Consider the following 72,089-nt stretch of genomic DNA (forward strand, 5'->3'; position numbering starts at 1 on the left):
GAACTGTGCCACGGTGAAATGTTTTACGTACTCTACATGTAACCTAATTAACCGCTTCAATAGGTACATAAATATGATAAAATACCCTCGATAGAAATCTTGTGTATAGAATAGATGCGCACAAGTTTTTTAACCGTCTCGATCTACCAATCAGTCAATTCAAAGATAAATGTAAATACATATGCAGCCATATTGTACTTTTTAAAAGTATTATTTATTACTGGGTACAATGGCCACGAAACATGTTTGATTTTTGCTAGTGCTGAGGCATTCTTTGCACGATACTTATTACAGATATGTCCCTAAATTATAATTTTCTATGAATATTCTGACCGGGTTAATAATAATTGAGTATCATACAGATAGATATACCGTGATATACTCATATCAGTGTTGCCAACCGCAACTAATAATACTATAATTATAGTATTTGTATTATAATTGTGGTCCGCGTACTATGTACGATATAAAATAGGTATAGTACGCCCAAAATAATATAATTTTGAATATCGTACTATAATTTAATATAAAAGTACTATAATTTCGCATTTGCCATTTCGCAATCGAGTGTTCTTCGAAAATTTGGAAATCTGCGGCCCGCGGCGAAATTTTCTTCTCCTAAAAAAACGAGCCGACTATGTAAAATGGGGAACCTGCGGCCCGCGGTGAAATATTTACACATTCTACTAAATTCTCCGTTATTTTTTTTTCTGAGAAACAAAAAACCTATACATTTTCAACAGATGACAACGCGTACTATATTTTATCCCCAAATACTATAATTTTGGAGGCTTTGTACTATAATTCCACTTTCAAAGACTCATATCAACTAGGTAATCATATAAGCCGTCTCTCACATCTAAACTCGCTTCGTCTGCCGCACAGCCATAAATCAAACCTTATAGGAACGTCGATCCGATGTTGCATTAGAAGACCGCGCACATCTACCTAGCGACAATCGCACGTAACTTCTTGAAAGGTATAGATATTTGGATGCGGCAACCGGTGAGCAGGTATAGGAATGACCAATTCGTAGTTGTTCGTATGCGTTCTGTCGTTTTCGACTCGTAGTCCGAGAGGCGTGCGATTTGTTGTTAGCAGCACTAGATTTTTTTCAAACTAAAAGGTCGCGTTCGACCAATCAACGTATGTTTGTGAATAACGATGACCTCACATCGACGTATTCGACACGTTGCAGACGAGACGAGTTTTGATGTACGAGCCGGTCAACGGCCACTGTGAAAACGGCAAACCAGCAATCCTTAGGATTGCTTTGGGGTGACATATCGTCGCTATACGATTGGTTTACCGAATACCTATCTGTTTTTGTCGACATCGACCTTTGAATGAAGAACAATTTTTTGTATCTAAATGGACCAGAACCATTCTTTTCTTGAAATTGCTTTGTAATGAAAACAGCATTCATATGCTGTAAAAACAACAATTCAAATACCTTCATGTATTTAAACATAGGATAATCAAATTTGTTTTTCGTCTCCTGAACATTTGACATTTGGTCTATTCGACAAAGAATTCCTACAGCGACGATATTATATAGGGCGACGAATGAAGGAACGATTATAGGTACTTTTGAGAAACGCCTTCTTTGACATATTGTTTTTATTTTTAGAATCCTCCAGTCAGCGAGATATATATCAAATCTGAGAATATTTTTCAACTTGTTGAAGAATTCTCTGAAGATTCGAAGCGCGAGATCGTTAATGAAAACCCTCAACCTAGAAGTTTTTGCTCATTATGAATTAATAACCTTTCTGAAAATTTAAGCTCACATTAACTTGATCGTTGTTTTCGTTATCTGATAATAAAATATATTTTTTTCAGAACCTTCCAGTCGAGTCGTATATCAAATCTGAAGTACCTGAAATCAAAGAAGAGGATTTTAATGACTCAACGTATCAGTTCAGCAATGAAAACCCCCAACCTGGAAGTTCTTACACAGCATCACAAAGACCAATCAATCAAGTAGGTGTTTTTTTACCTCTGCCAGTGGCTTTTGTGGTGGGGTCGCCGCCAAAAGTTTGTATGTTGATAATTTAGGTATTTAAGAATTATTAACGGATTACATGTTATTTTTAATTACTGCATTTATTATGATTTCGAAAATTACAAACATACCGAACCGACCCCTCCCCAAAAGCGAATAAATTCAAATAATTTAGGTGAATGAAATATTTGTCTTCCTCGGAACCTATCTGGTATGGAGCGCATTTGGGCGCTTCCTCCAATTGCGTGTGCAATCATACCCCTAAAATTAAATTTCATGAATAGGTGGTAGGTAGGTACTTACCTAATTCACCGATAATCATACATCATACCTAAATAAAAAAGGGCATCTGAACTTCATAATTTTTCCGTTATTTTTTTGTGAGAACCAAAAACATACTATTAATTTTCAAAAGTGATAACAACCCGTACGTACTATATTTTTTGCCGAAATACCGCGAAATGCTATAATATCTCGGACCGCTTACTATAATTGGCATGGCAAAAAGATGGCAATACTGGAAAATATCTTTCCTTGTCAATTTTGTGTAGGTAGGTAGGCAGCCAAAAGTAAACATTGATTGATATTTTTAAAAGGAATGACAAACGTAAATCATCGATAAATGACGTGTATATTTGTTATGTAAGCGACTTAACTTAAGGGGACGCTCTACAGAATTGCCCTTGAGAATTGAAAATATGATTTTTTTACATGTGGTCCGGAATTCTTGCTCTATTTGTAATATTCAAAGGTCGCCGACAATCCTTTGGTCTAAATTAAATAATGTTCTCTTAATTAAATTTAATTTATAAACACTGTCGAAGTGAATAAAGTATGGGGTGACCAAAAAATGATATCTTCTAATATACGTGTAGTGCCTAGGATGGAACCTCATCATTAAAAATAAATTATCATAATATATTTAAGTATCTAATAATATTTGTTACTATGTAAACTAGTTGATAAGAAAGGCGTATTGCATGATTCACACAATCTGGCTGACGGCACAATGCCAGGTCAGTCAACTCACTTAGCAATTTGCAAGCCATCAAATTTCTTCATAACACATTTGCTTTCTTGATAAAATGTATTTATTCATAAGAATTACTTAGCAACATTGTAACGAAGAATGCATGATTAAGCATTGCATTGCCATATAAAGCAATCCGGAAACATCGTAAAGTCTTGCTAACAGATAGTCGAATCTCTGATCGACGGATTCAGTTTAACTTTTCTCATAGAAACACGCCATTATAATTTAACTTTGTCAATTTAACCTTAATCCTAAATATATTGTCTGTAAGAATTCTTTCAAGTATTGTTGAGGGGAATAAACTGTTATTTACTCAAACACGCATTTACCTTCGATTCATTGAAGTCCATCTACCTACCTCATCCTCATCATACCCCTTACCAATATACGTAAATATTACTAAATTCAATTTGTTAATCAGCTGTTTGGTGGGAAGTATTGCAACCAATATGATGGATAGCCACGATATAAACTTAATAATATATTAATAACATTTTAACCTGAAATTGTCCGAGAACTAAAAGTACGAAGGATGTTGAAATACATATCTACCTACATTTTTATTTCAAGTGCTATCCAAAAAACATTAATAATGAATAGTATTTATTTTGATACATAATTATTAAAAAAATAGGTACATATTGTTTAATTCTAATGCATATTTTAAAAAAACGTGGAATATAGTGATGTCTGTTTATTATAAAAAGACAGTGACTTTTTATTACTTACCCGATTGGTTTAAATTTAGTTTGACACTTTTACAAACAAGTAAAGCAACTTTACTTGTAGTCGGTAGGTACAATAATTATTGCAATAACCAATGCAAGAAATAATTTATACTTATAAAAAATGATTAATAACGTGGAGTCACCCACACATTATATTCTATTCAAAGCTAGCGGGTCGCTGAGAACATAAAAAAGGTACCGACAAAAGCGTATTCACGCCAGGGCTGTCGAAGACGTCTTACTTATTCTTATGATAAGTTGTTTTTAATTGTGTGCAATTTGGCGCAAAAATATAATATATACAGTTGTTTACCATTCGGTTATCCAATGAGCTGGGTTTTGTTTAATCTTCTGCAGACATCCAACAGTTTAATTTTTTATCTTGCCCATCTCGCGTAAGGCTATCTGATATTATAAAAGTCACACAGTACAACAGCGTTTAAACTAATATGTAATTGAACAGGTTTAATTAAAACTATAACGAAATTAACATTTTAATGATTTACTCATTTTCCTATGTTATATTAACTTAATAGCAATTTTAATGATACAAGATACATATTACGATATAAGTACTCAAAATATACATCATCAGATAATATGTGAAATATTTTGATAAGCAAAAAAATAAGAATAATACAAAAATAACATAACATAATCAGCCAGTCTTTTCATACTTATTTTAGATGAATGTTGTATGCCGTTTGAAGATTGGAAATATTTAATTATTCCATCTGAACAGTAAGCTATATTTAACATTAAATTTGTAACTCTTTAAAACGAACCATATTAGATTGATATTATTTTGACTGACCTGTATTCCTTCGGCCGGCATCAGGTTACGTCGCGTACATTTTATGTTTGAAGTTTATAATACTAATAATAATAATGATTATTCATTCGACCGAGAATTGTAATTAATTATTATTGCGTTTCTTAAAATAATCCCCGATGGTTAGAGGTTTTTGAGGTTAGACTGAATTAAAATGACGTCCTTTCAACGCTAAGGGTACTTTCCGACTAAACTATGAATGACCTCGGCCTGTTTAGCTCGGTCTTAAGACTTGAAACCAGAACGTGAGCCGCCATTTTCTTTCTATAGTTCGCAGCAAAAGAAAAAAATATTTAACTTTTTATTAGTAAAACCAACCTAATATTTGCGGAAATACTTTATTATTTAAATTTTTGCAAACAATAATTTTGCTAAGAAACGATGGCAACACTGCCGATATTATAATATGCATAATATTATCTATGGAACGTAAGGTCTATCTATGATTTTATTTTCAGTTGGTAAATATGTCTATGTTTCTGCTTACTGCATGAAAAAAATTAATAATTTCCGTGTTAAATAGGTACGTAAAATGGATGTCAAAGTCGATCCGGATGTAAGCGAAGCAGACGCGGAAAGGAAGAATGTGGCCGGAGAGCGCCCAAACAGTCTGGACGCCAGCATTTATATAAAACAAGAGATTCCCGACACTGGTAGTCTCATATTTCAGGTTAGTTTTGTCCAATACCTATTTATATCGAACTATGATGGGATTCAAAGGAAAGTTGCTCTACTGTAGGCGTGTCCAATGGTTGCAGAATCGATTTTGGTAGACCTCGCCATAAGGCCGTAAAATTGTGTCTTGAAAATGTAACATCCTTGATGTTTACGTGTTTTAACAGCCCACATGCTCAGCGTACCTCAAAATGGAGCTTTTATGCTATTTTCAAACGTTGTAGATAATCTATTTACATAATTTGAAGCCTTATTATTAAAACTGTATTTTGCTTTGAAAACCTTTATCGAGCTATTTCTCATATATTATGTTAATTTTCCCCTGAAATTCAAGATTTAATCTATTCAATTTGAAAGTCGTCCATCATCACTGTCTGAAATCTAATTTTTACTTACTTTTGTACCACTGTAACCGCTGGTGAAGGATATTCTGATTGACTTAAAACCACATTCGTTGATACTTTAAAGCATTTTATGAGCATGTTTGCAATGGAAACAACATTAAAAACTCCGTGAGTGTGGTCTACGGACAAAAATACTCTTCGTGTATGTAATAAACGTCTTAACAGTCGTTTTTCTCTGTTATCTTCCTCATACAGGGCTTTCTCTTCTGGTTGTCAGTCGCTTCCCAGTTGAATTCGGTCGAAAAATATAGGGCTACCTTTTGATCGTATGTCTCACATTATCGAGGCTAAATAATGTCATCCCCAATCCGCAATGCGACCTTTTTGGCATTTGCACTTGAGAGTGCAACTCTCCTCCGCAATGTTCAAATTATATTTCCCTTAGCACAATGTGGGTGGGTATACTCGCGACTTTCACCATTTCTCTTTGCCGACATTCTATTATTTCTAGTGTAACGTTTGGTCTCAAGTCTTCAAATGGTGTTATTTTATAATTAATATAATATCGACGCACCAACTGATTACTTTTTGTAAATGATTGTTTTTTCAGTTTGTCTCCGGAAACTCAGTAACGAACAGCATTGCGAGTCTCAAATCGTTGTCGGAGAATACTAATATCCAAGATCCTTGGGAAGACCTACAGATCGACGAACATGATATTAAGAAAGATGTCCTGGAATACAATGAAAGGGTTAGAGATATAAACGTAATCTCTCGCACTGCTAGAGGTGATATTTTCCAATCAAACGTGAAAATCCCTGAGCTATTAGAGGCTGTTATAAAATTGGAAAAAAAATTGTTTTATAAGAAAAATTTCGTGTGTAGCATATGTTTTGATTTTTTTCAATCGTTCGACCAAATGAAACTTCACAAATCATTACATAACAACACATTGGCGGAAATGACTAATTACGAATCAAGGCTGTTTAAATGTATTAAAAGTAATTACTTATCGAAACGATTTTGTCAGACGAAGAGTCAAAAAATGACCCATTCAGTTGACAAAAAGTTTAAATGTAACAAGTGCAATTACTCATGTGTAAAGTTATGTCACATGAAATCACACGAAATGACTCATTCCGGAGACACACAATTTAAATGTGAGGATTGCAATTTCCTATGTGTGTCGTCCGGTAGCATGAAATTGCATAAAATGACTCATTCTGGTGAAAAGCCATTCAAGTGTGAGGAGTGCAATTACTCGTGTGTACAATCAGGTCACATGAAATTGCATAAACTAACTCATTCAGGTGAAAAGCCATTCAAGTGTGAGGAGTGCAATTACTCGTGTGCACAATCAGGTAACATGAAATTGCATAAACTGACTCATTCAGGTAAAAAGCCATTCAAGTGTGAGATATGCAATTACTCGTGTGCACAATCAGGTAACATGAAATTGCATAAACTGACTCATTCAGGTGAAAAACCATTCAAGTGTGAGGAGTGCAATTACTCGTGTGCACAATCAGGTAACATGAAAATGCATAAACTGACTCATTCAGGTGAAAAGCCATTCAAGTGTGAAGAGTGCAATTACTCGTGTGCACAATCAGGTCACATGAAATTGCATAAACTGACTCATTCAGGTGAAAAGCCATTCAAGTGTGAGGAGTGCAAATACTCGTGTGCACAATCAGGTTACATGAAATTGCATAAACTAACTCATTCAGGTGAAAAGCCATTCAAGTGTGAGGAGTGCAATTACTCGTGTGCACAATCAGGTAACATGAAATTGCATAAACTGACTCATTCAGGTGAAAAGCCATTCAAATGTGAGGAGTGCAATTACTCCTGTATACATGTAGGCAACATGAAGGTTCATAAAATGAAACATTCTGGTGAAAAGCCATTCAAGTGTGAGGAGTGCAATTACTCGTGTCTACATGCAAGTAACATGAAGGTACATAAGATGAAACATTCTGGTGAAAAGCCATACAAATGTGAGCAATGTTATTACTCATGTGTGTCGTTGGGTAGTATGAAATTGCATAAACTGACTCATTCTGGTGAAAAGCCATTCAAGTGTGAGGATTGCAAATTTTCGTGTGCACAATCAGGTCACATGAAATTGCATAAACTAACTCATTCAGGTGAAAAGCCATTCAAGTGTGAGGAGTGCAATTACTCGTGTGCACATTCAGGTAACATGAAATTGCATAAACTGACTCATTCAGGTGAAAAGCCATTCAAGTGTGAGATATGCAATTTCTCGTGTGCACAATCAGCTAACCTGAAGAGACATCAAATAACTCATTCTGGTAAAGCTATATAAATGTGAAGTCATTATGGTGAAAACACATTTAACTGTATTAAATGTAGTTGCTCATGCAAACAGTTTTGTTACATGGAGAGACATAAAATCACTTATTCTGTTGATCACACATTTAATTGTCTTAATGCAATTACTTCTTGTATGTAAATGAACAATGAAATCACAAAAAACCTTCATTCTTGAGAAAAGCCATTTAAATATTATGATATTAACTATAACTAATGTGACCATACGTCCCGTTTTCAGGCGGCGTGTCTTGGTGTCCCCGAACACAGTTTTGGGACGCAAACATATTCCATTTTAGAAAAAAAAAGAAACTTGTTACCGAGATACAGAAATATTACCTATTCACTTCACAAATTCACAGACACAAAAAGTGTCAGAATGGAACACTGGGAATGTTTCAACCGAATTTCGTTGGGTGGAGTTGTTCAAACACTTTCGCGCCAATAATTTGGATCACAAAATTTTTATATAATTATTCAATATATATTTTATGTCTGCCCGGCACTGATGCACCGGTAGAAAGGGTCTTCTCTCCTATAAATAAGTTGTAGACGAGTGAAGAAACACAGTTGAATGTAGCAATGTTAATAATTATAAAAGTAAAATTGAAAAAATCCTCCCAAGAATTTCATTTGCTTTTGAAATCAACACCAGATATATCAACTAAATTTGTTATTCGGAAAATATTACATCAGATAAATTTTCACGTGTGTACTTTTCATTAATAAATAAAATAATATGTACTATTTAAAAATATGTAGGAACTCAAGCTTTGTATATGCCTACTCAAACATATCTACCGATATTCTTAAAACAAATAAATGAAATAGGTAAGCTAATATGACATGGAAAAAACATTACTAGCTTTTCAATTGTCTTGTGTGAAAGTGTGAGGCGCCTGAAATCGATAAGTAACTATCTTTTTTTAGGTGTTCCGGTTTGGAAGAAAAAATAAATGGTCACGTTATGTATAACGTTAGGTCACATGAAATCACACAATGGTTTATTCTGAGAAAAAGCCATTTAAATTTGATGCATTGAATGACTAACGGGTATTCTCAGATTGCATGAACGTGTATTAATTGACTCATTCTGGTGAAAACCCTTTTAAATATCGTCGCCTTAGGATAGTGACGATACCCCAGTCCCGGAATAATCCCAAAGGCACTTTATCTTCAACCGGTCCTGCACTTAGACCGATTGAGAACCTTTGCTTAGCTAGCTCAGTCTTATTTGGGAGAGGGTAGACACCTAAAGTTCTTGCTCGACACTATATGAATACAATGCAACAATATTATTTAACTTTATATTGTTTAAAGAATAGCCACCTAGTAGTAGGTTGACGTCTAGGTCATTAATTATCTAATTAACCTTCAAATCAAATTTACTTTCGCTGCTGACCTCCTGTCACTTGTCTTTGAATCAGATGTTTTTCGTAAAATACATCGCAGATTATTTCCAAAATAAAAAAAACTTCATTCAGTAATACTGTTTAATTATTTATTAAATTAATCTCAATAAATAAATTTATTTTTATTTAGTTGTTTATTGACAATTATTATACACTTTATTTTAACTTCAAATAATTACTTATTTATTTTATAAAACTTATTTAACTTAATTATTAGGTAAAGTTAACTAATTATAATTATTTTATATTTATTTTAATATACGATTACACACTTAAAAACTATGAGTCGCTGGCCGTAAACTTTAGGAAGCTATGCTCCTTTTATAAAAAATAATAGATCGCGAATTGATGACGCGTTACTATGACAGCGCGTTGTTTACAAACGTCAACTGTCAGCGTGACTTCGATCACATCACCCGCAGTGACGTTTCGATCGGTGACGCGGCGGAATAATTCGCGAATGAAATACATCGCGAAAATATTTAAAAACTATACGGATTCACTCCGCATTCGGGCAGAACCTCTCGGTACTATTAGAAAATCGGTGACTTAAGTAGATGGAAATGTATAGCGTTTTATAGGCCCCGAATGGGGATCACCCGAGATTTTGACGTCATGGGTGCAGACTTCTCCCACTCTAAATTTATGTTTTCTTTGAATAACTAAAGAACTACTTATATTTTTAATCAAGAGATTATGTTTACGTATAAAGGTTCAAATACTTGTTATCGAAGTATAGATTTTATTAACTTACAATATTAAAAAGGGACCTTAAGGGTCTTACATGACTTTTCTGGGCGTGTTCACACGCGAAAAATGGACCAATGGGGCAGTCTCGCTACCTCTTCCATCAGACCAAGAGTCAAAGTCTTGGACCAAACACAGAAAAGCTGTTTTTTTCCTGGCTTTTCCGGAAAATTATGATCATTTAATTAAATAAAAATAAGCAATTTATAAATACCTATAAGTGGTACAAGTTTAGTGGCAATCGTAAAAGTCCTTATATTACTTTTGACATAGATTGTCCAAATATCTACTAATTCGTTTATTGGAGGTTCGTTTCTTTCAACCTGTACGAAACAAATCCAATTAAACCATAGACAATATACATACAAATTGTATGAGACCGGAAATGGTTTGAGATTTGACGTTTGGTTCAGTGTATCATTGAAAATCAAACCGTTCTCGGATCATCAGAAATGGTTTGACATGAAACGTCAAACCAATTCGGACGATCCATAGACTAATGGCAATCTGTCAAAGTGTTGATAAGCATTATTCGGCATTTATATATCGTGATGTGTTCATATTAATATGTTAGATATTTACACCATAGGAGTTCACTTGAATTATATATATTATAGATTAATAATCAATACCTATTATTCATAAGTAACCATACGCGAACAAGACGCCGCTTTTGGTCTTATTATCTCAAAATCCAGCCATATTTTCTATGCAAAGAGTTCGATTTAATATCATTACTATAATTATTATGTCAGACAAAGAATTTATTTTCATTTTATTTATATTTTGTAACGGAGATTCTAAACTACAAACTGTGTTAAATCAACCCGGAATGATCTTTATATTACCTAACGAATTTAATATGTTCGATTGTCGTCTAAGTCACAATATCATACTGTCGACATGAACAAGTGGTCAATTATGAAAAGCTCTAATCAAAAGTAATTTTTAAAAACTCGTCATACCTATAAATCTTATAAATTAACTAAATGGCTACCTATTTATGAAGCATTCTTTATATTTTGTATATTTAAAATGAATGAATACGACAGTTTGTTAAATTTGTATTATTGTAGACCACAATAGGAGGTTAGAATTTCATAACAAGTTGACGTTTCAAATATGTTTCTGTTTTGGAGACTAATATATTACGAATTGATTTTAAGTACTGGCAACACTAATTAGTTGTCAGAAAAGCGTTTCCGTGGACATTCTACCAAACGGTTCCAAATCAAATAAATCCAACGGTGCCATTTGATTCATTCAGTTCAGGTTCAATGATACGAACTTTGGGTTAGCGGTTAGGAAAAATGAAAATATTTCCGTTCAAAATAAAGCGTAACAAGAACGTGAATCATTAAAACTACCGTTGGAGTACGTAGGCATAATGAGAATGGCAGAAATCGAATTTATTCGTTTCTTTTATGCAAAACTTCGCGCGCCGATTGTGGTCAGCCGGAAGTGGTTACGATTAAAATTTATTTAATTATATTTATAGAACACTTCAACTTAAAGGTATAACATTAGTTCCAGTCTAGATTTATACGACAAGTATTTATTTATAGAGTTTGAAAATTACCTATTTCGGGTAATTTAATATTGATCTGTCGGGGTTAATTGGCAGATCTAAAGAACAATTTTTATTTGTAAATTAGGAGAGCAACCGAGTCCTTAGACTTACATTGTTAGAATTTCTTTTTCCGAAATTCCTTCATCTATCTTTTACAAAGGTAGGTACTTAAATTCGTACCCTTTTATTATAACTCAAAACATTAATTTATTATTTAAATTAGACGGGTGTAATCAGTACTTACAAAACGTAATCATTAGATTTTAATTACGACAGTATTTGATATCATAATTTATTTATTTAAGATATTTCATTTTGGCGTCGGTAAATAGATCGTAACCAAATTTGAAAAATAAAATTTATTTTTATATAATTCAAAATCAGATTAAAAACAAATGGACATTTATTTACAATGTTTAACAAATGATATCACATAAGTCGTTTACAATTTATTATCTATTTTTAACCTTAATCCTATACATTTTAATTACTTACATTTCACATTATAAGACCGTTTGGTCTTCTTGAAAGAAAACTCATCCATAGTTCACTCTGAGTGGCTATAAGTCGCTCAGATTGTACTATGGGACTCATTACATAATTTTTATAGCTTTGGTTAGAGGTAGGCCACGTATTTTCAAGTAAGAATCGACATTTAAGGTCGGACCGAAAAGTTGTGACGTCACAAATTTATCGAAAGAAAATGTCGGCTAATGGCTCACATTTTATGGCAGTGTCAATAGGTTTATCGAAAACGATATAATGTGAAATGTAAAGGAGAGGGCAAAAACCTTATATTTCAATACTTGTATATCAGCATTTATATTTATTTATTTTACAAAGTGTGAGATACATTATATTTGAAAATATTAAGTAATCTATTAATTTTACTTATTTTATTCAAAATAGTTTGTATTTATTCAACAGCAAATTCTGCATTTTAGCAACGATTGTTGTTATCCATATAATATTAAAATTAGTTGAATTTAATATTATATACTCCAGGAAGTATTTTAATTGTCGTACATGCAAATACAATTAAATACCAACGGAGTTTTGTCGGAGGAAAACTGTATACGTGCATCTGTATAATATGCATACAGACCCGCCAAAATTTATCTCTGGATCCGGAGGTTAATGCTGAATTTAGTCCTGTCAAGCGCCCGGGTCATGTAGTCTTTTGAAATATTCAGACAGAGTATATAAGACCAGCTGACTAATATACTGGAGGGCGATGATCTGGTCTTTTCGTACCCTAGAGGGGCCGTTTGCTGAAGGCAGACAGTTCTGTCGGTGTTAGTACCTAATCAAAAAGTGATCGGCAAGAAACCGAAGACTCACCTGCTTTTCAGAAGCATCTTAGCACTAATGGAAATTTTGGAATAAAAATAACCATCACCGTCGAAACGCCAATAACAATACCATGGATTATCCTCATCCTTATCAACAAAAACACCTGAACGGGCACTGGTTGATAAAAAAACCATACATCATTTTACAGTTTTTTCCAAAATTCTGATAAGTAAATATTATTTACTTACTTGTTTTTATATCAAAATTGTTTTTAGATAGATACTTACCATAATATATATATATATATATATTATATACTTCTATAATATAATTGAGATCGGTTTAAAATGAAGAAAAAATGCTTTGCCCTATAACGGGTTTACATAAAATGACACGTCCTGATGAACATCCCTAATGAATGCAATGTGCGTTTCATATAGATCCTCACAACTTAGTTATCCTAAAATACATACTGGTGACAAGTCTTACGTATAAAATGTATCCTCATATATCATAATATGTTTGCGATTTAGTAGGTTAACGATGCAGTGTAAGTATACTTTATTGATGCGTGCGACTTAAGCGACTGATGAATAACCTTTTAAATACAATATGTATTCATATAGATGAATGACTACCTTTATGCTGCAATCTGATTTAATCCTAATGATTTTGTCACCTTTGTATGAAGCTGCTATGTAGGTATGTATTGATCATTATCAACACCATGACCCCCACAAGGGGGGGCTGACAGAGCTCTAGCCTGGGGATTAAATATCCAGATTAAATGAGATAACCACATCACAATTTTGCTTGAATAGTAAAAAAACACGCCTGCGGCGCTATTTTCCTTCAGAAATAATATTTTTCAAAGTTATGTGATTGTACGATACAATTTTTAATTGCGTATTAATACTCGACATTTCCATAATTCAAATGGGTGTATTAAAATATACAATAAAACATTAAACATACACATTAATTTTACCGCGTACACCATTTGGAAAAAGCGACAGTAGAGCATCACATTGCCTTTATCCTTAGCGATAGGAAGGGGGGCTCGCCAAAGATACTAGCCTGGGGGCCCCCTTCACCATGTGGGGCCCATGATCAACACTGTAATAATAATTCTGGTCGTGATGTAGTGATTATTGGAATTGATAGTTATTGGGATAGGTACCTATATCCCAAATAAATTTTGAGGCCCCTGTGTTAAAAAATGAACAATCTATGTTTCCCATGGACCTATTCAAGCAATTTTAATACCTACCTAAGTATTTTAGTAATAAGTAAGGTCGTCAGAATAATATTAGTGATGCTTGGCAATTTCAAATCAATATTGATAAAAAAAGTTTTGGAATTTGACAGTTTGTTGATAAAATAAATTAATGGTAAGTAAATGTTTTTGTCAAAGAATCTGATCCAGAATAAAAATCTTTCAGCAAAATTTATAGCGTTGTTATATTGATAATAAGTTCATCATTATTTATTTTCTTTTACTAGCTGCCATAACAACAAAATGGCGGCTCGCGTTCTAATTTGAAGATTCGTTTAAAAAGGTAACTTGACATCACGTCATTAAATTTAGCGAAGTTTTACGTGATCATTACTTTAGGTATCCTTAAAAAATATATTAGTACCCAAGTACTACTTTTGGCTGTCTACATAAACTAGACGAGGAAGAAACTGTTCACAGCTATTTTTATAATTAAATGCCAGTTATGATTCGGCAACGATTTATTAATCTGTTTGAGGTAGGAGTGGGATACCAATATAAAAGTAACGATCCCAGTATCGGTCAAAAAGTATTGATAAATCTTGACAGCCCTAGTAAGTCTTAAGCGTCACGGAAGAAAGTAATATAATCCATTGACAATATATTTTCGATTTAAACACGTAAAATGGATGTCAAACGTGAATCAGATGAAGGCAAATCAGTGACAGAACCGAAGCATTGGTTTGAGGAACCCACAGAGTCTCCAAACAGCCCAGACGTTAAGAAAGCGAATCCCGACAAGGACAGATGCATATTTAAGGTTAGTTTTACTGAACTATAGGTAATAGATTAAATAAAAAAGCCCATCTAATGGATGTAACTTAAATTTACGAATGTTTGGGTGAAAAAAAACAGCTCCACTATTTATAATGGGTTAAAGTCATTTTACATTGCTGAAGTATACCTACCTACTTCATCGCATCTATTCGATAGGTACACAAACTGCTATCGAGGGTAGTTTTTCATATTTATGTATTGAGTCTTATAATTGTTACAATAAATTAGCCTTCAAAACTGTATCTCGCTCTAAAAGTTAACACAGCTAAGAGAGGTGTTGTTAAAACATAGCACTTTTTGACAGTTCAGACGGTTGACTTAATGGAAACTTGTAGGTACGTACCTAGTACGCAGTTTGACGTATCACACTTCACAGTGAAATGTTGTATAGGAAATATATGGCCGTTTAGATCGTCCAACCTCTTTGGGTCGTATAGTAGGTAGGTTCTGACATAAAATTCATATCTAAATAAAACACGGCTCTTGTCGGTTTACACTTTACAGGAAGCCAGCAGCAAACAAATTTTGAAAATAGCCGATATACTGGATTATTAATTGTTAGGTTTTCATTCTTGAATTCATGAATTTTGCCAAAATCAGCCATGACAATTGAATTTAATAGTTACCTTCATATCTAATCTAATAAAACTGGAGACCGTATAGTACCTATAAGGTCATCTCTTTCCGATAGAAAGCTCATGGCGAACTGTGCCACGGTGAAATGTTTTACGTACTCTACATGTAACCTAATTAACCGCTTCAATAGGTACATAAATATGATAAAATACCCTCGATAGAAATCTTGTGTATAGAATAGATGCGCACAAGTTTTTTAACCGTCTCGATCTACCAATCAGTCAATTCAAAGATAAATGTAAATACATATGCAGCCATATTGTACTTTTTAAAAGTATTATTTATTACTGGGTACAATGGCCACGAAACATGTTTGATTTTTGCTAGTGCTGAGGCATTCTTTGCACGATACTTATTACAGATATGTCCCTAAATTATAATTTTCTATGAATATTCTGACCGGGTTAATAATAATTGAGTATCATACAGATAGATATACCGTGATATACTCATATCAGTGTTGCCAACCGTACTACAATTATAGTATTTGTATTATAATTGTGGTCCGCGTACTATGTACGATATAAAATAGGTATAGTACGCCCAAAATAATATAATTTTGAATATCGTACTATAATTTAATATAAAAGTACTATAATTTCGCATTTGCCATTTCGCAATCGAGTCTTTTTCGAAAATTTGGAAATCTGCGGCCCGCGGCGAAATTTTCTTCTCCTAAAAAAACGAGCCGACTATGTAAAATGGGGAACCTGCGGCCCGCGGTGAAATATTTACACATTCTACTAAATTCTCCGTTATTTTTTTTTCTGAGAAACAAAAAACCTATACATTTTCAACAGATGACAACGCGTACTATATTTTATCCCCAAATACTATAATTTTGGAGGCTTTGTACTATAATTCCACTTTCAAAGACTCATATCAACTAGGTAATCATATAAGCCGTCTCTCACATCTAAACTCGCTTCGTCTGCCGCACAGCCATAAATCAAACCTTATAGGAACGTCGATCCGATGTTGCATTAGAAGACCGCGCACATCTGCCTAGCGACAATCGCACGTAACTTCTTGAAAGGTATAGATATTTGGATGCGGCGACCGGTGAGCAGGTATAGGAATGACCAATTCGTAGTTGTTCGTATGCGTTCTGTCGTTTTCGACTCGTAGTCCGAGAGGCGTGCGATTTGTTGTTAGCAGCACTAGATTTTTTTCAAACTAAAAGGTCGCGTTCGACCAATCAACGTATGTTTGTGAATAACGATGACGTCACATCGACGTATTCGACACGTTGCAGACGAGACGAGTTTTGATGTACGAGCCGGTCAACGGCCACTGTGAAAACGGCAAACCAGCAATCCTTAGGATTGCTTTGGGGTGACATATCGTCGCTATACGATTGGTTTACCGAATACCTATCTGTTTTTGTCGACATCGACCTTTGAATGAAGAACAATTTTTTGTATCTAAATGGACCAGAACCATTCTTTTCTTGAAATTGCTTTGTAATGAAAACAGCATTCATATGCTGTAAAAACAACAATTCAAATACCTTCATGTATTTAAACATAGGATAATCAAATTTGTTTTTCGTCTCCTGAACATTTGACATTTGGTCTATTCGACAAAGAATTCCTACAGCGACGATATTATATAGGGCGACGAATGAAGGAACGATTATAGGTACTTTTGAGAAACGCCTTCTTTGACATATTGTTTTTATTTTTAGAATCCTCCAGTCAGCGAGATATATATCAAATCTGAGAATATTTTTCAACTTGTTGAAGAATTCTCTGAAGATTCGAAGCGCGAGATCGTTAATGAAAACCCTCAACCTAGAAGTTCTTGCTCATTATGAATTAATAACCTTTCTGAAAATTTAAGCTCACATTAACTTGTTCGTTGTTTTCGTTATCTGATAATAAAATATATTTTTTTCAGAACCTTCCAGTCGAGTCGTATATCAAATCTGAAGTACCTGAAATCAAAGAAGAGGATTTTAATGACTCAACGTATCAGTTCAGCAATGAAAACCCCCAACCTGGAAGTTCTTACACAGCATCACAAAGACCAATCAATCAAGTAGGTGTTTTTTTACCTCTGCCAGTGGCTTTTGTGGTGGGGTCGCCGCCAAAAGTTTGTATGTTGATAATTTAGGTATTTAAGAATTATTAACGGATTACATGTTATTTTTAATTACTGCATTTATTATGATTTCGAAAATTACAAACATACCGAACCGACCCCTCCCCAAAAGCGAATAAATTCAAATAATTTAGGTGAATGAAATATTTGTCTTCCTCGGAACCTATCTGGTATGGAGCGCATTTGGGCGCTTCCTCCAATTGCGTGTGCAATCATACCCCTAAAATTAAATTTCATGAATAGGTGGTAGGTAGGTACTTACCTAATTCACCGATAATCATACGTCATACCTAAATAAAAAAGGGCATCTGAACTTCATAATTTTTCCGTTATTTTTTTGTGAGAACCAAAAACATACTATTAATTTTCAAAAGTGATAACAACCCGTACGTACTATATTTTTTGCCGAAATACCGCGAAATGCTATAATATCTCGGACCGCTTACTATAATTGGCATGGCAAAAAGATGGCAATACTGGAAAATATCTTTCCTTGTCAATTTTGTGTAGGTAGGTAGGCAGCCAAAAGTAAACATTGATTGATATTTTTAAAAGGAATGACAAACGTAAATCATTGATAAATGACGTGTATATTTGTTATGTAAGCGACTTAACTTAAGGGGACGCTCTACAGAATTGCCCTTGAGAATTGAAAATATGATTTTTTTACATGTGGTCCGGAATTCTTGCTCTACTTGTAATATTCAAAGGTCGCCGACAATCCTTTGGTCTAAATTAAATAATGTTCTCTTAATTAAATTAAATTTATAAACACTGTCGAAGTGAATAAAGTATGGGGTGACCAAAAAATGATATCTTCTAATATACGTGTAGTGCCTAGGATGGAACCTCATCATTAAAAATAAATTATCATAATATATTTAAGTATCTAATAATATTTGTTACTATGTAAACTAGTTGATAAGAAAGGCGTATTGCATGATTCACACAATCTGGCTGACGGCACAATGCCAGGTCAGTCAACTCACTTAGCAATTTGCAAGCCATCAAATTTCTTCATAACACATTTGCTTTCTTGATAAAATGTATTTATTCATAAGAATTACTTAGCAACATTGTAACGAAGAATGCATGATTAAGCATTGCATTGCCATATAAAGCAATCCGGAAACGTCGTAAAGTCTTGCTAACAGATAGTCGAATCTCTGATCGACGGATTCAGTTTAACTTTTCTCATAGAAACACGCCATTATAATTTAACTTTGTCAATTTAACCTTAATCCTAAATATATTGTCTGTAATAATTCTTTCAAGTATTGTTGAGGGGAATTAACTGTTATTTACTCAAACACGCATTTACCTTCGATTCATTGAAGTCCATCTACCTACCTCATCCTCATCATACCCCTTACCAATATACGTAAATATTACTAAATTCAATTTGTTAATCAGCTGTTTGGTGGGAAGTATTGCAACCAATATGATGGATAGCCACGATATAAACTTAATAATATATTAATAACATTTTAACCTGAAATTGTCCGAGAACTAAAAGTACGAAGGATGTTAAAATACATATCTACCTACATTTTTATTTCAAGTGCTATCCAAAAAACATTATTAATGAATAGTATTTATTTTGATACATAATTATTAAAAAAATAGGTACATATTGTTTAATTCTAATGCATATTTTAAAAAAACGTGGAATATAGTGATGTCTGTTTATTATAAAAAGACAGTGACTTTTTATTACTTACCCGATTGGTTTAAATTTAGTTTGACACTTTTACAAACAAGTAAAGCAACTTTACTTGTAGTCGGGAGGTACAATAATTATTGCAATAACCAATGCAAGAAATAATTTATACTTATAAAAAATGATTAATAACGTGGAGTCACCCACAGATTATATTCTATTCAAAGCTAGCGGGTCACTGAGAACATAAAAAAGGTACCGACAAAAGCGTATTCACGCCAGGGCTGTCGAAGACGTCTTACTTATTCTTATGATAAGTTGTTTTTAATTGTGTGCAATTTGGCGCAAAAATATAATATATACAGTTGTTTACCATTCGGTTATCCAATGAGCTGGGTTTTGTTTAATCTTCTGCAGACATCCAACAGTTTAATTTTTTATCTTGCCCATCTCGCGTAAGGCTATCTGATATTATAAAAGTCACACAGTACAACAGCGTTTAAACTAATATGTAATTGAACAGGTTTAATTAAAACTATAACGAAATTAACATTTAATGATTTACTCATTTTCCTATGTTATATTAACTTAATAGCAATTTTAATGATACAAGATACATATTACGATATAAGTACTCAAAATATACATCATCAGATAATATGTGAAATATTTTGATAAGCAAAAAAATAAGAATAATACAAAAATAACATAACATAATCAGCCAGTCTTTTCATACTTATTTTAGATGAATGTTGTATGCCGTTTGAAGATTGGAAATATTTAATTATTCCATCTGAACAGTAAGCTATATTTAACATTAAATTTGTAACTCTTTAAAACGAACCATATTAGATTGATATTATTTTGACTGACCTGTATTCCTTCGGCCGGCATCAGGTTACGTCGCGTACATTTTATGTTTGAAGTTTATAATACTAATAATAATAATGATTATTCATTCGACCGAGAATTGTAATTAATTATTATTGCGTTTCTTAAAATAATCCCCGATGGTTAGAGGTTTTTGAGGTTAGACTGAATTAAAATGACGTCCTTTCAACGCTAAGGGTACTTTCCGACTAAACTATGAATGACCTCGGCCTGTTTAGCTCGGTCTTAAGACTTGAAACCAGAACGTGAGCCGCCATTTTCTTTCTATAGTTCGCAGCAAAAGAAAAAAATATTTAACTTTTTATTAGTAAAACCAACCTAATATTTGCGGAAATACTTTATTATTTAAATTTTTGCAAACAATAATTTTGCTAAGAAACGATGGCAACACTGCCGATATTATAATATGCATAATATTATCTATGGAACGTAAGGTCTATCTATGATTTTATTTTCAGTTGGTAAATATGTCTATGTTTCTGCTTACTGCATGAAAAAAAATTAATAATTTCCGTGTTAAATAGGTACGTAAAATGGATGTCAAAGTCGATCCGGATGTAAGCGAAGCAGACGCGGAAAGGAAGAATGTGGCCGGAGAGCGCCCAAACAGTCTGGACGCCAGCATTTATATAAAACAAGAGATTCCCGACACTGGTAGTCTCATATTTCAGGTTAGTTTTGTCCAATACCTATTTATATCGAACTATGATGGGATTCAAAGGAAAGTTGCTCTACTGTAGGCGTGTCCAATGGTTGCAGAATCGATTTTGGTAGACCTCGCCATAAGGCCGTAAAATTGTGTCTTGAAAATGTAACATCCTTGATGTTTACGTGTTTTAACAGCCCACATGCTCAGCGTACCTCAAAATGGAGCTTTTATGCTATTTTCAAACGTTGTAGATAATCTATTTACATAATTTGAAGCCTTATTATTAAAACTGTATTTTGCTTTGAAAACCTTTATCGAGCTATTTCTCATATATTATGTTAATTTTCCCCTGAAATTCAAGATTTAATCTATTCAATTTGAAAGTCGTCCATCATCACTGTCTGAAATCTAATTTTTACTTACTTTTGTACCACTGTAACCGCTGGTGAAGGATATTCTGATTGACTTAAAACCACATTCCTTGATACTTTAAAGCATTTTATGAGCATGTTTGCAATGGAAACAACATTAAAAACTCCGTGAGTGTGGTCTACGGACAAAAATACTCTTCGTGTATGTAATAAACGTCTTAACAGTCGTTTTTCTCTGTTATCTTCCTCATACAGGGCTTTCTCTTCTGGTTGTCAGTCGCTTCCCAGTTGAATTCGGTCGAAAAATATAGGGCTACCTTTTGATCGTATGTCTCACATTATCGAGGCTAAATAATGTCATCCCCGATCCGCAATGCGACCTTTTTGGCATTTGCACTTGAGAGTGCAACTCTCCTCCGCAATGTTCAAATTATATTTCCCTTAGCACAATGTGGGTGGGTATACTCGCGACTTTCACCATTTCTCTTTGCCGACATTCTATTATTTCTAGTGTAACGTTTGGTCTCAAGTCTTCAAATGGTGTTATTTTATAATTAATATAATATCGACGCACCAACTGATTACTTTTTGTAAATGATTGTTTTTTCAGTTTGTCTCCGGAAACTCAGTAACGAACAGCATTGCGAGTCTCAAATCGTTGTCGGAGAATACTAATATCCAAGATCCTTGGGAAGACCTACAGATCGACGAACATGATATTAAGAAAGATGTCCTGGAATACAATGAAAGGCTTAGAGATATAAACGTAATCTCTCGCACTGCTAGAGGTGATATTTTCCAATCAAACGTGAAAATCCCTGAGCTATTAGAGGCTGTTATAAAATTGGAAAAAAAATTGTTTTATAAGAAAAATTTCGTGTGTAGCATATGTTTTGATTTTTTTCAATCGTTCGACCAAATGAAACTTCACAAATCATTACATAACAACACATTGGCGGAAATGACTAATTACGAATCAAGGCTGTTTAAATGTATTAAAAGTAATTACTTATCGAAACGATTTTGTCAGACGAAGAGTCAAAAAATGACCCATTCAGTTGACAAAAAGTTTAAATGTAACAAGTGCAATTACTCATGTGTAAAGTTATGTCACATGAAATCACACGAAATGACTCATTCCGGAGACACACAATTTAAATGTGAGGATTGCAATTTCCTATGTGTGTCGTCCGGTAGCATGAAATTGCATAAAATGACTCATTCTGGTGAAAAGCCATTCAAGTGTGAGGAGTGCAATTACTCGTGTGTACAATCAGGTCACATGAAATTGCATAAACTAACTCATTCAGGTGAAAAGCCATTCAAGTGTGAGGAGTGCAATTACTCGTGTGCACAATCAGGTAACATGAAATTGCATAAACTGACTCATTCAGGTGAAAAGCCATTCAAGTGTGAGATATGTAATTACTCGTGTGCACAATCAGGTAACATGAAATTGCATAAACTGACTCATTCAGGTGAAAAACCATTCAAGTGTGAGGAGTGCAATTACTCGTGTGCACAATCAGGTAACATGAAAATGCATAAACTGACTCATTCAGGTGAAAAGCCATTCAAGTGTGAAGAGTGCAATTACTCGTGTGCACAATCAGGTCACATGAAATTGCATAAACTGACTCATTCAGGTGAAAAGCCATTCAAGTGTGAGGAGTGCAAATACTCGTGTGCACAATCAGGTTACATGAAATTGCATAAACTAACTCATTCAGGTGAAAAGCCATTCAAGTGTGAGGAGTGCAATTACTCGTGTGCACAATCAGGTAACATGAAATTGCATAAACTGACTCATTCAGGTGAAAAGCCATTCAAATGTGAGGAGTGCAATTACTCCTGTATACATGTAGGCAACATGAAGGTTCATAAAATGAAACATTCTGGTGAAAAGCCATTCAAGTGTGAGGAGTGCAATTACTCGTGTCTACATGCAAGTAACATGAAGGTACATAAGATGAAACATTCTGGTGAAAAGCCATACAAATGTGAGCAATGTTATTACTCATGTGTGTCGTTGGGTAGTATGAAATTGCATAAACTGACTCATTCTGGTGAAAAGCCATTCAAGTGTGAGGATTGCAAATTTTCGTGTGCACAATCAGGTCACATGAAATTGCATAAACTAACTCATTCAGGTGAAAAGCCATTCAAGTGTGAGGAGTGCAATTACTCGTGTGCACATTCAGGTAACATGAAATTGCATAAACTGACTCATTCAGGTGAAAAGCCATTCAAGTGTGAGATATGCAATTTCTCGTGTGCACAATCAGCTAACATGAAGAGACATCAAATAACTCATTCTGGTAAAGCTATATAAATGTGAAGTCATTATGGTGAAAACACATTTAACTGTATTAAATGTAGTTGCTCATGCAAACAGTTTTGTTACATGGAGAGACATAAAATCACTTATTCTGTTGATCACACATTTAATTGTCTTAATGCAATTACTTCTTGTATGTAAATGAACAATGAAATCACAAAAAACCTTCATTCTTGAGAAAAGCCATTTAAATATTATGATATTAACTATAACTAATGTGACCATACGTCCCGTTTTCAGGCGGCGTGTCTTGGTGTCCCCGAACACAGTTTTGGGACGCAAAAATATTCCATTTTAGAAAAAAAAAGAAACTTGTTACCGAGATACAGAAATATTACCTATTCACTTCACAAATTCACAGACACAAAAAGTGTCAGAATGGAACACTGGGAATGTTTCAACCGAATTTCGTTGGGTGGAGTTGTTCAAACACTTTCGCGCCAATAATTTGGATCACAAAATTTTTATATAATTATTCAATATATATTTTATTTCTGCCCGGCACTAATGCACCGGTAGAAAGGGTCTTCTCTCTTATAAATAAGTTGTAGACGAGTGAAGAAACACAGTTGAATGTAGCAATGTTAATTATAAAAGTAAAATTGAAAAAATCCTCCCAAGAATTTCATTTGCTTTTGAAATCAACACCAGATATATCAACTAAATTTGTTATTCGGAAAATATTACATCAGATAAATTTTCACGTGTGTACTTTTCATTAATAAATAAAATAATATGTACTATTTAAAAATATGTAGGAACTCAAGCTTTGTATATGCCTACTCAAACATATCTACCGATATTCTTAAAACAAATAAATGAAATAGGTAAGCTAATATGACATGGAAAAAACATTACTAGCTTTTCAATTGTCTTGTGTGAAAGTGTGAGGCGCCTGAAATCGATAAGTAACTATCTTTTTTTAGGTGTTCCGGTTTGGAAGAAAAAATAAATGGTCACGTTATGTATAACGTTAGGTCACATGAAATCACACAATGGTTTATTCTGAGAAAAAGCCATTTAAATTTGATGCATTGAATGACTAACGGGTATTCTCAGATTGCATGAACGTGTATTAATTGACTCATTCTGGTGAAAACCCTTTTAAATATCGTCGCCTTAGGATAGTGACGATACCCCAGTTCCGGAATAATCCCAAAGGCACTTTATCTTCAACCGGTCCTGCACTTAGACCGATTGAGAACCTTTGCTTAGCTAGCTCAGTCTTATTTGGGAGAGGGTAGACACCTAAAGTTCTTGCTCGACACTATATGAATACACTGCAACAACATTATTTAACTTTATATTGTTTAAAGAATCGCCACCTAGTAGTAGGTTGACGTCTAGGTCATTAATTATCTAATTAGCCTTCAAATCAAATTTACTTTCGCTGCTGACCTCCTGTCACTTGTCTTTGAATCAGATGTATTTCGTAAAATACATCGCAGATTATTTCCAAAATAAAAAAAACTTCATTCAGTAATACTGTTTAATTATTTATTAAATTAATCTCAATAAATAAATTTATTTTTATTTAGTTGTTTATTGACAATTATTATACACTTTATTTTAACTTCAAATAATTACTTATTTATTTTATAAAACTTATTTAACTTAATTATTAGGTATGTAAAGTTAACTGATTATAATTATTTTATATTTATTTTAATATACGATTACACACTTAAAAACTATGAGTCGCTGGCCGTAAACTTTAGGAAGCTATGCTCCTTTTATAAAAAATAATAGATCGCGAATTGATGACGCGTTACTATGACAGCGCGTTGTCTACAAACGTCAACTGTCAGCGTGACTTCGATCACATCACCCGCAGTGACGTTTCGATCGGTGACGCGGCGGAATAATTCGCGAATGAAATACATCGCGAAAATATTTAAAAACTATACGGATTCACTCCGCATTCGGGCAGAACCTCTCGGTACTATTAGAAAATCGGTGACTTAAGTAGATGGAAATGTATAGCGTTTTATAGGCCCCGAATGGGATCACCCGAGATTTTGACGTTATGGGTGCAGACTTCTCCCACTCTAAATTTATGTTTTCATTGAATAACTAAAGAACTACTTATATTTTTAATCAAGAGATTATGTTTACGTATAAAGGTTCAAATACTTGTTATCGAAGTATAGATTTTATTAACTTACAATATTAAAAAGGGACCTTAAGGGTCTTACATGACTTTTCTGGGCGTGTTCACACGCGAAAAATGGACCAATGGGGCAGTCTCGCTACCTCTTCCATCAGACCAAGAGTCAAAGTTTTGGACCAATCACAGAAAAGCTGTTTATTTCCCGGCTTTTCCGGAAAATTATGATCATTTTATTAAATAAAAATAAGCAATTTATAAATACCTATAAGTGGTACAAGTTTAGTGGCAATCGTAAAAGTCCTTATATTACTTTTGACATAGATTGTCCAAATATCTACTAATTCGTTTATTGGGTTAGCGGTTAGGAAAAATGAAAATATTTCCGTTCAAAATAAAGCGTAACAAGAACGTGAATCATTAAAACTACCGTTGGAGTACGTAGGCATAATGAGAATGGCAGAAATCGAATTTATTCGTTTCTTTTATGCAAAACTTCGCGCGCCGATTGTGGTCAGCCGGAAGTGGTTACGATTAAAATTTATTTAATTATATTTATAGAACACTTCAACTTAAAGGTATAACATTAGTTCCAGTCTAGATTTCTACGACAAGTATTTATTTATAGAGTTTGAAAATTACCTATTTCGGGTAATTTAATATTGATCTGTCGAGGTTAATTGGCAGATCTAAAGAACAATTTTTATTTGTAAATTAGGAGAGCAACCGAGTCCTTAGACTTACATTGTTAGAATTTCTTTTTCCGAAATTCCTTCATCTATCTTTTACAAAGGTAGGTACTTAAATTCGTACCCTTTTATTATAACTCAAAACATTAATTTATTATTTAAATTAGACGGGTGTAATCAGTACTTACAAAACGTAATCATTAGATTTTAATTACGACAGTATCTGATATCATAATTTATTTATTTAAGATATTTCATTTTGGCGTCGGTAAATAGATCGCAACCAAATTTGAAAAATAAAATTTATTTTTATATAATTCAAAATCAGATTAAAAACAAATGGACATTTATTTACAATGTTTAGCAAATGATATCACATAAGTCGTTTACAATTTATTATCTATTTTTAACCTTAATCCTATACATTTTAATTACTTACATTTCACATTATAAGACCGTTTGGTCTTCTTGAAAGAAAACTCATCCATAGTTCACTCTGAGTGGCTATAAGTCGCTCAGATTGTACTATGGGACTCATTACATAATTTTTATAGCTTTGGTTAGAGGTAGGCCACGTATTTTCAAGTAAGAATCGACATTTAAGGTCGGACCGAAAAGTTGTGACGTCACAAATTTATCGAAAGAAAATGTCGGCTAATGGCTCACATTTTATGGCAGTGTCAATAGGTTTATCGAAAACGATATAAGTAATGTGAAATGTAAAGGAGAGGACAAAAACCTTATATTTCAATACTTGTATATCAGCATTTATATTTATTTATTTTACAAAGTGTGAGATACATTATATTTGAAAATATTAAGTTATCTATTAATTTTACTTATTTTATTCAAAATAGTTTGTATTTATTCAACAGCAAATTCTGCATTTTAGCAACGATTGTTGTTATCCATATAATAATAAAATTAGTTGAATTTAATATTATATACTCCAGGAAGTATTTTAATTGTCGTACATGCAAATACAATTAAATACCAACGGAGTTTTGTCGGAGGAAAACTGTATACGTGCATCTGTATAATATGCATACGGACCCTCCAAAATTTATCTCTGGATCCGGAGGTTAATGCTGAATTTAGTCCTGTCAAGCCCCCGGGTCATGTAGTCTTTTGAAATATTCAGACAGAGTATATAAGACCAGCTGACTAATATACTGGAGGGCGATGATCTGGTCTTTTCGTACCCTAGAGGGGCCGTTTGCTGAAGGCAGACAGTTCTGTCGGTGTTAGTACCTAATCAAAAAGTGATCGGCAAGAAACCGAAGACTCACCTGCTTTTCAGAAGCATCTTAGCACTAATGGAAATTTTGGAATAAAAATAACCATCACCGTCGAAACGCCAATAACAATACCATGGATTATCCTCATTGGATAGGAAAGGGAAAGAGCCATCGATGTGCTTATTGTAGTATGGCTAGAGAGCCAAAACGCACATCTTATTTTTGTAAGCAATATAATCTACCATAATTTATTAATTTATTTATCAACAAAAACACCTGAACGGGCACTGGTTGATAAAAAAACCATACATCATTTTACAGTTTTTTCCAAAATTCTGATAAGTAAATATTATTTACTTACTTGTTTTTATATCAAAATTGTTTTTAGATAGATACTCACCATAATATATATATATATATTATATACTTCTATAATATAATAGAGATCGGTTTAAAATGAAGAAAAAATGCTTTGCCCTATAACGGGTTTACATAAAATGACACGTCCTGATGAACATCCCTAATGAATGCAATGTGCGTTTCATATAGATCCTCACAACTTAGTTATCCTAAAATACATACTGGTGACAAGTCTTACGTATAAAATGTATCCTCATATATCATAATATGTTTGCGATTTAGTAGGTTAACGATGCAGTGTAGGTATACTTTATTGATGCGTGCGACTTAAGCGACTGATGAATAACCTTTTAAATACAATATGTATTCATATAGATGAATGACTACCTTTATGCTGCAATCTGATTTAATCCTAATGATTTTGTCACCTTTGTATGAAGCTGCTATGTAGGTATGTATTGATCATTATCAACACCATGACCCCCACAAGGGGGGGCTGACAGAGCTCTAGCCTGGGGATTAAATATCCAGATTAAATGAGATAACCACATCACAATTTTGCTTGAATAGTAAAAAAACACGCCTGCGGCGCTATTTTCCTTCAGAAATAATATTTTTCAAAGTTATGTGATTGTACGATACAATTTTTAATTGTGTATTAATACTCGACATTTCCATAATTCAAATGGGTGTATTAAAATATACAATAAAACATTAAACATACACATTAATTTTACCGCGTACACCATTTGGAAAAAGCGACAGTAGAGCATCACATTGCCTTTATCCTTAGCGATAGGAAGGGGGGCTCGCCAAAGATACTAGCCTGGGGGCCCCCTTCACGATGTGGGGCCCATGATCAACACTGTAATAATAATTCTGGTCGTGATGTAGTGATTATTGGAATTGATAGTGTATTGGGATAGGTACCTATATCCCAAATAAATTTTGAGGCCAGTGTGTTAAAAAATGAACAATCTATGTTTCCCATGGACCTATTCAAGCAATTTTAATACCTACCTAAGTATTTTAGTAATAAGTAAGGTCGTCAGAATAATATTAGTGATGCTTGGCAATTTCAAATCAATATTGATAAAAAAAGTTTTGGAATTTGACAGTTTGTTGATAAAATAAATTAATGGTAAGTAAATGTTTTTGTCAAAGAATCTGATCCAGAATAAAAATCTTTCAGCAAAATTTATAGCGTTGTTATATTGATAATAAGTTCATCATTATTTATTTTCTTTTACTAGCAGCCATAACAACAAAATGGCGGCTCGCGTTCTAATTTGAAGATTCGTTTAAAAAGGTAACTTGACATCACGTCATTAAATTTAGCGAAGTTTTACGTGATCATTGCTTTAGGTATCCTTAAAAAATATATTAGTACCCAAGTACTACTTTTGGCTGTCTACATAAACTAGACGAGGAAGAAACTGTTCACAGCTATTTATATAATTAAATGCCAGTTATGATTCGGCAACGATTTATTAATCTGTTTGAGGTAGGAGTGGGATACCAATATAAAAGTAACGATCCCAGTATCGGTCAAAAAGTATTGATAAATCTTGACAGCCCTAGTAAGTCTTAAGCGTCACGGAAGAAAGTAATATAATCCATTGACAATATATTTTCGATTTAAACACGTAAAATGGATGTCAAACGTGAATCAGATGAAGGCAAATCAGTGGCAGAACCGAAGCGTTGGTTTGAGGAACCCACAGAGTCTCCAAACAGCCCAGACGTTAAGAAAGCGAATCCCGACAAGGACAGATGCATATTTAAGGTTAGTTTTACTGAACTATAGGTAATAGATTAAATAAAAAAGCCCATCTAATGGATGTAACTTAAATTTACGAATGTTTGGGTGAAAAAAAACAGCTCCACTATTTATAATGGGTTAAAGTCATTTTACATTGCTGAAGTATACCTACCTACTTCATCGCATCTATTCGATAGGTACACAAACTGCTATCGAGGGTAGTTTTTCATATTTATGTATTGAGTCTTATAATTGTTACAATAAATTAGCCTTCAAAACTGTATCTCGCTCTAAAAGTTAACACAGCTAAGAGAGGTGTTGTTAAAACATAGCACTTTTTGACAGTTCAGACGGTTGACTTAATGGAAACTTGTAGGTACGTACCTAGTACGCAGTTTGACGTATCACACTTCACAGTGAAATGTTGTATAGGAAATATATGGCCGTTTAGATCGTCCAACCTCTTTGGGTCGTATAGTAGGTAGGTTCTGACATAAAATTCATATCTAAATAAAACACGGCTCTTGTCGGTTTACACTTTACAGGAAGCCAGCAGCAAACAAATTTTGAAAATAGCCGATATACTGGATTATTAATTGTTAGGTTTTCATTCTTGAATTCATGAATTTTGCCAAAATCAGCCATGACAATTGAATTTAATAGTTACCTTCATATCTAATCTAATAAAATTGGAGACCGTATAGTACCTATAAGGTCATCTCTTTCCGATAGAAAGCTCATGGCGAACTGTGCCACGGTGAAATGTTTTACGTACTCTACATGTAACCTAATTAACCGCTTCAATAGGTACATAAATATGATAAAATACCCTCGATAGAAATCTTGTGTATAGAATAGATGCGCACAAGTTTTTTAACCGTCTCGATCTACCAATCAGTCAATTCAAAGATAAATGTAAATACATATGCAGCCATATTGTACTTTTTAAAAGTATTATTTATTACTGGGTACAATGGCCACGAAACATGTTTGATTTTTGCTAGTGCTGAGGCATTCTTTGCACGATACTTATTACAGATATGTCCCTAAATTATAATTTTCTATGAATATTCTGACCGGGTTAATAATAATTGAGTATCATACAGATAGATATACCGTGATATACTCATATCAGTGTTGCCAACCGTACTATAATTATAGTATTTGTATTATAATTGTGGTCCGCGTACTATGTACGATATAAAATAGGTATAGTACGCCCAAAATAATATAATTTTGAATATTGTACTATAATTTAATATAAAAGTACTATAATTTCGCATTTGCCATTTCGCAATCGAGTCTTCTTCGAAAATTTGGAAATCTGCGGCCCGCGGCGAAATTTTCTTCTCCTAAAAAAACGAGCCGACTATGTAAAATGGGGAACCTGCGGCCCGCGGTGAAATATTTACACATTCTACTAAATTCTCAGTTATTTTTTTTTCTGAGAAACAATAAACCTATACATTTTCAACAGATGACAACGCGTACTATATTTTATCCCCAAATACTATAATTTTGGAGGCTTTGTACTATAATTCCACTTTCAAAGACTCATATCAACTAGGTAATCATATAAGCCGTCTCTCACATCTAAACTCGCTTCGTCTGCCGCACAGCCATAAATCAAACCTTATAGGAACGTCGATCCGATGTTGCATTAGAAGACCGCGCACATCTACCTAGCGACAATCGCACGTAACTTCTTGAAAGGTATAGATATTTGGATGCGGCGACCGGTGAGCAGGTATAGGAATGACCAATTCGTAGTTGTTCGTATGCGTTCTGTCGTTTTCGACTCGTAGTCCGAGAGGCGTGTGATTTGTTGTTAGCAGCACTAGATTTTTTTCAAACTAAAAGGTCGCGTTCGACCAATCAACGTATGTTTGTGAATAACGATGACGTCACATCGACGTATTCGACACGTTGCAGACGAGACGAGTTTTGATGTACGAGCCGGTCAACGGCCACTGTGAAAACGGCAAACCAGCAATCCTTAGGATTGCTTTGGGGTGACATATCGTCGCTATACGATTGGTTTACCGAATACCTATCTGTTTTTGTCGACACCAACCTTTGAATGAAGAACAATTTTTTGTATCTAAATGGACCAGAACCATTCTTTTCTTGAAATTGCTTTGTAATGAAAACAGCATTCATATGCTGTAAAAACAACAATTCAAATACCTTCATGTATTTAAACATAGGATAATCAAATTTGTTTTTCGTCTCCTGAACATTTGACATTTGGTCTATTCGACAAAGAATTCCTACAGCGACGATATTATATAGGGCGACGAATGAAGGAACGATTATAGGTACTTTTGAGAAACGCCTTCTTTGACATATTGTTTTTATTTTTAGAATCCTCCAGTCAGCGAGATATATATCAAATCTGAGAATATTTTTCAACTTGTTGAAGAATTCTCTGAAGATTCGAAGCGCGAGATCGTTAAGACTCAGCTGAACAGGAACAAGGTCATTCATAGTTTAGTCAGAAATAAACCTCAGCGTTGAAAGGACGTCATTTTAATTCAGTCTAACCTCAAAAACCTCTAACCATCGGGGATTTATTTTAAGAAACGCAATAATTATTAATTACAATTCTCGGTCGAACGAATATCATTATTATTATTCCCTTCAAACATAACATGTATGCGACGTAACCTGAAGCCCGCCGAACGAATACAGGGCTGTCAAAAAATTTAAAGTTAAAAATAGCTTACTGTACAGATGGAATAATTACATACTTCCAAGCGTCAAACGGCATACAACATTCATCTAAAATAATTATGAAAAGACTAGCTGATTATGTTATGTTATTTTTGTATTGTTCTTATTTTTTTGCTAATCAAAATATTTCACACATTATCTGATGATGTGTATTTTGGATATATCGTAATATGTATCTGGTCTCATTAAAATTGCTATTAAGTTGATATAACATAGGAAAATCTGTAAATCATTAAAATGTTAATTTCGTTATAGTTTTTAATTAAACCGGTGCAATTACATATTAGATTTAAACACTGTTGTACTGTGTGACTTTTATAATATCAGATAAAACTGTAGGATGTCAGCAAAAGAGTAAACAAAACCCAGCTCATGGGATAACCGAATGGTAAGCAACTGTATATATTATATTTTCCCGCCAAATTGCACACAATTAAAAACAATTTATCATAAAAACAAGTAAGACGTCTTCGACAGCCCTGGGTGATTGATTCGATAAAGTCGGCAGTTTTTTTTGTCTTGTTCTCTGCGATCGCTAGCTTTGAATAAAAAAAATCTATGGGTGACCATTTTTTATGAGTATAAATTATTTCTTGCATTGGCTTTTATTAATTAATTATTATTGTACCTACCAACTAAAAGTAAAGTTGCGTTACTTGTTTGTAAAAGTGTCAGACTAAATTAATTAAACTAATCGGGTAAGTAATAAAAAGTCATTAATTGAGTTAGCATTTACTTGGTAGAATTCCATTTTAAAAGAAATGAAAATATAATTAATTATATTTTCATTTCTTTTAATAAAAAGTCACTTTCTTTTATAATAAACAGACATCACTATATTAATTTTTTTTTTAAATATGCATTAGAATTAAACAATATGTACCCATTTTTTTTTTAAATAGTTATGTAATAGGTCTTACATATTCAAAATAAATACTATTCATTAATAATGTTTTTTGGATAGCACATGAAATAAAGATGTAGGTAGATATGTATTTCAACATCCTCTCGGACAATTTCAGGTTAAAACGTTATTAATATATTATTATTAAGTTTATATCGTGGCTATCCATCATATTGGTTGCAATGTTTTCCACCAAACACCTGATTAACAAATTGAATTTAGTAACATTTACGTATATTAGAAGATATCATTTTTTGGTCACCCCATATTTTATACACTTTGACAGTGTTATGATTTAAATTAAATAAGAGATCATTATTATTACTTTAGACCAAAGCATTGTCGGCGACCTTTGCATATTACCAGTAGAGCAACAATTCCGGACCACATGTAAAAAAATCATATTTTCAATTCTCAAGGGCAATTCTGTAGAGCGTCCCCTTAATGAAAACCCTCAACCTAGAAGTTCTTGCTCATTATGAATTAATAACCTTTCTGAAAATTTAAGCTCACATTAACTTGATCGTTGTTTTCGTTATCTGATAATAAAATATATTTTTTTCAGAACCTTCCAGTCGAGTCGTATATCAAATCTGAAGTACCTGAAATCAAAGAAGAGGATTTTAATGACTCAACGTATCAGTTCAGCAATGAAAACCCCCAACCTGGAAGTTCTTACACAGCATCACAAAGACCAATCAATCAAGTAGGTGTTTTTTTACCTCTGCCAGTGGCTTTTGTGGTGGGGTCGCCGCCAAAAGTTTGTATGTTGATAATTTAGGTATTTAAGAATTATTAACGGATTACATGTTATTTTTAATTACTGCATTTATTATGATTTCGAAAATTACAAACATACCGAACCGACCCCTCCCCAAAAGCGAATAAATTCAAATAATTTAGGTGAATGAAATATTTGTCTTCCTCGGAACCTATCTGGTATGGAGCGCATTTGGGCGCTTCCTCCAATTGCGTGTGCAATCATACCCCTAAAATTAAATTTCATGAATAGGTGGTAGGTAGGTACTTACCTAATTCACCGATAATCATACGTCATACCTAAATAAAAAAGGGCATCTGAACTTCATAATTTTTCCGTTATTTTTTTGTGAGAACCAAAAACATACTATTAATTTTCAAAAGTGATAACAACCCGTACGTACTATATTTTTTGCCGAAATACCGCGAAATGCTATAATATCTCGGACCGCTTACTATAATTGGCATGGCAAAAAGATGGCAATACTGGAAAATATCTTTCCTTGTCAATTTTGTGTAGGTAGGTAGGCAGCCAAAAGTTAACATTGATTGATATTTTTAAAAGGAATGACAAACGTAAATCATCGATAAATGACGTGTATATTTGTTATGTAAGCGACTTAACTTAAGGGGACGCTCTACAGAATTGCCCTTGAGAATTGAAAATATGATTTTTTTACATGTGGTCCGGAATTCTTGCTCTACTTGTAATATTCAAAGGTCGCCGACAATCCTTTGGTCTAAATTAAATAATGTTCTCTTAATTAAATTTAATTTATAAACACTGTCGAAGTGAATAAAGTATGGGGTGACCAAAAAATGATATCTTCTAATATACGTGTAGTGCCTAGGATGGAACCTCATCATTAAAAATAAATTATCATAATATATTTAAGTATCTAATAATATTTGTTACTATGTAAACTAGTTGATAAGAAAGGCGTATTGCATGATTCACACAATCTGGCTGACGGCACAATGCCAGGTCAGTCAACTCACTTAGCAATTTGCAAGCCATCAAATTTCTTCATAACACATTTGCTTTCTTGATAAAATGTATTTATTCATAAGAATTACTTAGCAACATTGTAACGAAGAATGCATGATTAAGCATTGCATTGCCATATAAAGCAATCCGGAAACGTCGTAAAGTCTTGCTAACAGATAGTCGAATCTCTGATCGACGGATTCAGTTTAACTTTTCTCATAGAAACACGCCATTATAATTTAACTTTGTCAATTTAACCTTAATCCTAAATATATTGTCTGTAAGAATTCTTTCAAGTATTGTTGAGGGGAATAAACTGTTATTTACTCAAACACGCATTTACCTTCGATTCATTGAAGTCCATCTACCTACCTCATCCTCATCATACCCCTTACCAATATACGTAAATATTACTAAATTCAATTTGTTAATCAGCTGTTTGGTGGGAAGTATTGCAACCAATATGATGGATAGCCACGATATAAACTTAATAATATATTAATAACATTTTAACCTGAAATTGTCCGAGAACTAAAAGTACGAAGGATGTTGAAATACATATCTACCTACATTTTTATTTCAAGTGCTATCCAAAAAACATTAATAATGAATAGTATTAATTTTGATACATAATTATTAAAAAAATAGGTACATATTGTTTAATTCTAATGCATATTTTAAAAAAACGTGGAATATAGTGATGTCTGTTTATTATAAAAAGACAGTGACTTTTTATTACTTACCCGATTGGTTTAAATTTAGTTTGACACTTTTACAAACAAGTAAAGCAATTTTACTTGTAGTCGGTAGGTACAATAATTATTGCAATAACCAATGCAAGAAAATATAATTTATACTTATAAAAAATGATTAATAACGTGGAGTCACCCACAGATTATATTCTATTCAAAGCTAGCGGGTCGCTGAGAACATAAAAAAGGTACCGACAAAAGCGTATTCACGCCAGGGCTGTCGAAGACGTCTTACTTATTCTTATGATAAGTTGTTATTAATTGTGTGCAATTTGGCGCAAAAATATAATATATACAGTTGTTTACCATTCGGTTATCCAATGAGCTGGGTTTTGTTTAATCTTCTGCAGACATCCAACAGTTTAATTTTTTATCTTGCCCATCTCGCGTAAGGCTATCTGATATTATAAAAGTCACACAGTACAACAGCGTTTAAACTAATATGTAATTGAACAGGTTTAATTAAAACTATAACGAAATTAACATTTTAATGATTTACTCATTTTCCTATGTTATATTAACTTAATAGCAATTTTAATGATACAAGATACATATTACGATATAAGTACTCAAAATATACATCATCAGATAATATGTGAAATATTTTGATAAGCAAAAAAATAAGAATAATACAAAAATAACATAACATAATCAGCCAGTCTTTTCATACTTATTTTAGATGAATGTTGTATGCCGTTTGAAGATTGGAAATATTTAATTATTCCATCTGAACAGTAAGCTATATTTAACATTAAATTTGTAACTCTTTAAAACGAACCATATTAGATTGATATTATTTTGACTGACCTGTATTCCTTCGGCCGGCATCAGGTTACGTCGCGTACATTTTATGTTTGAAGTTTATAATACTAATAATAATAATGATTATTCATTCGACCGAGAATTGTAATTAATTATTATTGCGTTTCTTAAAATAATCCCCGATGGTTAGAGGTTTTTGAGGTTAGACTGAATTAAAATGACGTCCTTTCAACGCTAAGGGTACTTTCCGACTAAACTATGAATGACCTCGGCCTGTTTAGCTCGGTCTTAAGACTTGAAACCAGAACGTGAGCCGCCATTTTCTTTCTATAGTTCGCAGCAAAAGAAAAAAATATTTAACTTTTTATTAGTAAAACCAACCTAATATTTGCGGAAATACTTTATTATTTAAATTTTTGCAAACAATAATTTTGCTAAGAAACGATGGCAACACTGCCGATATTATAATATGCATAATATTATCTATGGAACGTAAGGTCTATCTATGATTTTATTTTCAGTTGGTAAATATGTCTATGTTTCTGCTTACTGCATGAAAAAAAATTAATAATTTCCGTGTTAAATAGGTACGTAAAATGGATGTCAAAGTCGATCCGGATGTAAGCGAAGCAGACGCGGAAAGGAAGAATGTGGCCGGAGAGCGCCCAAACAGTCTGGACGCCAGCATTTATATAAAACAAGAGATTCCCGACACTGGTAGTCTCATATTTCAGGTTAGTTTTGTCCAATACCTATTTATATCTAACTATGATGGGATTCAAAGGAAAGTTGCTCTACTGTAGGCGTGTCCAATGGTTGCAGAATCGATTTTGGTAGACCTCGCCATAAGGCCGTAAAATTGTGTCTTGAAAATGTAACATCCTTGATGTTTACGTGTTTTAACAGCCCACATGCTCAGCGTACCTCAAAATGGAGCTTTTATGCTATTTTCAAACGTTGTAGATAATCTATTTACATAATTTGAAGCCTTATTATTAAAACTGTATTTTGCTTTGAAAACCTTTATCGAGCTATTTCTCATATATTATGTTAATTTTCCCCTGAAATTCAAGATTTAATCTATTCAATTTGAAAGTCGTCCATCATCACTGTCTGAAATCTAATTTTTACTTACTTTTGTACCACTGTAACCGCTGGTGAAGGATATTCTGATTGACTTAAAACCACATTCCTTGATACTTTAAAGCATTTTATGAGCATGTTTGCAATGGAAACAACATTAAAAACTCCGTGAGTGTGGTCTACGGACAAAAATACTCTTCGTGTATGTAATAAACGTCTTAACAGTCGTTTTTCTCTGTTATCTTCCTCATACAGGGCTTTCTCTTCTGGTTGTCAGTCGCTTCCCAGTTGAATTCGGTCGAAAAATATAGGGCTACCTTTTGATCGTATGTCTCACATTATCGAGGCTAAATAATGTCATCCCCGATCCGCAATGCGACCTTTTTGGCATTTGCACTTGAGAGTGCAACTCTCCTCCGCAATGTTCAAATTATATTTCCCTTAGCACAATGTGGGTGGGTATACTCGCGACTTTCACCATTTCTCTTTGCCGACATTCTATTATTTCTAGTGTAATGTTTGGTCTCAAGTCTTCAAATGGTGTTATTTTATAATTAATATAATATCGACGCACCAACTGATTACTTTTTGTAAATGATTGTTTTTTCAGTTTGTCTCCGGAAACTCAGTAACGAACAGCATTGCGAGTCTCAAATCGTTGTCGGAGAATACTAATATCCAAGATCCTTGGGAAGACCTACAGATCGACGAACATGATATTAAGAAAGATGTCCTGGAATACAATGAAAGGCTTAGAGATATAAACGTAATCTCTCGCACTGCTAGAGGTGATATTTTCCAATCAAACGTGAAAATCCCTGAGCTATTAGAGGCTGTTATAAAATTGGAAAAAAAAATGTTTTATAAGAAAAATTTCGTGTGTAGCAAATGTTTTGATTTTTTTCAATCGTTCGACCAAATGAAACTTCACAAATCATTACATAACAACACATTGGCGGAAATGACTAATTACGAATCAAGGCTGTTTAAATGTATTAAAAGTAATTACTTATCGAAACGATTTTGTCAGACGAAGAGTCAAAAAATGACCCATTCAGTTGACAAAAAGTTTAAATGTAACAAGTGCAATTACTCATGTGTAAAGTTATGTCACATGAAATCACACGAAATGACTCATTCCGGAGACACACAATTTAAATGTGAGGATTGCAATTTCCTATGTGTGTCGTCCGGTAGCATGAAATTGCATAAAATGACTCATTCTGGTGAAAAGCCATTCAAGTGTGAGGAGTGCAATTACTCGTGTGTACAATCAGGTCACATGAAATTGCATAAACTAACTCATTCAGGTGAAAAGCCATTCAAGTGTGAGGAGTGCAATTACTCGTGTGCACAATCAGGTAACATGAAATTGCATAAACTGACTCATTCAGGTGAAAAGCCATTCAAGTGTGAGATATGCAATTATTCGTGTGCACAATCAGGTAACATGAAATTGCATAAACTGACTCATTCAGGTGAAAAACCATTCAAGTGTGAGGAGTGCAATTACTCGTGTGCACAATCAGGTAACATGAAAATGCATAAACTGACTCATTCAGGTGAAAAGCCATTCAAGTGTGAAGAGTGCAATTACTCGTGTGCACAATCAGGTCACATGAAATTGCATAAACTGACTCATTCAGGTGAAAAGCCATTCAAGTGTGAGGAGTGCAAATACTCGTGTGCACAATCAGGTTACATGAAATTGCATAAACTAACTCATTCAGGTGAAAAGCCATTCAAGTGTGAGGAGTGCAATTACTCGTGTGCACAATCAGGTAACATGAAATTGCATAAACTGACTCATTCAGGTGAAAAGCCATTCAAATGTGAGGAGTGCAATTACTCCTGTATACATGTAGGCAACATGAAGGTTCATAAAATGAAACATTCTGGTGAAAAGCCATTCAAGTGTGAGGAGTGCAATTACTCGTGTCTACATGCAAGTAACATGAAGGTACATAAGATGAAACATTCTGGTGAAAAGCCATACAAATGTGAGCAATGTTATTACTCATGTGTGTCGTTGGGTAGTATGAAATTGCATAAACTGACTCATTCTGGTGAAAAGCCATTCAAGTGTGAGGATTGCAAATTTTCGTGTGCACAATCAGGTCACATGAAATTGCATAAACTAACTCATTCAGGTGAAAAGCCATTCAAGTGTGAGGAGTGCAATTACTCGTGTGCACATTCAGGTAACATGAAATTGCATAAACTGACTCATTCAGGTGAAAAGCCATTCAAGTGTGAGATATGCAATTTCTCGTGTGCACAATCAGCTAACATGAAGAGACATCAAATAACTCATTCTGGTAAAGCTATATAAATGTGAAGTCATTATGGTGAAAACACATTTAACTGTATTAAATGTAGTTGCTCATGCAAACAGTTTTGTTACATGGAGAGACATAAAATCACTTATTCTGTTGATCACACATTTAATTGTCTTAATGCAATTACTTCTTGTATGTAAATGAACAATGAAATCACAAAAAACCTTCATTCTTGAGAAAAGCCATTTAAATATTATGATATTAACTATAACTAATGTGACCAGACGTCCCGTTTTCAGGCGGCGTGTCTTGGTGTCCCCGAACACAGTTTTGGGATGCAAAAATATTCCATTTTAGAAAAAAAAAGAAACTTGTTACCAAGATACAGAAATATTACCTATTCACTTCACAAATTCACAGACACAAAAAGTGTCAGAATGGAACACTGGGAATGTTTCAACCGAATTTCGTTGGGTGGAGTTGTTCAAACACTTTCGCGCCAATAATTTGGATCACAAAATTTTTATATAATTATTCAATATATATTTTATGTCTGCCCGGCACTGATGCACCGGTAGAAAGGGTCTTCTCTCCTATAAATAAGTTGTAGACGAGTGAAGAAACACAGTTGAATGTAGCAATGTTAATAATTATAAAAGTAAAATTGAAAAAATCCTCCCAAGAATTTCATTTGCTTTTGAAATCAACACCAGATATATCAACTAAATTTATTATTTGGAAAATATTACATTAGATAAATTTTCACGTGTGTACTTTTCATTAATAAATAAAATAATATGTACGATTTAAAAATATGTAGGAACTCAAGCTTTGTATATGCCTACTCAAACATATCTACCGATATTCTTAAAATAAATAAATGAAATAGGTAACCTAATATAACATGGAAACAACATTACTAGCTTGTCAATTGTCTTGTGTGAAAGTGTGAGGCGCCTGAAATCGATAAGTACCCATCTTTTTTTAGGTGTCCCGGTTTGGAAGAAAAAATTAATGGTCACGTTATGTATAACGTTAGGTCACATGAAATCACACAATGGTTTATTCTGATAAAAAGCCATTTAAATTTGATGCATTGAATTACTAACGGGTATTCTCAGATTGCATGAACGTGTATTAATTGACTCATTCTGGTGAAAACCCTTTTAAATATCATCGCCTTAGGATAGTGACGATACCCCAGTTCCGGAATAATCCCAAAGGCACTTTATCTTCAACCGGTCCTGCACTTAGACCGATTGAGAACCTTTGCTTAGCTAGCTCAGTCTTATTTGGGAGAGGGTAGACACCTAAAGTTCTTGCTCGACACTATATGAATACACTGCAACAACATTATTTAACTTTATATTGTTTAAAGAATCGCCACCTAGTAGTAGGTTGACGTCTAGGTCATTAATTATCTAATTAACCTTCAAATCAAATTTACTTTCGCTGCTGACCTCCTGTCACTTGTCTTTGAATCAGATGTTTTTCGTAAAATACATCGCAGATTATTTCCAAAATAAAAAAAACTTCATTCAGTAATACTGTTTAATTATTTATTAAATTAATCTCAATAAATAAATTTATTTTTATTAAGTTGTTTATTGACAATTATTATACACTTTATTTTAACTTCAAATAATTACTTATTTATTTTATAAAACTTATTTAACTTAATTATTAGGTAAAGTTAACTAATTATAATTATTTTATATTTATTTTAATATACGATTACACACTTAAAAACTATGAGTCGCTGGCCGTAAACTTTAGGAAGCTATGCTCCTTTTATAAAAAATAATAGATCGCGAATTGATGACGCGTTACTATGACAGCGCGTTGTTTACAAACGTCAACTGTCAGCGTGACTTCGATCACATCACCCGCAGTGACGTTTCGATCGGTGACGCGGCGGAATAATTCGCGAATGAAATACATCGCGAAAATATTTAAAAACTATACGGATTCACTCCGCATTCGTGCAGAACCTCTCGGTACTATTAGAAAATCGGTGACTTAAGTAGATGGAAATGTATAGCGTTTTATAGGCCCCGAATGGGGGTCACCCGAGATTTTGACGTCATGGGTGCAGACTTCTCCCACTCTAAATTTATGTTTTCTTTGAATAACTAAAGAACTACTTATATTTTTAATCAAGAGATTATGTTTACGTATAAAGGTTCAAATACTTGTTATCGAAGTATAGATTTTATTAACTTACAATATTAAAAAGGGACCTTTAGGGTCTTACATGACTTTTCTGGGCGTGTTCACACGCGAAAAATGGACCAATGGGGCAGTCTCGCTACCTCTTCCATCAGACCAAGAGTCAAAGTCTTGGACCAAACACAGAAAAGCTGTTTATTTCCTGGCTTTTCCGGAAAATTATAATCATTTAATTAAATAAAAATAAGCAATTTATAAATACCTATAAGTGGTACAAGTTTAGTGGCAATCGTAAAAGTCCTTATATTACTTTTGACATAGATTGTCCAAATATCTACTAATTGGGTTAGCGGTTAGGAAAAATGAAAATATTTCCGTTCAAAATAAAGCGTAACAAGAACGTGAATCATTAAAACTACCGTTGGAGTACGTAGGCATAATGAGAATGGCAGAAATCGAATTTATTCGTTTCTTTTATGCAAAACTTCGCGCGCCGATTGTGGTCAGCCGAAAGTGGTTACGATTAAAATTTATTTAATTATATTTATAGAACACTTCAACTTAAAGGTATAACGTCATTAGTTCCAGTCTTGATTTCTACGACAAGTATTTATTTATAGAGTTTGAAAATTACCTATTTCGGGTAATTTAATATTGATCTGTCGAGGTTAATTGGCAGATCTAAAGAACAATTTTTATTTGTAAATTAGGAGAGCAACCGAGTCCTTAGACTTACATTGTTAGAATTTCTTTTTCCGAAATTCCTTCATCTATCTTTTACAAAGGTAGGTACTTAAATTCGTACCCTTTTATTATAACTCAAAACATTAATTTATTATTTAAATTAGACGGGTGTAATCAGTACTTACAAAACGTAATCATTAGATTTTAATTACGACAATATCTGATATCATAATTTATTTATTTAAGATATTTCATTTTGGCGTCGGTAAATAGATCGCAACCAAATTTGAAAAATAAAATTTATTTTTATATAATTCAAAATCAGATTAAATACAAATGGACATTTATTTACAATGTTTAGCAAAAGATATAACATAAGTCGTTTACAATTTATTATCTATTTTTAACCTTAATCCTATACATTTTAATTACTTACATTTCACCTTATAAGACCGTTTGGTCTTCTTGAAAGAAAACGCATCCATAGTTCACTCTGAGTGGCTATAAGCCGCTCAGATTGTACTATGGGACTCATTACATAATTGTTATAGCTTTGTTTAGAGGTAGGCCACGTATTTTCAAGTAAGAATCGACATTTAAGGTCGGACCGAAAAGTTGTGACGTCACAAATTTATCGAAAGAAAATGTCGGCTAATGGCTCACATTTTATGGCAGTGTCAATAGGTTTATCGAAAACGATGTAATGTGAAATGTAAAGGAGAGGACAAAAACCTTATATTTCAATACTTGTATATCAGCATTTATATTTATTTATTTTACAAAGTGTGAGATACATTATATTTGAAAATATCTATTGATTTTACTTATTTTATTCAAAATAGTTTGTATTTATTCAACAGCAGATTCTGCATTTTAGCAACGATTGTTGTTATCCATATAATATTAAAATTAGTTGAATTTAATATTATATACTCCAGGAAGTATTTTAATTGTCGTACATGCAAATACAATTAAATACCAACGGAGTTTTGTCGGAGGAAAATTGTATAAGTACGTGCATCTGTATAATGTGCATACGGACCCTCCAAAATTTATCTCTGGATCCGGAGGTTAATGCTGATTTTAGTCCTGTCAAGCCCCCGGTGTCATGTAGTCTTTTGAATATATTCAGACAGAGTATACAAGACCAGCTGACTAATATACTGGAGGGCGATGATCTGGTCTTTTCGTACCCTAGAGGGGCCGTGTGCTGAAGGCAGACAGTTCTGTCGGTGTTAGTACCTAATCAAAAAGTGATCGGCAAGAAACCGAAGACTCACCTGCTTTTCAGAAGCATCTTAGCACAGGTGAACTAATGGAAATTTTGGAATAAAAATAACCATCACCGTCGAAACCCCAATAACAATACCATGGATTATCCTCATTGGATAGGAAAGGGAAAGAGCCATCGATGTGCTTATTGTAGTATGGCTAGAGAGCCAAAACGCACATCTTATTTTTGTAAGCAATATAATCTACAGCTTTGCATATTATAATTTGAATAATATCACATAAGTAGATGTAATCTTTTTTTAAATTGAATTGTAACTTTTCTAATGACTAAATATAATATAATATGTACAACCATAATTTATTAATTTATTTATCAACAAAAACACCTGAACGGGCACTGGTTGATAAAAAAACCATACATCATTTTACAGTTTTTTCCAAAATTCTGATAAGTAAATATTATTTACTTGTTTTTATATTAAAATTGTTTTTAGATAGATACTTACCATAATATATATATATATTATATACTTCTATAATATAATAGAGATCGGTTTAAAATGAAGAAAAAATTCTTTGCCCTATAACGGGTTTACATAAAATGACACGTCCTGATGAAAATCCCTAATGAATGCAATGTGCGTTTCATATAGATCCTCACAACTTAGTTATCCTAAAATACGTACTGGTGACAAGCCTTAAGGCCCGTCCTGACCAGAAACTTGTGTCGCCAACCTCATATAATTTAACGATAATTATCATATTTTATTGGACCATAAATTACATTAATCGTTTGTTGAACTAAGTTGACAAATGTTGCGGTTGACAACATCGTCCTCACTGAAAGAAACTTGTGGCGACATTATAAAATGAGGTCAGCCATCATAAAAATAATCACTTTAGTCCGTAAGTTTTAATTGCTTTTATCGTATTGAGGATCGAATTTCTGTCGCTCGACACGAGTCACCACTTGTTTCGAGGCTGGCGGTAAAACTCAAAAGATTTAGCAACACACTTTAATGAAGGATCATTAATAATTTATTGTTAATAAAATTCGCATACCAGTTGATTTTAATACGAAGAGCTACGTAAGTAGGTAGGTACAGGAATTTAGTGATACATATCGACTATGTATTTTTTACTCTTTATTCTCCCTTGTAGGTAGCGATTGCTAATCAATTGGAGCATATGTCTAGCACTTATTTTGATAACTTATTTATTACGCATTTTATGACATTTTTTACAGAATTAAAATAATAGTATTTTACTCTCCGAAATCTCGAAAAAAAATTCTGAGAAACAACGCGTACGTATTATAAAGCAGTGGTTTCCAAAATTCATATTACTACGCCTCCCTTTAAAAAAAATCTAATCTTGGCGCCCCAGCCCTTTATTTCATTAAGTAATACAGACACCTTTTTAAATATTCAACAATGTACCAATACAAAAATGAAAAAAAAAATATAAAGATAAACAATGTTTTAGGTACTACTACTTATGTATATTATATTCATTTTTAAATTAATTTGTTTTTCACGCGATGAATGTGCTACACACACAACAGCCCAATCAATTTCAATAGTAGTCAATCCGAATTCATCACCGTTCATTGACAAATGGATTCTATCATGGGCCGCACATCCTGAAGCGGACCTTCAGGCCAGGATCTTTGGCGGGCCCAACTACCTATCGCTGAGGTTTATGGTAGTATGGTGCTCTAATGTAGTGTTTAATAAATTATACACGGGACTTATCATTTAAGTATATCAATCATCATATAGGTATCACATGAAATTGCAACGCATAAGCAAATATTTAAAATGTGTATTAGCCCTGAAACAAGCACTACTTGTAGCACTACAAAGCACACTTAACTATTAATAAAATAATGTGAAACATGCATTTGCAAACTAACCAAGAAATAGATTTTTGTTGCTTCAATATATCTGGCGCAGAAATCATTTAAAAGTGTTTCCACATGACGAACTTATTTTTTTTTTAAATTTTGATTTCCAAAGCTCCAATTGTTTATGAATGCCTTCACTTTGTCTTTTTAAATCAGTGAATGCATTTGTGGTCCTTGCATTTATTTATTCACTCATTTTTTTATTATCGTTCGTTATTCCTAAAAAAATTGCCCCATTATGATTTGATCCTTTTATTTTATTTTTTCACGAGATAGCTAGCGCGCTTCACAATAGTATGGAAGTGAGGTATTATAAAATTATTGAGATTATTGCTTGTGTAACTGCATAAATAATCGCTATTATTATTTATATTTGTTGCACTAATTTCATTGAAAAAATAATTAATCTAAGTATATTTTAGCTAGGATATATATTTTTTATTAGTTTTATCTCCAAAAACACTTTTTAAAATGGAGGACCAATCGTTTTTAGAGGAAAACTATGCGGAGTGTATGTCAGATATTCCCAGTGACTGTGAAGATATCGGAGATTTTAGTGATATTGAAACAGACTCATTTGCTCCTTTAAAAACACGCCCACGTACAACATATTTCGCGAGTGATTCTGAGGATCTCCGCCGAGAGAGAACAAGCTATTTGAAAGATTATCAGGAGTTTATTGTGAGTAACAGAGTGATAATTTAAGTCATGAAGCTAGATCTAAAAAATGAGTGGACATAACCATGTCGGAGTTAAAAAGTGGTTCGGGTTGGTGATAATAATGGGAATTGTCAGAAAAGCGACTCAGTCTTATTGGTCGACAAATCCACTTATAGAGACTCCCATATTTTCGAAAACTATGCCACGTAAGCGGTTTTTCAAATACTGCGATATTTACATTTCACTAATAATGAAAAATGAAATTTCACGATTTTTTGTTGAACATAAAGTTTGGATCGAGTATATACAGACATCTGAATCAATTGATGTTGCGGAAACGCATGCACCTTCTATATCTTCTGATACAGATTCAACCCATAAAACCAGTGCACCTACTTCATTACAAAGACTCTCTGGCCGTATAAAACTACATCAAATATCTCCGAAATTTTCAGTCACAATCAAATATTTCCGGGGATTTCCGCAACTAATAAACGTTTAAGAAGAAAGTGTGAAGTGTATTCCTCACATAAACTTCGAAAAGAACCTATTTACATGTCCAAAGAGTGTAAAGTACCTCTACATCTACATATTGGTAATTGCTTTTCTTATCATTTAAAAAAGTGTATTAGTTGTTAGTTCATTTTACATTCATAGTTTTATAAACTATTTCAAATAATTTCAGTTTTAGTGTTTAATTTGTTTTAAATCTACTCGTACACTATATTATTATGTGCCAATAATTATTTCGTGCCTAGCCAGTTATCTAAAGGTATTATCCATAAGATTGAGTGTTCATTCAAATATTTTTGTGGAATATAAGTAGATGTTTGTTTTACAATTTATTGCTCATAGATTTTGTTTTATGATTTTTTACGCACGCCTCTGCACTGATATTGGATTGTCTCGATTCTTACAAAAATACCAAATTGTAATAAGCGGTGGGAATGTATATGCGTGCATTTTATTTAATTGAATTTACTCGAAAATATGCACGCCACTGCACTGCCTCAGCCATAAAACTCATAAAACCAATAAATCAGTCCATAAGTGTTCGTTCGGGAATGAATGTGCATTTATTTTTAAACACTTCACAGTTTGTGTGAAGTCTTTGTTATTTTATTATATTTGATAATCAGAGATATGAGTAGCTAGCGCTAAAAATGAATTGATACGTATTCTATAGCGGTGTAAAACATTTTGTATTTGAATATTTTATTACATTTTTTAATTAAAAAATAATATATTGTGATTGCTTTATATCAATAGGCTGTTTCCTTTTCATTATATTTAACAAATTGAACTAATCTAATAACATATAATAAACAATTTACGAAAATTTACAAATTATATACTTTACCTTTATGGAACGCGGGCCAGAGGTTGACAAGTGTTGAATAAATGACACAATTTGATGCATTGATATATTTTAAGTATTTTCTGAAAATTTTATTGGAATATATCAATAGGTTCAAAAGTTATATCATTTTTAACTTCGCGATCGAAATTTGTTGATTTTCATTTAAAAATACCGGATATCGGTGTAGGTACGTCGCGAAAATTTCGTATTGGTATGGTTTATCTTTTTATTAAGAATTTATAGTAAAGTAAAATAATAATTTGGATGACGTTTTTTTCTCTAAGGTTTATATCGACCAAATTGAAGTAGGTACTAACCTACATCCACCTATTTTCGGTTAGCCGTGTCAAATCACCAACGCCTTTGAGATTGCAATATAGGTAGCTATAAGTACATATAATATTTATTTGGGCGACTTAAACCTACCCACTGTAATAGGTACCTACAGTTTAAAGAGTGCATGATCCCAGCCGCAAATATCGAGCGCCTTTTGATAGGTAGGTATAGCAGGTGTCAAATGCGAATAAATAATAATAATCAGGCGAACGTTCCGTGGCTTACAAGAAAAAATGATGTTGCGCGACACGTTGCCTCTCTGTGTGGACAAATGAGCAACGTCGACAAGTAGCAACACCTTCGATTTTATTACCCTATTCCGAGACATAGTCGTTAAATTTTATGAGGTTGGCGACAAAAGTGTCCGGTGTAGTCTCACTTTTACGTATAAAATGTATCCTCATATATCATAATATGTTTGCGATTTAGTAGGTTTACAATGCAGTGTACGTATACTTTATTGATGCATGCGGCTTAGGCGACTGATGAATAACCTTTTAAATGCATTGTGTATTCATATAGATAACGCCGCTTTGAATGACTACATTTATGCTGCAATCTGATTTAATCCTAATGATGTTGCGATGTATGTATGTATTGATCATTATCAGCACCATAGCTCCCACAAGGTGGGGGGGGACTGACAGGACTCTTGCTTAGGGGCCGGCGAGGCGAGACGACACGACATGACAAGATAAATGAGATAAACACATATCAAAAATTTGCTTGAATAGTAAAAAAAAATCGCTATTTTCCTTCAGAAATATTATTATTCAAAGTTATGTGGTTGTACGATACAATTTTCAATTGTGTATCGACATCTCCATAATTCAAATGGGTGTATTAAAATATACAATAAAACACTAAACATACACATTAATTTAACCGCGTACCTACACCATTTGGAAACCGCTACTGCAGAGCGTCACATTGCTTTTATCCTTAGCGATAGGTAGGGGGGGCCCGCCAAAGATCTTAGCCTGGGGGCCGCATCACGATGTGGGGCCCATGATCAGCACTGTAATAATTCTGGTTGTGATGTAGTAATTATTGGAATTTCCTACTGGAATAAATTAGAAGTATGTAGTGTTTCCTGCCAAAGTATCGTCTGGTGTCAAAACAACACTAAGGCCATCCTCCCACGGCGCAACTGAAGTCCGACGGTACTGAAACTAAAATTCCAGCCAGTATCTAGCTAATGTATTTCAATGGCGGCTCGCTGACGGCGAGACTGGAATCTCTCAGCTTCAAAACGGTCGCGAAGAGACGCGACATGCTAGTCGCGCGGTCTCTGAAGTTTCCAGTCACCGTAAAACAGTGGTACCAACATCATTAGATTTCGGTGAAAAATCATATTTTCTTACTAAAATTGGTTAAATATTAATCGGAAAATTAAAATAACCTTATGTAAACGTTGCAGCGCGCGTGTTGTCAGTTTTTGTACAATACAGCTGATAGTCCAGTTTGACGGTTTGAGGTTATGTGATTATTATTTCAACTGTGTTTTAGTAGCGCCGTGTGCGAAGCATCACATTGGTCAGTTTATGAGTTCCTTCACAAACCAGTTCCATCAGATTTCAGTTGCGCCGTGGGAGGATGGCCTAATGTATAATACTGTAGTAATGAATGTTTTCCTGCTATTTCCTGTTTCCTATTCGAATAAATTAAAACTATGTCTCGTGTCTTGCTAAACTATCAAACATCTGGCGAATAGTAATCATGTTTATTTACACCTGAATTATTATTGTTATTTTACTATAGATATTAACCAACATCAATTGTTTCGTAAATGTATCTAGGTAGGTATGCATGCATTTGTATAGTTTTCAGATTCCTTATTAAAACAATTTTATACAAGTATTTTGTGATTATTTTAGGTACATGTTCTTCCTATCATTGTATTTATGAACATAGACATTAAATGAATAAACAAACTAACATTTATTATGATCACTGCCAGAGCCGAGTTAATTAGTCAAAGGATGTACCTATGTGGCGGTGGACGATTGTTGTTTGTTGTTACAGAAGCTTTGTCTGCGACTCGCTGTCATTTCGCCTCTTCTCATTTAAAAGATTCGTCGACCAGGCCCTCACTCCAATCCTGTTAGAACTTTACAATTCTACAAAGCTCTTCCATCCTTCCTACCACAAGGGCACCTTTCAAATCGTCGACATTCTCAAAGAATAGGTACCTATATCCCCAATTCCCAGTTGTACTCTGTCGTTCATATTTAGGGCATTGTACTGCGATAAGTATATTGTACAAGGACGGGTTAACTTTTAAGCTTGTCTTTCGTCTTATGACTGCTCTTGATTTATGCACTGACGCCCATTCAATATTGGTGTATGTATTTGAATATTGCAACACACACTATAGCACGACTATATTGTGTGTTTCCTTTTCGTAGGATAGGTACTCACACATTCAAAACCATAGTCTTCTAAAAGTAGTGTATTGGGATATAGCCTGAATTAATTTTGAGGCCCCTGTGATAATAAATGAACAATCTTAGTTTCCCACGTACCTATTCTAGCAATTATTTTAATACCTATATTATTTTGTAGTAAGTAAGGTCGTCAGAATAGTATGATAGAAGTTTGGCAATTTTAAATCATATTGATAAAAAGGTTTTGGAATTTGACAGTTTGTTGATAAAATAAATTAATGGTAAGTAAGTGTTTTTGTCACAGAATTATGCGATCCAAAAAAAAAAGTCATTCGGCAAAATTTATAGTGCTATATTGATAATAAGTTCATCATTTATTTTCTTTTGGTGGCAGCCATAACAACAAAATGGCGGCTCGCGTCTAATTTGAAGATTTGTTTACAAAGGTAACTTGACATCACGTCATTTAACGAAGTTTTACGTGATTATTACCATATCCTTAAAAAATATATTAGTACTTATTACTTTTGGCTGTCTACATAAACTTGACGAGGAAGAATCTGTTCACAGCTATTTATATTTAAATTTTATTATAATTAAAGGCTTCTAATTATTCGGTAAGTATAAATACGCAAAAACAGGAAGTATATTATTAAAAGTTGGGAGAAACTTAAAATCAACAACAAGTAAAAAAATAATCATTGGTAAGTATTCAAATAAATGTGAGAAGTGTTTAAAAAAGCACAGGGAATTATTAAAATGCTCAATAGCTAGTATAAATATTTGTGTGTCAGAATAGATTAAAATTTGGGCAGAAATAATTTAGTTGGCCGCTTTTAAAATTTTTGTAGGATAGTATTCTTCTCTGGCACCCCAACGAGGGTTATACCATAGACTAATAAGTTAGTTGTACCGAATTTTTCGTCTATGGTTATGTTGTACCTTGCTGATGACAGTTGACTTCCCAACCACTAGAAATCTAGAATAGTATTTTTTGCTATTATAATGAATGTATCCAAAAAATGGCTCCACGATACAATTGGATCTTCTGAGCAGATTTCTTAAGAAATTCGTTTTAGCCGTCAGCTGTAACTGTTGGCTGAGTCCAACAGAATTATTTTTATCAAATTAATGTTCATTACATACCTGTTTTTTGGATCTACACTCTGGTCTAGATCATTGAAAATACATGCTCCATTGAGTTCTGTTGTATAGTGGGTATTATAAAATATATTTTCCAACATTGCAATAAATAACAAGGCAGACTTCAGTTTACAAAAAAATACATTTATTATTTTTCCTAAGACAATCAAAATATTTTAACAAAATCAATGGGGATACACGACATAACAATCCCATTCTAAGAAGCGCACAAGCCTACACATTTACACAAATATGACTATATTTAAGGTCTCTTCACAATTACATGAAACACAATTATAAAAAGTGAACTGACTTTGATGAGAATTATTAATATTTAAAAATACAGTGGGTAATTGAATCAAAAACACAAACTCAATGCAGTAGATTAAAATACAACATTGATCAAACTGACCTTTCAGCATGCTAAAACTCAGTTATAATGATTTAGAAACAAAGTTTTTTTAGATACAAATTCAGAGTTGTTGTGATTTGACAATGGCCACGATAACAGTTAAACAACGATTAGCATTTCATGATTATAAAAAAGACACAAAACACAAATACACAGTCAATCACTAACAAAGTCTTTCAATTGCAAACGACAACTTATTATCATAAAGAAACCACGATGATGATGAATGATAACTATTAGCATTCGACAATGATCATAAAAAATACACACTCCTCAAATCATAAATATAAAACACAGATACACAGTCAATCGCTAACAGAGTCTTTCAATTACAAACGACAACTTACTACCAGATGATGAATTACTATATATTAGCATTCGACAATGATCGTATAAAATACATACTCCTCAAATCGAAAATACAAAACACAGATACAGTCAATCGTTAAGGCCATTGGACCCGTTTTTTCCTGTCTTCTCAGAATCGTGGAAATGGCAAGGACGTTTAACACGAATTGACACATAATAAACACTTTATTTATTTAAAATCTGAAAATATATTCAAATAACACTTTTTGTGTCATTAAAATTTTCTGATTCGCTTTACTTTTTGAAATAAATGACAAATAGTCGGTCCTGTTTTCGAAATTGGCCAAAACGACTGTCACGCCACAGTGAATTTTTGAACTTAATAATAGTTTTGCAGGTATATATTGTATGAAAGAAATAGGTAAAACAATACATTTCATTGATTAACTCACGTACTTTTTTTAATTTCAGAAAAATAAAGATTTTAAAGCCATTTTAGTTTGAGTATACATCAGCCAATTTTGAATGATTTTTTCTCACAAAATAATATATACTGCACAATAAATTTTTTTTTTTATTATAATATAACATTTCCGTAATACTATAAATAATTTCCTAATATTATTAATATTCCTAATCGTCAAAATAATAATAAAATAAGTGTTTTGGGGCAGAAAATCACGTATATGTTTTATGATGTATGTATTTTTCAGATGGTTTGTGGTAAAATCTTTTTTTTTCATACTGCCACAATTCAACTATTCATAATTAATTGTTTGTTAAATTTTTCATTGTGCACTTTGACTTAATAGGTAGGTGATAAAGTTTTTACCTTACTTTATTGTATTAATTTATTGTTAAGTGAGAATTAGCTGCTTTCGTTGTCAGTGTGTATTTGATGAGTGCGCATAGTGCCTGACGATGTCGAAAGGCGAAACCAGGATCGCATAAAACGACTCAAATGAAATAGTACAAAACTTAAATCCATTAGAATTTAATGCCGAGTTGAATTGAATGGAATCACCTTAGGCATTTATTAGTAATTATTTAACACAAGTAAAAAATATATTGAGGTAAGAACCTAGTTCATTGAATAATAAAAACAATATTACTCTTTACATCACAACTGACAAGATTTATATGAATTGTATATTGCCTGAACTCATTGATCCTAGACTAACACGGTCGATGGATATAAGAAACCCTCAATATCATAATTATATTAGATGCTATCAATAGAAAAGAAAAAAAAATAAAAAATAATAATTTATAATAGTTATTCTAATACATTACATACCGTTAAGCCTGTACACTAATTAAAGAACCAATTATTAATTTTCTATACACACTAATGTTCCGAAATCCTCCGCGGCGACCAAAACGTACTGCCGCCAAATACACGTTATTATAATAATGGTTTCTTAAATCTTGATTGTTGCGTAATAAATTTAAAAAAAATTGTACCTCGACAAATATTCATTGAATTGCTTTCTTTTATGAGTCATGTTTTTATAATTCAATAAAAACGCAATAATAAGAGAAATCTTTTATGCATCTTGTGAATGTTTTAAACTTATAATTTGTAATGTGAGCTCATGAAAAAATGAATAACTTTTGTATTCATACACACCGATATATATAAATAATATACCAATTTGAAACACCTCAGAAACATACATAAGTATTAGATTTTTTTTTGAAAAATATTTGAATTTGAACCCACAATATGATAGGTTCAAGAAAAGGTGTCACTTCACAAATTCAGCATATCAATAATATGAGGTTCTTATTTGGAGGTCTACTATTTTTATTCTTATAATTTATTCTACCTACCACAAAAATGTTTATAAAATTTGTTAGGAAAAAAAATATTATTAATTCAACACTTTTAAAACCTCTGATTTCGTATCTACTCCCAGAGACGCCGAGCGAAGCGTTTTTGTTTTTTTATGCGCGCTCCGCGTATTGCTATTTTGTTGTGGCGCTTACGTCAAATTTGATTCTTACGAATGAACCCATAGGCCTTAACAAAGTCTTTCAATTACAAACGACAACTTACTACCTACCATAAAGAGACGATGATGATTGACTACATATTAGCATTCGACAATGATTATAAAAAATACAAAACACACATATTTGCAGCCAAACATTAAAAGTCTTTTATTTACAAACTTATTACTAACACATTCTTAATCTATCAAAAGAGCTCGGGTTGCCAACTTTGGCCTCCCTCTTTGCCTTTTCTTTCCTATGGGGATTTGTTTTGCGGCCGGAGGAGGTTTAGCGTATTTCAGGCGTATAGCCAAACCAATTAAATGTTTACACATGTACTCCTTAAAATATTTCGGACAACTACATCTCCCATTTACCCAATTTTCCCCAATGGGCACTTCCACTATCCACACTTTAAACGCCATATCTGCGTACTCGTCGAAAGTACGCCATAACATTTGGGTAACACCAGAAATCTCTTTCGATGTCACCTGTGTGGAACCAGCCGACGGACAGAAATATTGGGTTATTTATCCTGTGAAGATTTAATTGTCACCCTCACATCCGATTTTTCCCATTGATATCCCTCTGTCCAGTGTCGCAACTCAATTGTTGTTGTGCAGTGGATGATTTTCGGTCCTAGGAAATAGTCCTTCGACCATTTCTCAGATGTCTGGAGAGGTAACTGAAGAAATCTTGAAACAGGCAACCTTTCCCGGAATGTCTCTTCTCTTTTTACGCATAAATTAAATGCCTCCAGTGCATTATTAGTCGATGGAGTTCGCTCGGCGACTCCTTCGTACCAATTCTGGTGAGTGGTTAGCCACTGCATATTAAAATATGTAATAATGTTCGATTCACCTATGTCAAGCCATTTGTTTATAAAAAGCGGCACTGCATTTTGAAACACTTTTGTATTAGGCGCCAACTGCAGCAAATCAACGTCCGCCATGATCGCCATCCTGTAACGGGCATCGACCAAAGAGTCCACTTTCTTGTTAGTATTTCGCCGCATGTGGGCCCAGCACATTATTTGTAATTTATCGGCCCCAAAATGACAAAATGCAATTCGTATGGGAGGGGATGCATCCGAGATGAGATAATCAGGATTAATTGTCTCGTTTACATTGCAGACACCCGTAACCAGGGCTCGAAAAATGAAAAAAAAGTCTGCAGTTTTCTCATGGGAGCAGACTGCCATTCCAGTAACATTAAACTGCCGATCGGCATCAGTGCACCCTATAACCAGTACAGGCATCCCTTCCCATACCAATTTGTATGTTGCATCTGTGTGTATATTTTAGCATTTTTTAAGAGCCGATTAGTTGAGACGAATACACCAAATTCTGATTCATTATCATCGGCACATATGCGGTATCATCACACTCTGGTACCGTTGCATGGTCCAAGCACCACTGCTCTAGTTCGCCCATACTAATCTGGCTTAGTCCATAAATATCTTTCTTCATTCTAGATAAGTAATTATTCAATTGTGTTTTTTTGAATTGATATCCCTTTTCTAAAAAAATTTGCGTCATTTTTTTCGGTTTCTTTTTCAATTCGAATAGTGCATTTATTTCCAATTTTAATTCTTCAGAGAGCCTTACTGGTGCCAAGTCTTCCGCATGGGTATGGGGGTCAGTCGCTTTAAATAAAAACACATTGTCGGACCTGCTATCAAAAAGTAAATATACTCCAGCATCACATTGTTGCGCCCTCTTTTTGACTGCATTACAGCGATAATAAAGTTTACTTCCTTCAATTGTTGAATTTCTATAGTGAAAGCTCCAAATTTTTTCAGCTTTCACTGCGGTCTCGGCATCTTCCTTGCAGTTATATGTCATAATTTTCTCCCAAGTTCTCTCCCTCTTCATTCCTCGATGTGCATTGTTAAATGTTGGTTTAGGGTAACATCTTCCGTCGATTCATCTGACATATACATCTCCAAGTACCCTTCCATTTTTTAGGTACAAACAGAAACTAAAAGATTAAAAAAAAATATTGATATAGTTATAGTACGTCTCAATGCTTAATTAATGCTCAAATTTTGACAATAAATATTAACCTGGTCAGCACCCCGATTTCCTAACTATCGTCTCGTGTGGCACCAGACAACATGACGTAATTGTGACGTCAGCCAATACACGCTCGAGCGGGTGGCAAGTATTGGCTGACGTCACAATTACGTCATGTCGTCTGGTGCCACACAAGACGATAGTTAGGAAATCGGGCCGATAATATCTAGATGTGTGAAAACCATAAGCGATTTTGACACATTTCGGCGGTAGACCGCCATAAAACGTCTGTGATGCTTGTGACTCCGCGCACCGTCAATGGCATTTCAGACAAATAAACCTAACTATCAGACTTCTTTTTAAATTCTTTCAATGTATGCCATCGTTTTAGCCAGTCCACTGAAGGTTTTTAACCATTGGCTTCAACTTAGGGCCGGTAAGGTAAAACAATTCTCAAAATCCTAGCTTCTGTCAAGTACACGCCACGTAAATGCAACAGTCATTTCATTAATGGAAAACGACAAAATGGTAACAGCGAGACGAATGGCGAAAAATTAGTGTCCATAGCTTTCACGTAATCTCCCAACGGGCAATAATGTTATTTTTACTTAATAAGCAAATGAGTAATATATATTATAATAATATTGATGAAAGAATAAAAATTTACATACCTCTTTGTAGACAGCGAATGAATCTATTGTTTCTCGACTTGGTACCGCATTCAGATTAAATTTTGATAATTAATATACCACGTGCTCGTATATTAAATATAATGCCACGTGATATTATAATAAAAATATTTTACTTCAGGGCAAGTCACAATAATTGTTTACACGACTCGACGATGGGAAGACGATGGAAGGAAAGAATGATAAATAGAAATTGAAAGGACGCTTAGCTTGTAAACATGTCAACGGTTATCAGTGTGGCCAGGTTATTGTAAATTTTGAAAAAAATTAACAATATTTTCCCCAAATCAAAATGCCTAGTCAGTGTCGATCATCAATGAAGATCTTAGATTATAGAAAAATATAGATAGAGCAATTGCATGTGTTTGTCCTTGAAACATGACGAACTTTTTCACGCACTGGCCTCGCCTCCTTCACGCTTCCACCGCGACCCATTCTTGGGTTATTCGAAAATATGTGTGACAGTGTGCGTGTCTAGTGTTGCCAGATATCGAATATTTATTCCAATGTTATAATTTTACAAGCAATGTTTTTATAAATTATATTATGGCAACACTGGCGTGTTGGCTATGCACTTGGTAAAACATTACTCACTAAAATCGGCTATTGCGGAGGGCTTGATGAAGATACAAAAGAGTAGGTAGGTACCTACTATAAATAAAACTATTTGGTATAATAATTAATCGATTTCTGTAATTTTGAAATAAGCAATATGTACTATTAATATGCCTTAATTGTCTCGATGTTATTAGTTTCGTTACCTACAAAATATTTAAAAGATTTTTATGATACTTAGTTAATTATTGTTTTCTCATCGACATGTAAACCAGTAAGCAGCTACCTACCTATTTTATTTGAATAATTAATATCATTATCACATAAACTCGATTTATTAGTTCGATCAATCATATTACCTAGCTATTTCAATCTCATTCAAAATGTGTGAAAAATGTGGTTGTAATAGTAATATGAACAATATTTTACCGTATAACATTTTTAATAAAATTAAACATGCAATGAGGTATAATTCTTTCATTATTACATACCTACCTAGATAGGTAGTATGTTATTTAAAAAAATATTTATATTTTATGAAAATATCCCTACATAATTATGACAATAATTAAATTATTGATATTAATTATGTGCTTAGATGTTTTTATGAATAATACAAGTTAATCGGGAGTATAACATCCATAAACATGTTCCTACATAATTATTATGTATTAAGTACAATAAATTTAAATAGCCATGATTGAAACGATAGGCCCTAGTATTGCGATGAATTATTATAATAATTTATTATTTTTTATGTCGCCACAAGCAATTATTTTAAATTATTAAACGAGCAATAATAATTGTAATTTATTTTAACAGCTAATGTAGGTACGATCTTAGATGCATGTTTAGTTATTACTATAAGTACCTAGGTACAATAATAATTTGATGAATTACAATAAGGCCTAGCGCGCATGAACGATTTACTATCGTACGGTCAACAATCGAGGAGTTGTAACCATCGTATTGCAATGCAACCCCGCGCATAGACGATCGAGCGAACGGCCGAATTGAAAATCTGTGTTCAGACACAAAATTTTACACCGATTCGAACCGGCCGGGGTCCCATTGGCAATGTTTTTAAATGAGAGCGCGCACATGACAAGTCATGGCCGGCCGAGAGTGCACTCATACATGCACGCACAAGTGACGTGGTCGTATGGAGCGCACGCATACATTGAACCGTTATGAGATCCACATTTGCCTTGATAGTCCATCGATGCGTACCTATTGGCTTTGCATGCGCGTACCAGTCCCATTTTTTCAGTTTCTTTCTTCATAAATTAATAATATATACACGCACATTTTAAAACAGTTTGATAATCTATACAAAACCTCTATATATTATATAATATAAGCTCTACAAAATCCATTTTGACGTTTCTTATATTGCGTCCGCCATTATTCGGTGCAGCGCATATCTTCAGTGCGCGCACATTGCCTCCGATCTATATCACGCCATGCGCGCTCAAACATACCGGCCGGTAATAATTTGGATCATGCGCGAGCAAACCAACGATTGTCCGAATGCTACCGGCCGGTTATGTAATCGTCCATGCGCGGTAGGTCTAATTCGAAGTCACTCCGTTATCCAATACTTATAGGTACCTAGGTAGGTTCGATGTTGAAATAATCCATTAACTCACACTTAACTTTAAGCTAGGTATCAGTAATTTTGCATGCAATTTCAATTATTATTAAAGACAAATAATGCACAATCATTTCAATAGAAATAATTTATAAAACAGGTTTTTTCAATTAGACAATAATAGTTTTAATTTCCATAATATTTGTAAACTCTCAATCAATCAATTAATCACTTATTATATTTTGGGTTTAAAGTTATCGAAATTAAGGTTATCTGTCGTCCCTTTGTGGTGTGCCCATATACTTAGCTCTTTTTGCTGCACCTTCGATACTTCTGAGGTTCTTTTAGGCCTACCGCGCATGGACGATTACATAACCGGCCGGTAGCATTCGGACAATCGTTGGTTGCTCGCGCATGATCCAAATTTTTACCGGCCAGTATGTTTGAGCGCGCATGGCGTGATATAGATCGGAGGCAATGCGCGCGCACTGAAGATATGCGTCCGCACCGAAAAATGGCGGACGCAATATCAGAAACGTCAAAATGGATTTTGTAGAGCTTATATATTATATAATATATAGAGGTTTTGTATAGATTATCAAACTGTTTTAAAATGTGGGTGTATAATATATTATTAATTTATGAAGAAAGAAACTGGAAAAATGGGACTGGTACGCGCATGCAAAGCCAATAGGTACGCATCGATAGACTATCAAGGCAAATGTGGATCTCATAACGGTTCAATGTATGCGTGCGCTCCATACGACCACGTCACTTGTGCGTGCATGTATGAGTGCACTCTCGGCCGGCCATGACTTGTCATGCGCGGGCTCTCATTTAAAAGCATTGCCAATGGGACCCCGGCCGGTTCGAATCGGTGTAAAATTTTGTGTCTGAACACAGATTTTCAATTCGGCCGTTCGCTTGATCGTCCATGCGCGGGGTTTCATTGCAATACGATGGTTACAACTCCTCGATTGTTGACCGTACGATAGTAAATCGTTCATGCGCGGTAGGCCTTAATAATCACAATAATGGTTATTTGTACCGAATATTCATGCGATCATAGACAAATATACTTAACGTGCGTCCCATATAAAGTTGTTTACTTGTCAAATTATCATAATAATAATGGATATATTATGTTATATCTACTGACATACTTAATTTAAATAATGATTATTTAGTTTTACAACGGATTTTTTATTATTATTACTTGCTCAAACATTATTTTACCCTCCACATTGCAACTGGCGACATTATTCTGACGTTTCGAAATAAATACTTACCAATGATTAAAGATTCTGACACAAATTTAAAAACTTATCAAAGATGTCTATTAATACTTACTTTAAAAATAGACGCCATAATTAAATACCTCGTGGGTATTCTGCGAAAAAGCACTAAGTCAAAATTTTGCTGTTTTGACTTAATGATGAGGTAATCTTATTAAGAGTACGCTCTATAGTCTACAAAAACACACACAGTCATATCTATAAAACTGGCGAAGATAATTATTTATGTTATAAGTTAAAAATACATACATCAATTCAGAGAAAAGGCACTAAAAGGACTTAGTGCATTTGCTTCTCTCATTCTCAGGATATATTCACAAAATTCTGCGTGCAAAACTGCACTAAGTCAAAACTCAAAGCAATATCGCAGAAAGGAATTTGCCTTTTATATGTATAAAACAAGTTAAGACCGTCCAAACTTTCAAACTCGATTATCTCAAAACTAGTATTTTTGACTTAATGCTTATTCGCAGAATACCCACGACCTGTTTTGATTCGACAATGATTTATTAATCTGTCTGAGGTAAAAGTGGCATCGATATCCTATCGGCATAAAAGTAACGATTCCAGTATCGGTCAAAAAGTATTGATAAATCTTGACAGCCCTAGTAAGTCTTGAACGTCACGGAAGAAAGTAATATAATCCATTGACAATATATTATTTTCGATTTAAACACGTAAAATGGATGTCAAACGTGAATCAGATGAAGGCAAATCAGTGGCAGAACCGCAGCATTGGTTTGAGGTACCCACAGAGTCTCCAAACAGCCCAGACGTTAAGAAAAAGAATCCCGACAAGGACAGCTGCATATTTGAGGTTAGTTTTACTGAACTATAGGTAATAGATTAAATAAAAAAGCCCATCTAATGGATGTAACTTAAATTTACGAATGTTTGGGTGATAAAAAACAGCTCCACTATTTATAATGGGTTAAAATCATTTTACATTGCTGAAGTATACCTACTTCATCGCATCTATTCGATACACAAGCTGCTATCGAGGGTACCTAGTTTATCATATTTAGTATTGAGTCTTATAATTGTTACAATAAATTAGCCTTCAAAACTGTATCTCGCTCTAAAAGTTAACACAGCTAAGAGAGGTGTTTTTAAAACATAGCACTTTTTGACAGTTCAGACGGTTGACTTAATGGAAACTTGTAGGTACGTAGTATGCAGTTTGACGTATCACATTTCACAGTGAAATGTTGTATAGGAAATATATGGCCGATTAGACCGTCCAACCTCTTTGGGTCGTATAGTAGGTAGGTAGGTTCTGACATAAAATTCATATCTAAATAAAACACGGCTCTTGTCGGTTTATACTTTACAGGAAGCCAGCAGCAAACAAATTTTGAAAATAGCCGATATACTGGATTATTAATTGTTAGGTTTTCATTCTTGAATTCATGAATTTTGCCAAAATCAGCCATGACAATTGAATTAAATAGGTACCTTCATTATTGAATCTAATAAAATAGGTGACCGTATAGTATATGTAAATGTAAATACATATGCAGCCATATTGTACTTGTTAAAGGTATTATTTATTACTGGGTACAATGGCCAAAATAGGACGGGAGGAGATCTACACTGCCATTGTCGGAAAACATAGTCTTCACAATGAAAGTAATGACAATGGTACCTACCCAACTAATTATCTGTGCAGCGTCACTAAATATGGTAATTGGTAGCACAATGTTTCCCCGTAAGGATAAGGTAACTTGGAAATCCCCGGATGGGTACACAATTAACCAAATAGACCATATTTTGATAGACAACAGGCACAGATCGGATCTAATGAGCGTCCGGACATACAGAGGGGCTAATGTAGACTCAGACCATTTCCTAGTGTGTGGAAAAGTTAGAGCAAAGATCTCAAACACCAAAAAGGAAATGGGAGCAAGAGCAAAACCCTTTGACACAGAGAAACTGAAGATTCCGCAGGAACTGGCTCGGTACCAGGAGAGCTTGAACATTCACCTGAGCGACAATGTTGAGGTTGGAGACCATGAAGAGGTGAATCAACACTGGGAAGAGTGCAAGACTGCCATAGTATCGTCAGCTAATGATACCTTAGGACGCCGAAAAACAGGTGAACGATCAGAATGGTTTGACGAAGATTGCCGCGAAGTCACTACAAGAAAGAATGAGGCTTACTTAATGATGCTACAGAGAAAACACGGGCATCAGACGATGAGTATAAAAAGCGCCGGCGTGACGAAAAGAAACTACACAAGAAAAAGAAACGTGATTATTTAAAAAAGGAAATGATCCTACTCCAAGAACACTATAAAGCCCAAGAAAGTCGGCTGTTCTACAGAAAGATAAATAATGTTAGGAAGGGTTTCAAGCCTCGTATCACAATGTGCAAGGATGACAATGGCATGATACTCACAGAAAAGCACCGTATTCTTGCCCGGTGGGTGGGTTTCTTTGATCAACATTTAAATACCCCCCATAATGATGCCGGCAACACTAACATTAATACTCATGACCATGAATCAGTACAAAGTGGCATGGGTGATAACGAAGCACCACCGACATTAAATGAGGTAAAAGGTGCCATGTCAAGGTTAAAAACAACCAAATCGCCTGGAATAGATAACCTACAGAGTGAATTAATAAAATGTGGGGGAGAAAGCCTGCTCAAACATTTACATAGCCTAATCCACCAAGTATGGACTTCAGAAAAGATGCCAGAGGAGTGGAAGGATGGGCTGATTTGTCCCCTGCACACGAAAGGAGACCAACTAGAATGTAGTAACTACAGAGAGACACTCCTTAACTCTGCATATAAACTATTGTCGATTCTGATATTCCAGCGGCTGGAACCCATTGTAGAAGGAATACTCGGGCACTACCAAGGAGGCTTTCGACGAGGGAGATCATGTGTTACTCAAATATTCACTCTAAGGCAGATTCTAGAAAAGACCACTGAATTCAATATTAACACGTATCACCTGTTCATCGATTTATACGCTATACGAAACAATGCGAGAATTTGATATTCCGATGAAAATAATTAAACTTGTAGAGATGACAATGACACCAGTACAATGCCGGGTAAAGCTTCAAGCGGAAATATCCGAGCCATTTGTATCACTGAATGGCCTAAGGCAAGGTGACGCTCTGGCATGCCTTCTTTTCAATATTGCGCTAGAAAAGGCGATACGGGATGCAAAGATTGATGCCCGTGGCAGCGGCACGATATTTACTAAGCCTGTGCAGCTGCTGGCGTATGCTGATGATATCGACATCATCGCCATATCAGAATTGGCGCTGAAAAAAACATTCACAGCACTAGAAGCTTCTGCCAAAAGAATGGGTTTACAAATAAACGAGGCAAAAACTAAATACATGCCTGTCTATGTCACACCACGAGAAGTCGCACCAAAGTTAGATATTGGTGCATACAAGTTTGATACGGTCGACAGTTTCATATACCTTGGATCTCTTGTAACTCGACATAATGATATTACAGAAGAAATCAACAAGAGAATCATGTCTGCGAATAAATGCTACTTTGGTCTGTTAAGACATTTTAAGTGCCGGTTACTATCTCGCCGAACTAAAAGCACTCTTTACAAGACACTTGTAAAGCCAGTGCTCACCTATGCATCGGAAACCTGGACATTAACTCTGCGAAATGAACGAGCCCTGAACATCTTTGAAAGAAAAATTCTCCGCCGTATATATGGACCGATCAGGGATGGCACCAATTGGAGGAGAAGATATAATGCTGAGCTCTACGGGCTGTACAAAGATTGCAGCGCAGTTCAATCAATTAAGATTGGGAGACTGCGATGGCTAGGTCATGTGCACCGTATGAATGACAATGAACCGGCAAAGAGAGTGATGTCCAGCAATCCAATAGGACGTAGAAGAAGAGGGAGGCCAAAGATTCGCTGGTTAAATGGAGCTGCCAGTGACTGCCGTATCCGTACCGTGGGGGTACCAAATTGGAAAGCGGCCACACTGGATAGGAACAGGTAGAGGGAGCTGTTGGAGGAGGCCAGGACCCACACCGGGTTGTCGCGCCCCTGATGATGATGATGTTATGTGAATGCAGAAATTTCATCGAGAGAAAGAGGCACTGATGAATAAAATCATGGGTAGAGCGATGTATTGTCATGAAGAACATGATGCTTGCGCATGCGCAGCATCGAAGTTGTCAAAAAGTAAAACCAGTTGAACTTCATTCACTTTTGATTCCTGATGATCACTTTCGATGATTCGTTGATGAATGTGCGTTTACACGGGATTAAAAGGATAATTTCTCCGCAACGATTGTCAAAAGTGAATCATATAAGGGGGTTACGTAGGTACAAGAGATTTTTTCGCGAATGTTTTTAACCAAAACTGTATTTTGCTTTGAAAACCTTTTCCCCTGAAATTCAAGATTTAAACTATTCAATTTGAAAGACGTCCATCATCACTGTCTGGAATCTAATTCTAGACAGTATCTATGTTGACATACTTTTGTGCGCATGCGCTTAACACGGCTTGCGGCTGATTTGAAATTGGCCATATTATGATTGGACATCGTACCTAGTGTCCAGAATTCTATATACCTAGGTAAAGATTTGACAATGTGTAATTGTCACCGCTGGTTAAAGACATACTGATTGATCTGTACGCATTTATGGTTTAAGACTTTAAACGGCATTCTTTGATACTTTAAGGCATTTTATGAGCATATTTGCAACATTAAAAACTCCGTGAGAGCGGTCCACGGACAAAAATACTCTTCGTGCATGTAATAAACGTCTTATTCTTACCTTCCACATACGCGGCTTTCTCTTCTGGTTGACAATCGCTTCCCAGCTGAATTCGGTCTAAAAATATAGGGGTACCTTCTGATTGTATGTCTAACGTTTTTGAGGCCAAATAATGTCATCTACTAAGGGCGGGGCCCATGGTAGCAGGGGTTTATGTACAATTATTGTGAATACAGGCTGTTATCATATGGGTACAATGATTTGTCACCAAGAATCAAAATAAGTCGCTTCCGCCGCCAAATGCGGACAACCAACTAGTATCTCTACCTACGGTCTGGGGTTATATCTCCTTTCACTCAGCGTTGGCGGCCTCTTTACCTGCATTTTCGGTGTTTCACGGCATCTCTCAGAATTTTCTTTGAGCTAAAGATTTTTTTTGCTGGGCGATATTATTTTTTTAAGCTATACATTGAATCGCACATCAAATAATACATAATCTAAATTCTATTTAAATGTTATTTTTTATTATTATTAACTTGAACTAAAATTTATTGCATGTTTTGAATTTAGTTTACTTCGATAGTTAATAATTAACGATGTTACATATGACGCGAATTGCTGAAGGGTGATAATTAAAAATGGCTTTAAATTAATCATGGCGGTAGCCCAAAAATTTGGTATCTTTCGAAATCGTGTTATAGAGTTATTCCTATTTTGAATTTTGATACGCCCTCTAAAATCAGACGAAATGTTAAAATCTTCGTGCTTTAACCATCAGCCGACGCGAGCGGCCTTCTTACAGCTTACCATGGCTAGTAATTAATTGAAAACTCAGGAGTAACTCACAATATAATATCTGTATTAAATCATACAGATCATTATTTTTCATTCACCCTCATGTATCATCCATAAACTGGGTATTTAAGTGACGCGAACAGCCTCCTATTCTTGTTCATCACCCCCTTCCCGTTTATCCGGAATTCTCAGCATCACCTTTCAAAATAATTACAGTCCACTGCGAAAAGCTCAACCATGTACATAGCCCGCCTTGCTGGTATCTCTTCCGGCTTATTATTCACGTGGCCGATCCAGCGCAGTCTGCATTTTCATATGCCACGTGGTTGCTATGCTCCCATAAAGTGTGTACAGCTCCTCAACTCCTCGTTATACCTTGACCTTTACATACCATAGTCTTGAACAGCCGCTAAGATTAGGTATTCTTAATATTATCCTCGCAATGATATCAATATTTCTTTCATCCTGTTTGCTAAGTGCCCAGCATTGTAGAGGAAAGTTATATACTGTTTTGCTTATCCTACCAAATATGACAAAAAATAACAGGGGCAAAAAAGGAGCGTCACAAAACAGAACGCCAGGGGAAAAATAAAACATCCATTTTTGTGGAATCTATTTATTAATTAAATACTTTATTTCTTTTATTCAACGAATAATTCACAAGATTTAAGAATGTACGTCGGTTAGTAATTGAAGTAATATGTATCTACTTTGATTTAATAAACAAAAATCGATTGCCAAAGTAGCTTGATTTATATGAGCGCTGAGTTGAGTTGTTATTAAAAGTGGCCAATAGGTCAAATTTGTCGCAATTAGTATGTCACTGCGCAGCATAAAGGTAATGCGCGTATGGGACGTAAACCAGGTAGATGCAGGGTTCGATCCCTGCCGGGGTGGCTTACTTTTTTCAAAAAGATTTTTTTCTATTGGTTATAATCAGTGGCGGCCGGTGGTCTTCAGAATAGCATTTTCTGGTAGTGCGCAATGGTTTTACCTTCTATAAAGAGAAGATATTCTTCTTTCACCCTGTCACGACCCAGCATTGGGGCATAGGGCAAGCACAAGTTCGCGCCACTTCCCTCGGTCCATCGCCAACTCTTGCGCCTCCCGCTATGTCAGACCTGCAGCACGTAGGTCGCTTTTGTGGCACCGCTGCAGGGTGAAGGAGGGCCGGCCATGGTGACGGAACCCTTGAGACTGTGCCATAAGGGTAAGAAGTGTCACACTCTGTGGCGGCATCCGGACACGTGTCCTAGCCACGTAAGGTCTTAAAGCGTCTTTTCATGATTATCTCAATCACCGAAAGCTGCCGTGTTCTCTTACCTACTTCTCAGAAGGTAAATTAAATATGTCTTTGTTTATTTATACTATTTCTCAAAAAAGTTTTTGAACAGAATGATTTAATATCAATAAAGAAATATAAATGTCACAGTTTATGCCTTTACGCTCCAAGCGAACAATGCTTCAGCCAAATAAATAACTGCTGATGTATTTTTTATTATTTTAATGTATTTGAGTGGTTTAGAAATAAACGCGGCAGTTTGCATGTTCGTAAAATAATGTTGGCGATTTATTAAATATGTTAACTGTAAAATTGTTAAAAATTAGCTCGCCAACATTGTTATAAAACAGAAACTGGCGTTTTTGTTTCTAGAGTCCTTCGGTTTCGTGCGCCGATCTAAGAGTGTGTAAAAAATTCTACACAAAACGCCATCAGGAACATTCGGCCACGGTTTAAGTAGTATATAAAGACCTCATTGTAATCCTGTGCAAACTGAAAATCTGTTTGGATCGTAATCGCCTTGCGCTCAGTATTGTTCAATATACTGCTACATGTTCTACTTCGCGAAGTGAGTGATACACGTATGAGTAACAATTAAATGTTGAACGATGTCTTCAAAGATGCAGGCAGTGCGTTGCACTTGCACGGTATAAGAGGAGCCGCCGCTGGTTATAATATATTTTCTCAGAAAGTGTTTTTCAAAATTATGTATGTTCAATAATTAAATACTTATAAAACTTACACAAAACGACATATTATATAATAGAAATGTTTATTATTTCAAAAATTTTCAATTTTCAAGTGAAATAATCAATTTTGACAAAACCGTTTTTTTGAAAAAAAATAAAATTTTTTGTAGAGTAGTTATTGTATTTTTATATTTATATATTATACAAAATCGAACAGATAAATTAAGGTTTTTACGCCGAATGGCCAACATGCAGGGATTACAATATAAAAATGTATATACTATGTATATAAAAAATGGATTATTTTCAAAATAACGGTTTTATAAAAAAATGTATATAAACCAAATAAACATAAAATTTGAGGATTTCACTTGAAATTTTTAAATTTTTAAAATATGAAATATTTATATATAATAATATATTCGTTTTGTAAGTATTTAATTCAAAAATTAATGTTTTATTTTGCCCCTGGCTGTTCTGTTTTATCACTGTACTGTTTTGTCATGGAACCGAATCCACAGTTTTAAGGGAATCCCCGACAGTTATACGGCGTGCTGTACGGAATGTGACCATTATGAATTAATAAACTTTCTGAAAATGTAAGCTGACATTATTAACTTGATCGTTGTCTTCGTTATCTGATAATAAAATATATTTTTTTCAGAACCTTCCAGTCGAATCATATATCAAATCTGAAGTACCTGAAATCAAAGAAGAGGATTTTAATGACTCAACGTATCAGTTCAGCAATGAAAACCCCCAACCTGGAAGTTCTTACACAGTATATAATAGACCACTCAATCAAGTAGGTGTTTTTTTTTACTTCTGCCAGTGGCTTTTTTCGTGGGGTCGATAATTTAGGTATTGAAGAGTTATTAACGGATTACGTGTTTATATATAAATATGATAATCTAATAGAGAATCTGTAATAGAAAAAAATCTTCAAGGTTATCTGATATATAGAACATGCAGACAAAGCACAAATAAATTAGCGTTATGCCTGATTTTAGAGGGCATGTCAAACTTAAATTGAAATTACTCCATAATATGATTTCGAGATTTACCAACTTACCGAACCCAACCCCTCCCCAAAAGCGAACGAATGCAAATAATTTAAGTGAATGGAATATTTTTCTTCCTCGTTGTGGTAAGAAAAGGCTAACAATTAAAGTTAGAACTTTGTATCGGCACGTCACCAGCAGAACCTAGCTGGATAGAGCGCATTTGGGCGCTTGAAGACAATAATAAATAATTACCTCCAATTGCGAGTGCAATCATACCGCTCTGCATTAAATGAGTGACACACTTTTATATAGGTAACTATTGTATATTAATAATTTGTTGTCGAAACAAAATTATATTATAGCGATAATAATTCTGCATTCAGCTGTCGATTTGCCCAAACAGAACTAGATCAGTGGTATCTGTTTTGATTAATTATTGTTAATTGGGACAATATCTCTTATAATACCAATATTGTAGGTAGGTAATGCATATTTTGAATAAATTGGAAGGACAATGGCATACATCCAAACTCAATTCATCGAGACCGTCACGAGACTCACCACTCACATACAATACTCGAATCAAGTCTCTCAGTTTATCCACACAAACAGATCTGGAACACATCTCCTACCATTGTAACTCTGTTCTGCACCAAGACAATAAACATCTATATCCATCTACACCTCTGCTTCCATCACTAACCCGCCACTACCTCATCGTCCACTGCCAAATATGTATAAAGCGTAAAATAGTTGAACCAATGTGTGTTACCAGTGCTCACGTATGGATATTGAGAAATACGAATCTTCAATTATTTATTTGAACATAAATATCATAATAGATGTGATATGGGTGAGAGTTTAATTGTAGACGAAAATAATGGCATTCGGCTGTATATTAATATTATGGCAATCGGTGATTGGACAACTTAACTAGACATCCCATGATTATGCAGAGATTTTTTTTTTCATAAATAGGTACCTACCTATCTAAGTAATTCACCGTTGAGCATACGTTATACCTAAATAAAAAAGGGCCTCTTATTTTTTGTGAGAACCAAGAACATACAATTAATTTTCAAGAGTGATAACACTCCGTACCTACTACATTTTTTGCCGAAATACCGTGAAATGGTATAATTTCTCTGACCGCTTACTATAATTGGCATGGCAAAAAGATGGCAACGCTTTTTCCTTCCAAATTACTTGGACATCAACAATTTATCAGTGCCAGATACGACTAAGCCATAATACGAATTCAGTACAACACTAGCATCTGTAAGTTGTTCTGGCAACTACGATTTTTATTTTTTTTTAAAACGAAAAACGACTAACCAACATTTAAAATGGCAAACAGTAACAGTTGTGATTCGTCTTTGTCCAGTGATTTTGGTGATAATAGTGAAGATGGTGGATATTTTATACCAGAACCTTCAACATCGTCCTCGGAAGGTAATATTTTATATTCATTTCATTCTCAGGAAAATTAACCCTGTGTACCCTTCAAAATGTTCACAATAAAAATGTTTCGCCGCTAGCAAATGTCTATTATATTCAAGCCTATCTTTCATTTGGACTAATATTAAATCACAGACATCTTTACACATTTCTATATTATTAAATTTTATTCTTTTACTAGGAGGCTCGGATAAACTTTCAAGGGAACTTTTAACATTATTAACAGACACTTCAAAATCACAAATAAAACGTTTTATCAATACGGAGTCGTTTCGAGATTGCAATTGTTTAAATAAAATGTCACAATGAGGCATTATCCGCCGAAAAAATTATAGCTAAAACATGAAATGTTCATCTGTGAGATACCGCTGAAGCATATCTGCTTGATTAATTGTATTGCTACCATTTTCACTGTTTAATATTGCTTCCATACACTCCTTAAGTGCTTCGTAATATATGTAAACGGTGTCAACAGTTTTAATGTTAAAATTTCACCTCGTTTGTGGAGACTTTAGATCGCGGCAGCAGAAACTAAACTGAACAGTGAACTGCAATAATTTTTCAAGACAATATAAAAAAAAGTAAATATAACTATCGTTTGTTTTGAATACTTACGTATTTTTCGACACAGGATATTGAAGTATTGACGACAAGGCCCTTCGTCTACAAAATAAAATAAAGTCTAAAAAATTGCGTCGGCAATAAAACTTAGCGCGAGTCGGGTATTGTTAAACATATGACATCATGTTATAATAATTTACTCACTTGCTAAAAGAACATGATAACTCAGATATTATTTTTTTATAAATTATATTCAAATATTTGCAAATATAGAACGATTTAAGGATCGTAACCATAATATGTATGTTGATGATCAATTTGTATTCAATGAATCCTATTTTCAATGAATTTATATGATATTTAAATAAAAAAAATCTATTTTTTATCAATCCTGCTAAATCTCAGTTACTACATTTTTCCGCGTATTCCTACTGTTTTTTTTTCTGTGTCGAATTTTATGAACTGGTCGGCGTCCCAAATAGCAATTAAATCTTGTGTTTTTATGACATGTTTATGACTTTTACGCTTCGGGTTGAACTGTTATTACACAATGCAATATGGATGGCAAACTAAGATCGATATTAGTGCGTTCACCACGAGCGCACGATTTCGACGACTATTCAGTGAGTACATGCTTTTGATGTAAATTTACATGGATTAAATTGCGATAAACGAGTGATGACTTATGAATAGCATTGTTGCACATTGAGTGATGTTTAGGAAAAAGCAGTGCAGTGCACATGCATG

General features: G+C 34.0%; 1 protein-coding gene and 2 long non-coding RNA genes across 3 annotated transcripts in view; all 3 read left to right on the forward strand.

Moving 5' to 3' along the window:
• LOC147076938 (uncharacterized) overlaps positions 1-7,323 on the forward strand; it is an 8,226-nt gene extending 903 nt beyond the window's left edge. The window contains exons 2-5 of the mRNA XM_085940949.1: positions 1,843-1,983; positions 5,122-5,268; positions 6,228-6,368; positions 7,315-7,323. Of these exons, the coding sequence (XP_085797075.1) occupies positions 1,843-1,983; positions 5,122-5,268; positions 6,228-6,368; positions 7,315-7,323 (438 nt within the window). The remainder of the gene's footprint in view (positions 1-1,842; positions 1,984-5,121; positions 5,269-6,227; positions 6,369-7,314) is intronic.
• Positions 7,324-14,799: 7,476 nt separating this feature from the next.
• On the forward strand, positions 14,800-24,287 carry LOC147076939 (uncharacterized). The gene is made up of 4 exons (XR_015069735.1): positions 14,800-15,012; positions 17,565-17,705; positions 20,844-20,990; positions 21,950-24,287. It is a non-coding gene; the product is annotated as an uncharacterized LOC147076939 (long non-coding RNA).
• A 5,326-nt stretch (positions 24,288-29,613) lies between these two features.
• Positions 29,614-40,450, forward strand: LOC147076940 (uncharacterized). The gene is made up of 5 exons (XR_015069736.1): positions 29,614-29,857; positions 34,036-34,176; positions 37,319-37,465; positions 38,425-39,235; positions 39,319-40,450. It is a non-coding gene; the product is annotated as an uncharacterized LOC147076940 (long non-coding RNA).
• Positions 40,451-72,089: the final 31,639 nt, after the last annotated feature.

Source organism: Rhyacophila brunnea, unplaced genomic scaffold (genome assembly GCF_057557595.1).
Source record: "Rhyacophila brunnea isolate RB1 unplaced genomic scaffold, BYU_Rbru_1.0 scaffold_13, whole genome shotgun sequence".
Taxonomy (NCBI): Eukaryota; Metazoa; Arthropoda; class Insecta; order Trichoptera; family Rhyacophilidae; genus Rhyacophila; species Rhyacophila brunnea.